General features: G+C 42.5%; 2 protein-coding genes, 1 long non-coding RNA gene and 1 other non-coding gene across 5 annotated transcripts in view; 1 reads left to right on the top strand and 3 right to left on the bottom strand.

Moving 5' to 3' along the window:
- Positions 1-6,868: 6,868 nt before the first annotated feature.
- On the bottom strand, positions 6,869-18,167 carry LOC119801410 (alcohol dehydrogenase 1-like). Of its 2 annotated transcripts, none has more exons than XM_038311994.1 (9): positions 18,055-18,167; positions 15,859-15,960; positions 15,165-15,303; positions 13,169-13,253; positions 12,820-13,039; positions 10,708-10,968; positions 8,809-8,944; positions 7,442-7,580; positions 6,869-7,024 (listed from the first exon to the last, which is right to left on the bottom strand). In XM_038311994.1, the coding sequence occupies exons 1-9, from the start codon at positions 18,070-18,072 to the stop codon at positions 7,000-7,002; spliced, it is 1,125 nt and encodes a 374-aa protein (XP_038167922.1). In that variant the 5' UTR covers positions 18,073-18,167; the 3' UTR covers positions 6,869-6,999. The 2 variants fall into 2 exon arrangements, with proteins under 2 accessions (XP_038167922.1, XP_038167923.1); XM_038311995.1 differs by having other exon boundaries at positions 12,820-12,997.
- On the top strand, positions 17,411-22,387 carry LOC119801411. The gene is made up of 3 exons (XR_005283185.1): positions 17,411-17,852; positions 20,326-20,412; positions 22,342-22,387. It is a non-coding gene; the product is annotated as an uncharacterized LOC119801411 (long non-coding RNA).
- Positions 22,388-29,360: 6,973 nt separating this feature from the next.
- On the bottom strand, positions 29,361-29,512 carry LOC119801519. Its single transcript, XR_005283209.1, has one exon. It is a non-coding gene; the product is annotated as a small nucleolar RNA SNORA42/SNORA80 family (small nucleolar RNA).
- Positions 29,513-59,743: 30,231 nt separating this feature from the next.
- Adh7 (alcohol dehydrogenase 7 (class IV), mu or sigma polypeptide) overlaps positions 59,744-60,753 on the bottom strand; it is a 17,393-nt gene continuing 16,383 nt past the window's right edge. Inside the window, exon 9 of the mRNA XM_038311687.1 lies at positions 59,744-60,743. Coding sequence (XP_038167615.1) covers positions 60,719-60,743 — 25 coding nt within the window. The 3' untranslated portion in view covers positions 59,744-60,718. The remainder of the gene's footprint in view (positions 60,744-60,753) is intronic.

The raw sequence follows: 60,753 nt of genomic DNA, 5'->3' as shown, positions 1-60,753 counted from the left end.
TTGAACAACTTATCTTAGGGATCATTCATATTCCCTCCCTCCCCTTTTCCCTCCCTCCCTTCCTTCCTCTATCTCCCTCACTCTCTCCCTCTCCCCTTCCCTCCCTCCATCTCTGAATGAGCATTGTTTTTAATTCTTCTGCCTTTTGGCTAGAGTCTGTCACTCATGTAGACCAGGTGTCCAGTTTGGGTTTGTTCCAGCACCTTCAAGTATAAAAAGAGGACGGATATGTCTCGAGGGTGGACAACAACACTGTCTTGCAAGGTGCCATAAGCTGTTAATTGGTACTGCTAAGACCTTAACACACAGCTCCCTGATTAAGAGACACATGCTCTCTGTACTGCCAAGAGGGCGTGGGGCAGTCCAAAGTTCATTCAGCTCTTTACCCACAAAGGTAGCCTCCATATTTTGTAAAGTCTAAAGGGAAAAAAATCATACGGATGGCCTGAAATTCATACGTCATCCTATTCAACTTCAGACTTTTGTAGGCCAAAGATTTTGGCAACATAACTCTGGTTAATATTTACTTAAAAGTTATTTGGAAAAGAGAAGGTTGTGTATTTACACTTTGTGTGTGTGTGTAAAGAATCAAGTAGCCTTCAACTGCTGCTGGCAGCAAAACATTCCTGGGTTAATGTTCTTAATCAAGACGAACCCAACACCAGACATTGAGAAGTTGCTTAGCATTTTACTTTGACACTGAAACCAAAGCTGGTGAGAGAGTGGCTGGGAACTTTCTTTCCCAAGCTTAGGATGCATCACCAACTTGGATCCTTATTTTGATATAAAGAGCATGAAGAGAACTTGGCAACAATTTGAGCTCCACTTCAGTCATTGGGGGAAAGGATGAGTCCTCCTGGGTCTGAATAAATAAGTCTGAGGCTCCTTTGTCAGAAAGAAAATTTGGAGAACCCTTAAAAAAGAATGCCAACGAAGCATCCACAAACAAACAGGGAATTTTGAGAACACTGTTCTTCAGAGGAGGAAAGTGTCATACTATGTTGGGGAATGCAGATAGGTCAAAGAGTCTTGTGGGTATTCTGGGGCTATCAAGAGTCAGTTTTGGAATTATGGAACCCTGAGCACTTCCTTATCTAATCTTGATGGGACTGTAGAACATCCGTGTCGTGTAGGGCAGGTAGCAGTGTGATCAATCTCCAACATGCTAGGGGGCAGTTCTCAGCTAGGTCTCCTGACCAATTCAGCTACCTTCTGAACATGAAGGACATGGCTTCTTTATTTCTAATGTCCAAATAAAAGGCAAATTTTTCTGGATTAGGGCACTGCTGGGTGCTCTAATGCTCTAGGACTTCAGGCACCAGGGTCCTTTTATTTTTGGACAAAGGCCTTGAAGTCAGATGGTTAGAATAAGAAACACTCAGAACCTCTTAGACAGAGGGAGTTGTTCTAGCACCCATTAGTCCACATGAAGTAAGCCTAGGGCCACATTAGTCAGAAGGAGAATATGCTATTCTCAGTTGGTAATAGATTGTATATCATGTTCTAGGTAGAAATTGTGACCTATTCTTAATCAGAAGGAAAATACCTGCTTTCATTATAGTCAAATGGCCCTATCCAAAGCCTCAGTGTGCATCTGTGATAGTCATAATGGAAATATTAAAAATCAAAGTCTTAGCCGGGCGGTGGTGGCGCACGCCTTTAATCCCAGCACTCGGGAGGCAGAGGCAGGTGGATCTCTGAGTTCGAGGCCAGCCTGGTCTACAAGAGCTAGTTCCAGGACAGGCTCTAGAAACCACAGGGAAACCCTGTCTCGAAAAACCAAAAAAAAAAAAAAAATCAAAGTCTTTTGTAGAAAAAAAACTATCTTTTTTTCATTATACATACCCATCAAATTTCCCACTCCCTCCCCTCTTCCCATTTCCTTCATATACCCCCCACCCTACCCCTATCCACTCTTCAGAGAGTGTAAGGCACATTGCTTTTAGGAAGGTCCAAGGGACTCCCTACTGTATCTAGGCTGAGCAAGATATCCATCCAAAGAGAGTAAGTTCCCAAAAAGCCAGTTCAAACCATAGGGTTAAATCTTGGTGTCACTACCAGTGGCCCCTCAGTCTGCCCCAGCCATGTAACTGTCAACCACATTCAGAGGGACTAGTGTGGTCCTATGCTGGTTTCTTCCCAGTCTGGCTGGTGTTGGTGAGCTCCCATTAACTCAGGCAGACTGTTTCAGGGGATTTACCCATCATGGTATTGGCCTCTTTGCTCATATTCTCATTCCTCCCACTCTTCAGCTGGACTATGAAAGCTCAGTCCAATGCTCCGATGTGTGTCTCTGCCTCTGTTTACATCAGTTGCTGGATGAAGGTTCTATGGTGATATTTGAGATATTCATCAGTCTGTCTACAGGGCAAAGTCAGTTCTCCTTGCCCCTCCCCTTCTCCCCTTCTTTTCTCCTTTTCCTCTCCCTTCTTCTCCCATTCCTATATTCCTAATTTTATCAGGTGATCTTGTCTATTTCAACTTTCCAGGTAGATCTATATATGTTTTTCTTAGGGTTCATGGTGTTACTTAGCTTCTTCTCTAGGATCATAAACTACAGACTTGATACCCTTTGTTTATAGTTAGTATCCACTTATGAGTGAGTACATACCATATTCATCTTTTGGGATCTGGGTTACCTCACTCAGGATGGTGTTTTCTATTTCCCTCCATTTGCATGCAAAATTCAAGATGCCATTGTTTTTTACTGCTGAGTAGTACTCTAATGTGTAAATGTGCCACATTTTCTTTACCCATTCTTTGGTTGAGAGGCATCTTGGTTGTTTCCAGATTCTGACTATGACAAATAATGCTGCTATAAGCATACTTGAACAAATTTTTTGTTTTTTGTAATATGATTGAACATATTTTGGGTATATGCCCAAGAGTGATATTGCTGGATCCAGAGATAGGTTGATTCCTAGTTTTCTGAGAAATTGCAATACTGATTTCCAGAGTGGTTGTACAAGTTTGCATTCCCACCAGCAATGGATGAGTGTTCCCCTTACTCCACATCCTCTTTAGCATAAGCTATCATTGGTGGTTTTGGTCTTAGCCATTCTGACAGGTGTTAAGATGGTATCTCAGAGTTGTTTTGATTTGCATTTTCCTAATGACTAAGGATGTTGAATATTTCTTTTGGCCATTTGAGATTCTTCTGTTGAGAATTCTCTGTTTAGTTCTGTTCCTCATTTTTAGGCGGGTTATTAGAATTTTGTTATCTAATTTCTTGAGTTCTTTATATAATTTGGAGATCATTCCTTTCTCTGTAGTGGTGCTGGTGAAGATCTTTTCCCATTCAGCAGGCTGCCTTTTTGTCTTATTGCATATGTTCTTTGCTTTACAGAAGCTTCTTAGTTTCAGGAGGTTCCATTATTTCTTGTTGCTCTTAGTGTCTGTGCTTCTAAGGTTATATTTAGGAAGTGGTCTTCAGTGCCCTTGCATTGAAGGCTACTTCCCACTTTCTCTTCTATCAGGTTCAGTGTGATCAGATTTATATTGAGGTCTTTGTGAGTTTTGTGCATGAGGATAGATATGGATCTATTTTCATTCTTCTATATGTTGACATCCAGTTATGCCAACACCATTTGTTAAAAATGCTTTCCTTTTTCCATTGTATAATTTTAGCTTCTTTGTCAAAAATCAGGTATTCATAGGTGTGCGTATTTGTATCTGGATCTTGTCAAGAACACACAGGGCACTCAAGCACATCTCTTCTGAACCAGGAAGCAGAATCCACTCCACTAGTTCTCAAGCAGGCTATAGCCTGACCACTACAGAACCACAGATCTTCCAACCTGATATATGAATGAAGGGAGCTTCTGACCTGTCCTTCAGAACCAGGGACTCTCAGATCTTCCCCAATGACCCAGGTGGCCTCAATCTTTTCTATCTAGAACCAAGGTAACTCTCAACTTTTGCCAGTAACTCAAGGGGGTTTCAAACTAATACCCCTCAACATCAAAAGCTTCAGGCACTTGCCAATGTTCAAGGGAACATTGACATACCTTTCCTTAGAGTACTAGGAGAACTTAGATATTCACCAATTGCCAAATGGACCCCATATTTACAACTTCAGAACAAGGGTGTCATATACATCCCCCATGACTGAAGAGAGCCTGAGACATATAACTTGAGAAGCAAAGAGGTCTCCGACTTCTCCAGTGCCCCCAAGAAAGCCACAGATGCAAGCCCTTTATAATCAACCAACCAAAGAATTACTGAAAAGTTACAATGGGGCTTCCGACTTTTCATTCCATAACCAGGGCAATTCAGACCTCCAGCTCACAACTCCATCAGCTCGTAGATATCCCCCTCAAAAGGAAATGAATTCACTAACTAAGGGAGCTAACACCTCGGTGTGAGTTCACCTCAGAGGACTGTCTTCTGAAGAGGGCTTTAAAATTATTTTCTTCAACTGCAGTAGACCCTGACTTTCATACTTTGCTAAAGGGGGACTTCTGTAACATGCTGTCTTTGAACAAGAAAACATTGTCTTCCTGTGTCTCTACTGGAGGGGTTTGAGACATGCGCCTTTGATGAAGTAAACTACAGAACTGGCCCTGTGCCTGAGGAATGTGTCTCAAATACTCAGTTTAGGCTAACAGGTACTTGAGACTGAGTCCCCACTACCAGGAAAACATAGGCACTTCTCTTTGTGTTCCTGGGCAACTCAGGTCTACCAAACAACTAAGAGAGACTAGAGCTTCTCTCTCAGAGCTGAATGGTGAGGAAGCTAGACACCAGATGACCTAAATTAACCATAGAGGTTTGGAGGACTGTAGACAGAGAGGAAAAAGGAAGTGTAGTAAGGCAGGGCAGAGAGAGTATGTAGGTCCTTTTGGATGGAGGAAAGGAAGAAGTAGAAGGCAACTGCTGACTTCCCCCATGCTTCTCTGATCTTTCATGTTCTTTCCCTGATATCTGACTCCCAAGCTTTTACTGAGAAAGATTAATTAGATTAACATTTCACCTCTTAGGCATCCAACTTCTAGGGCATGATTTTGTGAGATAGCTGCTTGCCTGTGGCTTATCAGCCACCAGCACCCACTGGAGCTTCAGGCAGGAACTGCATTGGCTGGAGTCACTGCACTGCAGACTGGCTTTTCCTTTTCTTCCCCAAACACTCTGAGCAAGTCTGGGATTTTCTTGTTGCAGCCTTTCTATAGGAGCCTCCACAATCCCCAAATCCAAAGGCACCTATGTTGCAAGGAGAGGCTGCTCCTTGTTTGTCCCGTTTGCCCAGCTAGCTTACACCCAAAATAACCACACAGAAACTAGATTCATTAAAACATGGCTTGGCCCATTAGCTCTAGTTTCTTATTGGTTAATTTTTACATCTTAATTTAACCTATATTTATTAATATTAATCTGTATATCGCCACGTGGCTGTGGTTTACTGGCAAGATTCCATCTCAGGCAGAAGATCCATGGCATCTCCCACTCTGCCCTTCTTCCCAGCATTCAGTTCTGTCTTCTCTGCCTACCTAAGTTCTGCCCTATCAGGCCCAAAGCAGTTTCTTTATTCATTAACCAATGAAAGCAACACATGAACAGAAGAACCTCCTATACTACACCTAGTCTCCAAATAACTTCACCACTGGCCAGCTCTGCACTGTTACTTCCCGCCCATCACAGTGCTGCATGGACATATTGTCCTGTATCCACTTTTCAGATGACTTGAATTTGGATGCTCTTCTCTGTGGATTGTGAAGTTCACCTGGACCCCCGCCTCTGGCAGCTGCCACATAGGGGAGCTGCCTGGACACCTGCTCAGGCAACTGTCACATACTCTCAGCTCACAACTGTGCATAATCCACAGCAGCTGTCCTCAACCAGGCTGTACATTGACTGTGTTCTCAGTCCAGACCCTGCCACTAAGTGACAGCCAGCCGTCCACTTCAATGTCACTGTCAACAGACTTCAAATTCTTAAAAGGGGGAATTAGCCAAAAAGAGAGAAAGAGAAAGAGAGACTTTCTCCAAGATTAAAAAATGGGAAACAATATTATGATGGAGGGAATTGGTCTTTGTGTGATCCTACTATGGACTGTTTGAAAATGGAACAATTAAACGAGAGGATAATTGACTTAGCTGGGATTAACGTGATGTCTATTATAATCATTACTGGTTTGGTAATTCTTGTTTTATTCCTAAAAACAAACTGGTTGATATTAGTGCCAAATGAGACACCTTGACTGGTAAGTCTAGGCCTTGAGAAACTTATTAAAACATATAATACAAATATTCAGATACGCACAGAGAAATTTAAGGAGAACCAACCCACCAATACATTATGAAATTAAAGATGCCAAGGTTATCAAATAACCAACCTTAATTTATCCAGTCAACAACATGAACAACCACCAAAAGCCAGGTAGCCCCAGGGCTGTGGAAGAGCTCACTGGGTTCCTGTAAAAATATTAGATTTGAGGAGATTGAGGAAGTGATAATCTTATATGATATACATTAACCTTTTGTGAGGCAGATGGTAAATTCATGGGCAAGTATTAATAGAATTATCCTACAAGTCTAGGAAGATTTGGTTAAGCAGTATTGGAACCTGATACTCAATTACAGTAGAGGCTCTGGAGGAAAGAAGAGGCTAGGACCATTGAATAATGAAGTATGGCTAGAGGTGTTGATTTCCCAAGACCAACTTCTGGGAGAGGCAGATTATGTTGATGTATGAAGACATTCTGTGGATTCCAGAGAGAAAAGAATACCAGATGTCACAAGAGACATTGTCCCCAGTAGGAAAGATGACAGAGGTAAAACAAATCAGAAGGAAGGCTGGGTACCCTCCAGCTCCCCATCTGAGGTGTGGTAGCTCTCACTTGGGGTTGAAAACAGAATCATAGAAAATCCAGTTTCTTGCAGAAAGCTTACATGATTACTTTATTGGCAGTGTCTCTAAGGAACAACATTAGCACTGTGATGTGGCTGGTGCCATGATTCAATAAGGTGCAGGAGTCAGGAGTAGGAAGGCATCAATATGGTCTCAGAATGTCAGGACAGTCCGGATACTGAAATATGAAATATTAAGATGTTGGTTCACATTTCCAGAACTCACAGTGCCCAGAGAGTAAATAAAGTATGCGTTATGAGTCTAGGTGAAAACCATCCATAATGGTCATTTCATACTGGCTATTTGCCATACACTTTGCAGAAGCTTTTCAGGCATTGTCTCATTTAAACTTCATCCTAAGCAGCGGCACTATAAGGTTGATTATCGTATTTTCTCCATTTTAGAGACTGTGAAAACTGAGGCTTAGCCTTATAAAATGCCTGCGTTGTACATGTGCGTGCAGAGCCTGAATCATCACAGAAGTCCCATTTTTGCTCTTTTCCCGTTTCTCCTTCATTTTTATTGGTTATTTCCCCTACTGGAAAAAAGAATCTCTTTTCCCCACCCAACCCATAAAAAGAATCTTAAAGCTCACCTCTTTCCAGAGCGAAGCAGCTCAAATGCTTCATTTATTTTCTCAAATGGTAAAACGTGGGTAATTAACGGCTCCAGTGGAAACTTGTTAGCCATAAAATCAGCCACAAGCTTGGGGACAGAATCTTTACTCTTATAGCCTGAAAGGAGAGAGCAGCACCGTGAGATCCAGCCAGGGGACAGGCAGGAGAATTAGACAAGAGATCTTCCAAAGAAACCAAGTTCCTAACAGTGCACAGGCTGCCACCTGAGCGGCAGATGTGGGACTCAAACATCCTCTGCATGGCGTTAATGTCTTAGGACATGCACCCTGATGACAGGGTCCCTGGCTGATGACAGCGGCTCAGTAGATCTTCCCTAGAAATCATAGTGCAGATGTTTATAGCCAAAGGAAGGGAGTGTAGGCAAACATTACTGCCTTGGGATTTCTGTGTCGTGTGAGGCATTTTTGGGCCATAGAGAAAAACGTAGAAGGAGCCAGGAAAGCCCTGGCTTGTTTGTGGGGACACAAAGCAGCCTGTCTTGGGATTTCCTACATTAGTTCTTGCTATAGAGAGAACAGTGATTTTCATGTTGCCTTCTAAGAACTTTTCTGTTACAAAAGAGAAGAAATTCCAAAAAAAAGTTAGGAATTGATCCTCAAAGCTGAGAAGATGGTTCAGGCAATAAAGTTCTTTTTGGTTTGTTTTTTTTTCTGACATTACATTTTTATTGATTATCTGGGAATTTCACACAATGGCCCTGATCACACTCACTTCCCAGTCCTCAGTCCCCAGGTCGACCCTGTAAGCCTGTGACTTCTCCCAAGGAAAAAAATGTACCAAGTCCAATTTGTGTTGCCTATGTTCTCACTGGTGCATGGCCAATCTCCCAAAGGCCAGCTTCTTAAAGAAAACTGAGTCCTTCCTCAGCACCACCCCACTAGAAGTCACTAACTCTGGAGAGCAACACTTGAGCATTCCTGTCACAGCATTTAGGTATTCTATTCAATGGCATCCTGTCTGGACTGTTTCTTTTAGGGTTAGGGGTGCATGTAGGGGAGAGGTTGTCATTGAAGCTGAGTTGATCTTCAGAATAAAAAACAAAACAAATAAACAAAACCAAGTAACATTAAACAGTGGATTCAGTGCTGGGGGAGCCTGTAACTCTAGGTCTGCAGAAAGGAAGTTGGGAGATTCCTGGGATTGGCTGGCCAGGAAGTCTAGCCTGACCATGAGCTGTAGGGAACTGTGACCCCAGTGTCAATGAACAAGGCTGATTGCTCCTGCATAGCTACATCAAATGTTCTCTTACTCCACACACATCCACACGTCCCCCTTGGCACACAAGAACACATACAGAACTTGATCCTCATCTGTGAATACATACCACCAAATATTGCTCCTTTCCAGGTACGTCCCAGCAACAGCAACAAGGGGTTCACAGAGAGGCTTTGGGAATGAGGAGGCACCCCAACAACAACACTTACACCACATGCTGCATGGCTGCTTAACAGGGAAGACATCTGGAATATAAATAATATTTAAAGTGGATATTTTTGTGGTCTACTCATGATATACAGTTTCATGTCATATGAAGGTATGTGCAGAGAAATTTTTTTGAGAGAAAGAGTGAATGAATGAATTTATGCTCAATTCCTCCTTATCCACTAATAAAGAAGCAAGTCTCTTTGTGAGCCTGTGCAGTCTGTGTCCTCCAAGGAGAATATTGTTTCCTCATCACGTGACTCTTAAGCTGCCTATGCATAGGTTCACTCACTGTCATGGTCCATTAATTATAGTTTTGAAGTTTGCACTCTAAGGGAGAATTTTGATGTTGAAGATGTAATGATGACAGCATCTAAAGTTGTCTCTTATCCATTTGTCAACCTCCCTTTTTAATTAGACCCTACTGCGGGGCTGAGATCAAGACCTGGCATGTTTTCAGTGGCTGTGCATCCAATGTGTGCTTTGGTTTTACATTATTTTGTTATCTGTAGACATCAGGAAGTTTTCACCTTTCAATTGGTTATTTTAGAAAATATTATATAGTAAAAAATGATTTACAATCCTCAAAGATCCATGGTACCCCGTCTTTTGATTTAAAAACTTGACTTTTAGAAAACCAGATATCCCCAGAACACGTGGGTATCAGACTTTTGGATCTTCAAATCCACTGACAATCCAGGCTCAGATGAGCAAACAGGGAGACCATCTAGTGAATCAGAGAAGAGCAATGGCTTTGGGGAAGCCAGAACCCTGAACATGAAGGACTCCCCACCCACAGAGGTGATGATAGCCTCTCTTGACATCTAGTCTCATTTCCAGGCTGAGAAGAATGTCACTCTCAGGGCTCCATTCCCATTCTCTATTATCAACTCTGCCAAGGCTTTCTGGAGGACCTCAGTAATGGTGATTCTTTAGGTTTCTGGGGATGCTTCTCTAGAACGCCAGAGGTCTTAGGTTGGCTGATATGTAATAGGAAAAATGTTCTTTAGCCATGCATGTTGTATTCAACTATATGAATCATGTGTATTTCAAAACTACAAGCACTGTAAGCTTGGCAATAGCCTTTCTTATCATTATCCCCAGCTGACCTTAATTGAGTGCTTACCACACAGCAGCTGGCTCCATGCTAAGTATTTTACATTCACTATGTAATGTATATCATAAACAACCCCACAAAACGCATATCTCTTAAATTTAGGAGGTATGGCAGAATCTGTGAATGCTATTTTAAAAAGTTTTTACTCCAACATGTAGATCTGGGTGTTTTTGTTGCCCAGCATGATGCTGTCTCTGAGATGAAAACATGGTGATCCATTAAAGCAGCCACTCCTGTACATGTTTGATGCGAATGAAATAATACTTGGCCCCATATTACTCATTATTCCTTTTGGCGTCTTGATGAGACTTGAAAATGCTTTTCAGAATAGTTAATTTCAAATATTATATAATATTAAGAATGTGGATGAAAATCTATTCATCCATTTAGGTCCAGAAATTGTTTTTAAATTCTCTTGATGAACTGATTTTTAGAAAAAAAAAACAAAAAAAATCTCAATGAAAAGCTTTCCTGTATTAATGGAGGGTTATTCCTTGAGCCAAATTTGTAGAACTTAAAATACAAAAGGTTTGTCAGAACACTGAATTAATCAATATGAGTAGGAAACAGAAGATGGAAAATTATGACTCAAAAATAGTTTTCTGCATGAGATTTCTATTTTGCTGTCTGGAGCACAGTATGGATGGCAGAAGGACAGATCTCAAGGCATGCCACAGTACCTACCATGGTGTCAATGCGACCGATTACTTCAAAGGAGAAGTCCACCCCTCCATCGGTCATCTCCTGGATTACTTCGTGGATGGGTTTGCTGTAGTCTAGAGGGTTGATGCACTCAGTTGCACCCAATTCTTTGGCCTTTGCAAACTTGTCTTTGTTGATGTCCACAGCGATGATCCTGGCTGCTCCAGCTGTTTTACAGCCAATGATGACAGACAGACCGACACCTCCAAGGCCAAACACAGCACAGGTGGAGCCTGGGGTCACCTATGTTTGCAGAAAATACAAAAGATGGACCAAAGAGTGATCACTAGGAAGTGCTCCATGATGCACAAGGCACCTTGCTTTGTCCTCTGTCATGGCCACTCAGACATCATTCCACCTGCTTCCAAAACTTCTTTTGGCTATAGCTGCCAAAATTTGGTTCCCAAAATTTGCTCTATATTAAATTTATCTGAGGAGTTATCTTTTTTTTTTTTGTTAATCTCAGGATCCAGTAACAGCCTCTACCAGTGAATTGGAATCTCTGCAGGTGGAACCCCATTCTAATCCAATTGGAATCCCCTGTGAGACCAGCTATACTGGCTGATCTTTGAACTCGACATAAAAATCACTTTAATATTCAATGGTCACACAATAACATCTTCCCCATACACACAACACATTTGTAGAAGTGAAACAAATGATCATGGTTACTCCAGGAGACTGCAGGGTAGTCCAACCACCCTTCCATCATTAACTCCTTGGTTCACCATCGTTCAGTAGGCACAACCAGGGTAACTGGAGCAGAAGTCATCTGGGAAGCACTGACAAGTCATCCCTGGCTTAACAGAAAAGTGGAAAGGAAACTTTAAGAAAATACAGCAAGAGACCAATGTTGTCTTTGTGAGACTTTAAGCCTGACTTTTTTTAAAAAGAAATCAATGAAAAATACTGAAACAATAGCTGATCTGTATTTTAATAATAATGATTGAAATCCTTGTTCACAAGTACACGTGGCTTGTGAAGCTCACTCAGTCCTCCTGTTGAAACAAAGGGTAACTACATTTAGTGCTAAAAACACAGAAAAATACAGAATGTATCTATTTCCATAAACATTTACTTTCTCATAACTCAGGGACAGCATCATTTTCAGCTATAATAAAGACATGAATTTTCTTCAGCATTCAAATTCCTTCTGGGCTCGTTTTTCTATCAATATTTTAATCAACAACATCAACCTATAAAAATGATGTGGAAGAATCCTAGAGTCATAGACTGATGTTTTAAAGGATCTACTAACAAACTTTCTCAGGATATACTAGGTTACACACTGTTGAGGTTAGCTAAAGGAGCACTGTCTAATGCGATGTGCACACACTAAAAGAAAGAAACTGTAGGAAAGGTAGACCTCTAACACGACCGAGGTTTAAATTTTTTGGGAAAAAGTTGCTGTTAAGGTTTGTTCTCAATCCCCATAACAAAAGGAGACAATCCCAGCCCGCACCTGGCCTTATAAAAGCTCACGTTCATCGTGATGCTCTTTCAAAGAACACCATGCAGCTCAGAGGGGCTGCACTGGTTCATTGCCATTAAGTCCTGGTTCATCACTAAGCCTGGGTTTTCTTTTCAGGAAATTTCCACCATGAAGGCAGGTTGTCTGTCGGTAGCAGAGTTGGTCTTTATTTTAAAAACACTGGTGACAGCATATTTGCTGTGCAGATGGCTTACTTTAGAGATAACAGTGATGACGTCTCCACTTTAAAATCTTCCATTGGTCCCAAATGGCCAAACGTTCCAGTTTCTGACTCTTGAAAACATGTTTTATTGCTCAAGTGTATCTTGGGACTGGGACATAACAGAGCTTTGCAGACAGCAGCAAATCCAAGGTGTTACAGCTGCGGATCTGCATAAGTTTCAAATAATTTCTGTGAGAGGCCAGTTTCTTTGGGAACTAGGCAGAACTGGATGCATACTATTATAGAGCTTTTCTTTGAGTGTGTGGAGGGAATTCTCAATGGAGTTGGACAATCCTATATCTTTTCTACAAAAACTCTCTCTGACGCCTGTGAGTAATTTCTTTCATTTGGTCCCAACACTATGCACGTAGCTTGGTCCATGGGCCACTGTCCATCCTACCTTGGCGACTTTGACAGCAGAGCCATAGCCAGTTGAGAACCCACAGCCAATGAGGCAGACTTTGTCCAGGGGTGAAGCCCCATCGATTTTAGCCACTGCCATCTCATCTACCACAGTGTACTGGGAGAAGGTGCTGGTGCACATGAAGTTGTAGATTGACTTCCCCTTGCAGGTGAATCTGCTGGTGCCATCAAGCAAAGTCCCCTGAGTCTGTGCTAAACTGGCCAGTGAAAAACAGCAAATATAGGACATGAAACAAGGGGAAACAAGTGTGCAATCTAATTGCTCAAGAAGACAATAAGAAACCAGTGTGTAACCTAATTGTGCAAGAAGACAATAAGAAATCTACCTCTTTACACATAAGTTGCCCTCCGGGTGCTTGCAGATTCTGCAATTTCCACATTGGGGACAGAAGAGCGGGATGACTTTATCACCTGGAAGGGGAACAAGAAAAATGGCTTAAATGTCTACCTAGAAATAATAAGTGAGGAATATGAAGACTACATGTAGAGATATGTGTCCTTGAAAGGCTCCTAGGAAATAGAGCCTAACTGCACTATGTAATGCTTGGGTCATTGCTGTTCATCCAGGTTGCTATGTGCCTGAAGTTTTCTGAAACAAAAGGGAAATGTAAAAACAACTACATCTACTGATGAGCAGCTAACTTTCAATGTGTGCCTCAGTTGCTCTTGGGTGCTTTCCACGTATTAGGCCTAGTCAACCCTTAGATATACTCACTGCTAAGTATAAATATATACTTTAGTTGCCATAAGTTGCTAACTTCCCATGAGATGTTGGACAACTCTGAAATTTTTTATAATAGTTAAAATGAAACTAAAATAAGACCAAAGACAATATAGGAAATATTTCATAATAAAAATAAGACAAACTAAACTTGATCATAAGATAAAGTTCAAATGGGAATTTTGATAGCTAGTTTTTTACTTCTTAAAAAGATTTGTCCTGTTTTTATGTGCATCCGAGTATCCATGTGTGTGTGTTCTAGTGTGTGTGTGTGTTTGTGTATGTGCTCTTGTGTGTGGTGCCCTTGAAGGCCAGCAGAGGGCGCAGGGTCCCGAGCACTGGAGTTACAGGCTGTCAACTGTCTAATGGATGACCTCACCACCAAGTCCTTTCTCCATCACCCAGGTTTTGGTTTTTCAAAGTGATTGTGCTTCTCTTCTTATGAAACGAATGCTTTAAGAATAATCTTAGTTGTTTTTGAGGACGCAGACTGAAATGTGACAGAGAAGGGACGACTTGCTCTGGACATCCCAGTCCTTAACAATGAGTTAGAGATTTCCCCTGAGAAAGAAAAGGCAACTTTTTTTTAAGATAATTGTTTATGAACTATCAAATTTTTCTGCTATAGACAAAGCATCCTGAGAAGTAAAGGTATTGTTTTACAGTTAGCATTTTTTTTTCAAATAAAGGAAACAGCATAGCTTAACTCCAGCCAGACGAGTTCTTTTCTTATTTTCTGGTTATTTGGAATTCAAGAGAGGTCTGACTCTACTGGCTAAAGTGATCTTTTTGGAGATAAACATAAGTTTGTTTTTAAATCACATGTGTTACCTATGTTATTGTACAAATCAATGACCTGATCACTATGCTTCACAGATAAAATGAATGTGTGATGACATCACAGAAAATTTATTTTAACCAACCTTTACATCCAAAAACAGAGTTAAAGTAAAAACATGAATAAAGCAAAAAGCAATGTGCAAACCACCACCTTCAGCCCAACTAGTGATAATACAATGGTGTTTGTGTTTGGAGGCCTTTGGCTATATATTTCCCTCTGTGGTCTCCTCTTATATTGTATTATGTTTCTATATAGAAGAAGGAGGGACACATAGGAGAAGAGGAAGCCATCATGTGCATGCAATGTGGTTAAACCTACGGCATCCTACAGGAGAGGCATCCTGAAGCCAGGCAAGCAGTCGGGTCTCTGAACTCATCACAGAGCAGCTTCCCTACACCTAGGCACTCAGAACCTGGACCTGCAGCTCTTGCCTTTGCCCTGTTTGTAGGTCTGTTTGGATCCTGAAAAATCCCCGATGCTCAGTGACACTGAAGTAGAAGTTAGCAGACTGTGAACTCTGAAGGTCACATTGGAGACTCTAACTTGGAGCCTGACATATTTTTGATAATAAACCGATATAAAAAGATAAAAGACTTGATTGGATGCCACAGGACTGAGGCATGCAGGGAGAAAGGGGTGGAATCACTGTGACTTTGTGCAGGATTTTAAGTCTCCTTCTGCCTGGGCTCCTCTTTTGGGATGGATGTGCTTGGATCAATCAGAGAGAAAGCACAAACCCTGAGGGTAAAGAATTCTGTACCTGGTTTGACAGAAGTCACCTCTTCTCCAACGCTCTCCACGATACCAGCTCCCTCGTGGCCTAGAACTGCAGGAAGTGGCGTATGATGGTTTCCGGCAACCACATGATCATCTGAGCGGCAGACCCCTGTGGCCACCATCTACAGGTTAGAGATAGAGTTTGCTGAGCCGTGATAGCGATTGAGAAGGTTTAGCACATCTATTCTGAAACTGTGCTTCTGAGGAGCCTGCTAATAATTCCTATTACTTGGAATTCGATTTAGGTCCAAATTTTCCCGTGCTTTTGTATCTTTTCTTAGTTAAACAGCTTAAGGATCAAGGATCATCCTTTGAATTAAGGGACCCTAAAAATGTAGTTTATACAACATACAAAAAATGTATACATTGTTATGGAGTTAGAGCTAGGAAATGAGCACCAAGAAATTACCTAATATTACCTAATTACCTAATATTAGTTGCTTTTGGGCACAAGATGTTTAGCACTTTACAAATATATAAATATAAAAAAGTTTTCAGGGATTATGTTAAACTTCGAACTTCAAGCAATTGATGTCAACAGCTAGGCTCAGCATCAGGCTCATTCATTGTAGGGGTGAGCATATGATATGGGATGTTAATGGACATTTGGACACATCTATGGAGTATTTTCTGAGTTTTTAAATTCTAATATTTTAGACAGTAGAAAGGGACTTTACCTTAATGCGAACTTCATGGGCCTTGGGGGGTGCGACTTCTATGTCCTCGATGGAGAAGGGCTTCTTGGTCTCCCATAGCACAGCTGCTTTGCACTTGATCACCTGGAAGATGAGGTGTCACTGCAGCTCCAAGGGGATCACCGCAACTGTGTCTCTCTATTTCCCATGCCCAGCGTCTGTCCCCAGGTCTGCATCCATTGTTACATAGAAATGGACACTTCTCATTTACAAGGAGTGAAAACACCCTTAAAAACGGGTGACACCATAGTAGAAGGTCAGGAAAGGAAAGGGCATACACCGGATGTTCTTTCAGGCCATGCTTGCACTACATTTTTTCTTAAGTCACTGGTACTGTTCTGAAAAAGGATGTTTGACTGAAATCATTGGATTGATGTGGGATTATCTTCCATTTGCTGTGAGTATGCTTTATTACCATTGGTTAATAAAGAAGTTGCCTTAGCCTATGTCAGGGCAGAATATAGCCAGGCTAGAAGAGATATATAGAGAGAGTAGGTAGAGTCAGGGAGATGCCGTGTAGCTGCCGAAGATAAAAGATGGCCAACAGAACCCTAATGCTAGGCCACAGACTACCACAGTCATTTCTATTAATACATAGGTTAATAGAAATGGATAATTTAAGATATAAGAGCTAACTTGGAATATACTTGTGCCATTCGCCAAACAATGTTGTAATCAATAAAGTTTCCATGTGGTTATTCAGGTCTGGGCGGCCAGGAAACGAACCAACACCCTCTGTTTACATTGGATATATGTTTAATTCTAAATTATAATTATCAATATATTTTCAAAGCACTACTTTGTCCATTCTAGGTAGATTCTCTGTCACAGAGAACTCCCAGACTTTGGATTTCTGAGACAATATTCTAATGAGCTTCCCAGTCTGCCTTTGAACTAGGAACCTTTCTGTCTTGGCCTTCCTAGCACTGAGATTTCAGGGAGGGTCTATCATACCTGGCTACATTGTTATTTTGCTGTTGTAGGCAGTATAAACTCAAGCCGATGATCACCATAGCGCTGTTACTGACCCTACACCTAAAAGCCTGGATTCCCTAGTCCCTCAATTATTGTTTGGTTGATAGGATTGGGTTTCCATTTATGCTGCATGAATTCTGTCTTTCTTTTAACTTTCTCAGTCATTCTTTATCCTAACTACTTTTCCTTGAAATGTGATATGCCATCCTAATCATGACCAGAGGTGAAAGAAAATAAAGTGAATTGGAACAAAACTACTGGCCACTGCCCCTTCTGTGCCGATTCTCCACCCATCTTTTCTATACAGAATCGTGCCACACCGTGGATGCAGAAGTCTCCAACCCCTGTTCTCACTGTGAGCTGTTGGACCTTTGACCCACCCCTAAAATAGCCCCTGTGCCAACAGAAACACAGGCGATATAATTAGGCAGTTGGATAACACAAATCAGTTAAATTATGCTGAATGACTGCTTGCATGATTCGGTACCACACACAGACTGAAGAAGGAAGATGACTTTGTGGTAAACGTAGTACCATATGTATGTATTCTTACTGTTTATAAGTGATTCAGTTTTTCTTAGAATTAATTTTATATAAAAGGTGGGTGGTTTTTTTTTAAGAGAGAAGAGACAGTTCTATAGAAATTCTAGAGATTTTATGAGTTGTGCAAGAATGGACTCCTCCAGATGACAGCATGCATGGGAATGTAATCTTCCTGTGGATGATCCTAAAGCACTGAAATCAATCTACCTCTTGTCAGAAATTTTGTTAAAGGTTAATGGGACAGTTTTATTATGTTCCAGAGTCAAATTCCTCTTATGAAACGTTTATCAGACTTTTCTGTTTTCATAAGAAAGCTATGATCACAAAAAAATAGCAGGCTATGCAACTGTGATTTGAGTAAAGACCTCTCCGATAAAGATCTCTTTAAACCTTTCTGTTTACAAGGTAGTCACCGTTGGCTCAGAATGAATTCCCTGTGCTGCAGAGTTAGTGAGGAGGTGAGGACGTCCCCAGATCCAGAGTCTGTGCTCTTGTTAAAGATATTTAGCAGCAGCCGGGCTGCACTGTGGTCCAGTGCACACCCTGTGCTATAGCACACACTACATACTGCCTTTCAGTGCATGTCATTCTAAGTTAGAAGTCAGCATCTTTAGACAAGTTAATGAGAATATATTCCCAACAGCAAGATCTTTTTCTTACTTTTCCGGCTGTGCTCATGTTGTCTGTCCTCGCTGCTGGCAGATTGATGGGTCCCTTAGACTTTTCCTTCTTGGAGTGCACTGGGCCAAGGTTGCACAATATTGTTATCTGGAGTGTCAGCTGACGCCACACGTGATCTGGCCTTTTTATGATCTGGCCTTTATGACATGCCCATCAGTTTATTCTCACTGCACGTTAAGTGGAGGCACTGTCCTGTCTAGGAAACTTTGTTCTGAGGACGTGATATAAGGGACATTCTGCTTTCATTAGGTTCCACACTTTCTTTTTCATCTATCTCCCCTCTCCCAGTTCTCTCTTCCTCTGTCTCAGCTGCATTTTCCCCTTTCTCAGACAGGTTAGAGGTCTGCTTTCCTTTGCCTAGGAAAAGCTGTAACTACATGGAGCATAGTAAGAAGTACAGGGGACAAAGCGGGGCAGATGGGGTGGACAGACAGAGCTTCAGGGGAGGAAAGGTTGGTGTCCATTCCTCTTCAAAGCAGAGACGCACTCTCAGCTACAGAAAAGGTGTGAGACCACTGGTATTCCTGTAGACTGAGATGTCTTGAGGGTGGACAGCCACACTGTCTTGCAAGGTGCCATAAGCTGGTAATCAGTACTGCCAGGACCTTAACACACAGCTCCCTGATTAAGAGACACATGCTCTCTGTACTGCCAAGAGGGCATGGGGCAGTCCAAAGTTCATTCAGCTCTTTACTCACAAAGGTAGGCTCCATATTTTGTAAAGCCTAAGGGGGGGGGGAAGCTATACAGATGGCCCGAAGCTCAGAAGGTATTCTTTTCAATTTCAGACTTTTGTAGGCCAAAGATTTTGGCAAAGTAACTGTGGTTAATATTTACTTGAAAGTAATTTAGGAAAGAAAAGGTAATGCATTTAGACTTTGTGAGTGTGTGTGTAAAGAATCAAGTAGCCTTCAACTGCTGCCAGCAGCAAAAAATCTACTTCCTGGGTTAATGTTCTTTATCAAGTTGAACCCAACACCAGACATTGAGAATTTGCATAACATTTTACTTTGACACTGAAGCCAAAGCTGCTGAGAGAGTGGCTGTGATCTTTCTTTCCCAAGCTTAGAATGCATCACCAATGTGGATACTGATTTTGATGTAAAGAACATGAAGAGAGTGTTGGCAATATTTGTCTCCAAATGTCGCTGTTCAGGGTCTTAGAGATAATGTTATAGATGTTAAAAAGCAGAGGCAGGCAGGGATCCTCTGCAGGGTGCTGAGTACCAGCTAAGAAGATTGACATGTGAAGCGGAATTCTGTAGATCATGCAGCAAAGGCTTATGAATACCATCCTCCTTAAGGTTGTGCAGAAACAAAAACTCAATAGAATACGGTTACTATGCTGTAGATGACAGAGACTCCACAGACTTAGCAATACAGAATCAGAACATTGTAAAATATAGACATATTTTGAAAATCATTATATAAGAATTAATGGTAAATTTTCATATCATAGTGCTATTTCTGTTAACTATCATATTATATTAAAATTGCAGCCAAAGTTTTTATTTTCAATTTTTGAGAAAGGGTTTCTCTGATGCTTTGTAGCTTGTCCTGGAGCTAGCTCTTGTAGACCAGGCTGGCCTCAAACTCACAGAGATCTATCTGCTTCTGCCTCCCGAGTTCTGGAATTAAAGGCGTGCGCCACCACTGCCCAGCTCACAACCAAAGTTTACGAGGAAGCTGTTTTACTCAGCTACTCAGTTCCTGGGTGAACAGTGTGTTGTGCAGAGAGGCCATGCCTGGGACTGTAGCTTACAGTGTTTTCCCAAGGGTTCTTCCAGGACTTTCAAAGTTTTCAGTCTCAGATTAAGACCTTGGGCCCACTTTGAATTGATTTTTGTGTAGAGAAAATGAGGACGGTAGTTTGATTCTGCATATGACTTTATGGTTCTCCTCAAAACATCTCTTGGAGACTGGTTTTTCATTTTGTTTTGTTTTCCAGTGTGTGGTTTCAGCGCCTTTGTTAAAATTAAGTTCAGTATATCCAAGTAACTGTATAAAAAAAAAAAGAAGAAACAACAACAACAACAAAACCCCCCACAGATCTCCCCTCATGAGGGTTTCCTGTTGCAATCTCTCTGCAGCAGTCCCCACAAGCTCCACAGGTATCTGTTACCAAGCACTACCACAGTTAGCTCCTCACCACTGGCCAGCTCTGCCTTCAGGCCTTCAGGCAACTCTGTGCTCTTACTTCTTTCCTAGTGCAAAGCTGCTCTTACACATTCTCCTGTGTCTGCCTTTCAGATGGATGGCTCTCTGGCTCCTGGGATCCTTTACACTGTGGTTTGTGTGCTTCCCATGAACCCCCTCCTCAGGCTGCTATCCCACTAGGTTAGCCACCTAGACACCGGCTCAGGCAACTGTCACATACTCTCAGCTCACAGCTAAGTATATTCAGCAGTGCCTGTCCTTTGTGCTGTGGACCGCCTGTGTTCTCAGCCCAGACCCTGCTACACGATGACAGCCAGCCTTACATTTCTATGTCATTGTCAGCAGATTTGGTGAGACAACTTGGAATTCTAAAAGGGCTAAATTAGCTAGAGAGAGAGAGAGAAAAAAAGAATTTTTTCCCAAGTTAAAAAATGTGAAACAATATTACCATGAAGGGACTCTGTATGATTCCACAAAGGATGATTTGGAAATAGAACAATTAGATGAGGGGATAATTAACTTACCTGGGATTCATGTGATGTCTATTATAATCATTATCAGTTTGGAAAATCTTGTTTCATCCCTGAAAAAAAATCGGTTGATATAAGAGCCAAATGTGAGGAATTGACTGATGAGATTCAGGCTGTAGAAAAAGTTACAACTGACAAGTTCCAAGCCTTAGAAAAACTCATTAAAACAGATAATAGAGATATTCAGTTAGAGACAGAGGACTTTAAAGAAGAACCAACCCACCATTACATTATGAAATTAGAGAAAAACATCCTAAGGTTATCAAATAACCAGCTTTAATTTATCCAGTCACCAACATGAACAACCACCATTATGGCAGGTATCCTCAAGGCTATGGAAGATCTTACTGAATTCCTGTGGAAAAGGTTAGATTTGAGGAGATGTAAAAAAAATGATAGTCTCATATGGTATGCATTCACCCTTTGTGAAGCAGATGTTAAATTCATGGGCAACTAATAACAGAATTATCCCACAAGGTTGGGAAGACTTGGTTGCTACTGTATTGGAGCCTGATCCACAATTACAATGGAGGACCTGGTGGAAAGATGAGGCTAGGCCCATTGAACAACAAAGCAGGCCTAGAGGTATTGAAATATCCCAAGACTAACTTCTGTGAGAGGGTGATTGTGTTGGTGTACAAAGACAGTCTATATATGAAGAGCACACCTTGGCTCTGCTTGAGCCATCCAGCAGCTTTGGATGCTTGAGACAGAGTTGAAGAAGTCAGAAAGAGAACTGAGTCATTTACTAAATTTATGCAGGGCCCCAAAGAAACCTTTACTGGTTTTATTACAAATGTTTACTTCAGCTATAAATAGATTGATAACAATTCAAGAAGCTAGACAAATACTGACTGAATCTTTGGCTTTTGGAAAGGCTAATTTACAATTTAAAAAAAGGGTAATCAGCACCCACAGAGTAATGGATCTGAGATATCGTCGGTGTCAACGCTCATAACCATGATGGTATTCGGATAGCAGTGGTGATTTCCAAAGGCTTGAAGAAAACTCAAAATATCATATGTTTTTATTGGTGTTTTGGATTTTAGCCAATCTGACAGGTATAAGATGATATCTCAAAGTTGTTTTGATTTGCATTTCCCTGATAGCTAGGGAGGTTGAGCATGACCTTAAGTATCTTTTGGCCATTTGAACTTCTTCTGTTGAGAATTCTCTGTTCAGTTCAGCGCCCCATTTTTTAATTGGGTTAATTAGCATTTTACAGTCTAGTCTCTTGAGTTCCTTATATATTTTAGAGATCAGACCTTTGTCAGTTGCAGGGTTGGTGAAGATCTTTTCCCAGTCAGTAGGCTGCCTTTGTGTCTTAGTGACAATGTCCTTTGCTTTACAGAAGCTGCTCAGCTTCAGGAGGTCCCATTTATTCAATGTTGCCCTTAATGTCTGTGCAGCTGGGGTTATGCGTAGGAAACGGTCCCCTGTGCCCATTTGTTGTAGAGTACTTCCCACTTTCTCCTCTATCAAGCTCAGTGTGTTCAGATTAATATTGAGGTCTTTAATCCATTTGGACTTGAGTTTTGTGCATGGTGATAGATATGGATCTACTTTCGTTCTTCTACAGGTTGACATCCAGTTATGCCAGCACCATTTGTTGAAGATGCCCTCTTTCTTCCATTGTGTACTTTTGGCTCCTTTATCAAAAATCAGGTGTTCATAGGTTTGTGGTTTAAGATCCGGGTCTTCTATACAATTCCATTGGTCAACTTCTCTGTTTTTATGCCAATACCAAGCTGTTTTCAATACTGTAGCTCTGTAATAGAATTTGAAGTCAGGGATGGTAATGCCTCCAGAAATACCTTTATTGTATAAGAATTTTTTGGCTATCCTGGGTTTCTTGTTTTTCCATATAAAGTTGATTATTGTCCTCTCAATTTGCTGGAGAGGCTGTGGGGTAAGGGGTACACTCATCCATTGCTGGTGGGAATGCACACTTGTGTAACCACGTTGGAAAGCAGTGTGGCGGTTTCTCAGGAAATTCGGGATCAACCTACCCCAGGACCCAGCAATTCCACTATTGGGAATCTACCCAAGAGATGCCCAATCATACTACAAAAGCATTTGCTCATCTATGTTCATAGCAGCATTATTTGTAATAGCCAGATCCTGGAAACAACCTAGATGCCCTTCAGTGGAAGAACGGATGAAGAAACTGTGGAATATATACATGCTAGAATACTACTCAGCGGTAAAAAACAATGACATCTTGAATTTTGCATGCAAATGGATGGAAATAGAAAACACTATTCTGAGTGAGGTAACCCAGACCCAAAAAGATGAACATGGGATGTACTCACTCATAATCGGTTTCTAGCCATAATTAAAGGACATCGAGCCTATAATTTGGGATCCTTGAGAAGATAATAAGAAGGTGAACCCCCCAAAAAAGATATAGTAATCCTCCTGGATATTGGAAGTAGACACGATCGCCAGGCAAAAATTGGGATCTTGAGGGTGGGGCGAGACAGGGCCAAGGGAAGATGGGGAGAGAAAAGCGTGAAGGGGAGAATGGGGAGAGCTCGGAGGAATGGGATGCTTGGCATACAGGAAGGGTGGATATGGGAGCAGGGAAGCATATATCTTAATTTAGGGAGCCACCTGAGGGTTGTCAAGAGACTTGACCCTAGAGGGGTTCCCAGGTTTCCAGGGAGACGCCCCCAGTTAGTTCCTTGGGCAGCTGAGGAGAGGGAGCCTGAAAAAGCCAGTTCCTATAGCCATAGTGATGAATTTCTTGCATATCAGCATAGAACCTCCACCTGGCGATAGATGAAGAAAATGACAGAGCCCCACATTGGAGCACCGGACTGAGCTCCCAAGGTCCTGATGAGGAGCAGAAGGAGAGAGAACATGAGAAAGAAAGTCAGGACCGTGAGGGGTGCGTTCACCCATAGAGACGGTGGGACAGATCTAACGGGAGACCACCAACTCCAGTTGGATTGGCACTGATGGAACATGAGACCAAACCAGACTCTCTGAATGTGGCCGACGGTGGAGGCTGACGGAGAAGCCAAGGACAAAGGCGCTGATCTTTGACTATTCTGCATGGACAGGCTCTGTGGGAGCCTTCTCAGCTTGGTTGATCACCTTCCTGGACCAGGGGGGAGTTGGGAGGACCTTGGTCTTAACATAGAGTAGGGAACCCCGATGGCTCCTCGGCCTGAAAAGGGAGGGAGGGAGGGTATGGGGGGAGGGGAGGGGAGGGAAGGAGGAGGAAGAGGGGAGGAGATGGAAATTTTTTAAATAAAAAAAAATTGCAAAAAAAATTGCAAAAAAAAATCATATAGCCGGGCGGTGGTGGCGCACGCCTTTAATCCCAGCACTCGGGAGGCAGAGGCAGGCGGATCTCTGTGAGTTCGAGGCCAGCCTGGTCTACAAGAGCTAGTTCCAGGACAGGCTCTAAGAAAGCTGCAGAGAAACCCTGTCTCGAAAAACCAAAAAAAGAAAAAAAGAAAAAAAAAAAAAATCATATGTTTTAATTGTGATAAATAAGGTTACCTAAAAAGGGGTTGTAGGCAGGGCATTTCTAGAAAGAGTGTTTTTTTTTTCTATCAGTAATTCAAACAGAATGATCCTGCCTTCTGGACTGTGGACAAGTGTGGCAAAGGCCGACATTGGACCAATGAATGGGAGTTCAACAAGGGACAGACTAGGTAACATTTTGCCATTGGGAAATAACTTGGCAGAGGGACTCTCACGGGCCCCCATGTAAAATTAGTTTAATCATTATCTGTCACCATGGGAGAAACTTCCCCACAGAAATTAAAGGAACTAATGACTATGGAAAAAAAAAAACATACTACCCTAGATGACAGAACAGCTTGAGAAGATAAAATACAATGGACTGAGGGTGATGCAGGGATACGTGGGTGTCTCCCTGTCAGGTTCCCTCCAGAGTTTGGCTCACTAAGGACAAGTCCAAAAGCACTGTTAATGTTAAGATTCAATTATTTTGCTACTGAATGCAGCTGGAATCACATGTACATTTATGATGGAAATTCACTATATGGGCCTTTAGTAGTGTGTTTATATTGCAAGCCTTAAAATATTTGCCTGGAGTGACCTCCACAGTAGCAGCTACAAGGGAGTGACCACTAATGGAACAGGACCCAGCGAGAGACCTTTGCAGGACCTGGTGTGAATCAGGAACCTCCATGGGAGAAGGCCAAAGCCAGGGACATATGCGGGAACAGGCCTGAGTCAGCAACCTCCACCAGAGAAGACCTGAGACAGCAACCTCCACAGGAGCAGGTACAAGAGAGCAGGCCTGAGCAAGAAACCTCTATGGGATGGGTCCGGTCTTAGTCAGGGACCTCTAAGAGAGCAAGCCCAAGCCAGCGACCTCTGTCAGAGCAGGCCTGAGCTAGTGACCACTGCTAGAGCATGCCCAAGGAAGCCACTTCAGCAGGAGCAGCACCAAGCAAGCAACCTCCATGGGAGCAGGCTCAAAGAACCTCCAGGATTGCAGAGTAACACACAGGAATACTTAGCGACCTCCAAGAACACCCAGTGACCTCTGGGTGACTGGAACCATGGGCCTGACAGCACCACGAGGAGCAACCATCTGATCCACTGGCACCTCGAAGACTGATCACCAGAGACACAGCCCCAACTACATCAAGGAAAAGATGGGTAGACAAGATAAGAACACACTCAACACCACAAATATATAGCAACACCACACCAACAAAAACTGTGGCTCTACATCGGTAACACCTAAATATAAGTGAAGCAGAAGGAAGCGACCTAAAAATAACTTTAGGAGAAAGTTGAAGGCCTTTAAAGAGAAAATTAAAAATTCCCTCAAAGAAATAGAGGAAAAGACAAACAAAAAATGGAAGAAATCAACAACCAAGAAAAAGAAATCAAACAGATGAAAGAAACAACTCAAGACTTGAAAACTGAAATAGAGACAATAAAGAAAATGCAAGCTGAGGGAATTCTGGAAAGAGAAAATATGAAAAATGATCAGGAACCACAAATGCAACCATAAACAGCAGAATACTGGAGATGGAAGAGAAAATTGCAAGTGCTGAATATACACAATAGAGGAAATGGGCTCATCAGTCAAAGAAAACATTAAATCTAACAAAAGCTTAGCACAAAATATCAAGGAAATATGGAACATCATGAAAATACCCAACGTAAGAATAATAGGGATAGAAGAAGTCCAACTAAAAACCACAGAAAATATATTTGACAAAGCCATAGAAGAAAACTTTCCCAGCCTAAAGAAAGATATGCATATGAAGATACAAGAAGCTTACAGAACACCAACAGACTGGATTAAAAAAAAAACCCTAGCCACATAATAATTAAAACATTAAACATACAGAAGAAAGAATATTAAGAGCTGCAAATGAAAAAGGCCAAGTAACATATAGAGGCAGATCTTTCAAAATTACACCTGGCTTCTCAATGGAAACAATGAAAGCCAGAAGGTCCTGGTCAAGCATTATGCAGACACTAAGAGACCACAGATGCCAGCCAAGACTACGATACCCAGAAAATTTTTCAATCACCATAGAAAGACAAAACAAGATATTCTATGACAGAACCATATTTAACCAATAACAAACCACAAAACCATCCCTATACAAAGTACTAAAAGGAAAACTCCAACCCAAGCATGTTAGCTACATCCACAAAAACAGAATAAATGATCTCAAATCAGCAAATCCCAAAGAAGGGAAAAAATACACACAAGAACATCACCAACAATGAAAACTAAAATAACAGGAGATAGCAATCACTGGTCATTAATATTCCTTAATATAAATGGATTCACCTCACCTATAAAAAGACACAGGCTAACTGATTGGTTATGAAAACAGAATCCATCCTTCTGCTGCATACAAGAAACATACCTCAACCTCAAAGACAGACTTCACCTCAGAGTAAAGGGTTGGGAAAAAATTTTCCAGTCAAATGAACCTAAGAAACAAACTGGTGTAGCTATCTTAATATCTAACATAATAGATTCAAACTAAAATCAATCAAAAGGGATAAAGAAGGACATTTCATATTAGTCACAGGAAAAATTCCATCAAGAAGAAATCTCAATGCTGAATGTCTATGCCCAAAATACAAGGACACCCTCATATGTAAAAGAAACACTACTAAAGCTTAAATCACATATTAAACCCCACACGCTAATAGGGGGAGACTTCAACACCCCACTCCCACCACTGGACAGGTCTGTCAGACAAAAGATTAACAGAGAAATTAGGGAACTAACATGTTATGACTCAAGTGGAGTTAAAAGACATCTATAGAACATTCCATCCAAACATAAAAGAATATAACTTCTTCTCAGCACTTCATGGATCCTTCTCAAAAATTGGCCACAAACCAAGTAAAAAAGTAAATCTCAACAGATACCAAAAAAATTGGATTAGCAATGTATCTTATCAATCATCATGGCTTAAAATTATAATTCAACAGCAACACTAATTTCAGAAAGTCCACGAACACATGGAAATGAAAGAATGTTCACCTGAATTATCAGTGGGTCAAGGAGTAAATAAAGGAAGAAAATAAAGACTTCCTAAAATCCAATGAAACTGACCACCACACAACATACCCAAATTTATAGGACACAATGAAAACAGAGTTAAGAGGAAAGTTCATAGCACTAAGGGCCTACAGAAAGAAGCTGGAAAAAAATCCCACACTAGAGAGTTAACAGAACATTTGAAAACTCTAGAACAAAAAGAAGCAAACTCACCCAGGAGGACTAGATGGCAGGAAATAATCAAATTGAGAGCTGAAATCAACAAAATAGAAACAAAGAAAACAATACAAAGAATCAATGAGACAAAGAGTTGGTTCTTCAAGAAAATCAACAAATTAGGCAAACCTTTATCAAAGCTAACCAAAAGGCAAAGAGAGAACATCCAAATTAACAAAACCAGAAAAGAAGAAGGACATAACAACAGACATGGAGGAAATTCAGAGAATCATTAGGTCATATTTCAAAAACCTGTACTGGATTGCTCTCCAGAGCTCTCTCAACCTTCTTTTTTATACTACTCAGGACCACTGGCACTCCCCACAGTGAGCTGGGCCCTCCCACACCAATCACTAATTAAGAAAATGATTCCTGGACTTGCCTATAAGCCAGTCCAGTGGGTCATTTTCTCAATAAAGGTTCCCACTTTCCAAATGACCCTAGCTTGTCTCAAGTTGTCATGAAAGTAGCCAGCACACTGAGAATTTCCTTTAGAAAGCTTTCTCCTCTCCCGGCCCCACTTACACTCACCTGGCTCCCCTTGCCAGGCTACAGCTGAACACTATTTCTAATTTTCTCTTAGTTTACTTTGTGTTTCTCCATGCTTTTTAGCTTCCCCATTTCCCCCTTCTTTTATGGTCCCTACTGTTCTTTCTCTTTGGAATATAGTTTTTTTTTTCCCACCTCCTAACCCCCAACACTTCTCATTCACAGTAGGCAGAGAAGACTTCTAACCCATTGTCTTAATGCAAAACTCAATTTCAGTTAATTTCTGGAGTTCTAGAGGGAAGAACAACTTTTGGGGAAATCAGCAGTTAGTAGTGGAGAAATGAAGAGGAACCCAAGAAGTCCAAGGGGTTAAATAACCAGAATCTCCAAGAGAACTGGAGAGTAAAGAAACTGGAGAGAAGCGTGCACTGGAGGTTATTAATAACCACGAAAGGAGGATGCCCCTGCAGCTAAGGCTGGGGACCAGACAGGGTGAAAAAGGAGAAATCCCTCTTTGGAGAATGAAGGGAAGGAAGCAGTGAGTAACTGGGAGACAGACCACCCTAAGCTGGGGTTTTCATGGCAGTTAGTGGCCAGTGCAAAAGTGAGAGCATCAGGATATCCTATTGAGAGTAGGTGCTGGAGAAGGGGCAGCCTGAAGACATGGGGCCCCAGGAATGGAGGGTAGGGGTATTTAGCCTTCTAGAGAGACCTGATGTGTGGGCATTGGGTGTGAGTGTAGGCTGAAGTTAAAGCAAATGAATACAAATGCTAATTGCCCTATTCTCCTGCTATCTCCTCCACTCTGCCCTTTTGGAGTGTGGTGGTGTGAAAGAATATAGCCCCCAAAGAGAATCGCACTTGGAAGACATGTGTCACTGTGGAGGCAGGCTCTGAGGTCTCACATGTGCTCAAGATACCACTCAGTATCTTAGACCACTTCCTGTTGCCTGTTCAAGATGTAGAACTCTCACTACCTCGCCAGCACCTGAACCTCTGAAACTGTAAGCCAGCCCCAATTAAATATTCTCCTTTATAAGAGTTGTCATGGCCATCCTGTCTCTTCACAGCAATAGAAACCTTAAAACATGGAGTGAGCTCTATGCTGGTTGGTAAATGCCGTTGAGATCTGGCTTCCCTAACAGTTCTACCAATAAGCAACATTAGCGAGATCTGAAGGTATCAGGAGAGGGAAGGGAATGTCTTTCCCATTTTTCAGTGTTATCTCTTCTTAACATAACATTAGCTTCATCTGGCAACTACTTTGAGCCCTGCAGACGCTAACCTTGCCTTTTACCCTCAGAGAGATGCACAGCAGCTGGGTTACAATTCTCTTGATAGAATAAATATGAGATGTGTCCCCCTCCCACTGTGTGACCCACTTCAATGTCAGCAGCCTACGGGCACAGAGGCTGGACAATGGTTGGGAGCCTCAGTTTGTTTCAGTACGGGACGCTATGAGGAAATTTGCTTGCTAAGTAACCACAGGCTAGCCTATTTTGCCAAAGGTCTTCACCCCAAATCCCTGTGGCCTTTCTCTGGAAATCTTCACCACATTGTTTTTCCCCCCAATTTTCAAGGGACTTAATGCTCTCAGTGTTCTGAGTGACTTCATCATGTGGCATTTTGGCCCTCTAAGATACCCATAATTTTGAATTTAATCTACTTTATTTTGATTGCAGTTTTCTTACTGAACATTGACATATTGATGGTTCTTGGCACTGGTAGCCCTCACAGAAACAGACTTTCAAGTAAACACATGTGTTTACACAGATGGAAATACTTATTTAATAATGGTTATTATTTGCCAAACTATCACTGCAGTGAGCCTGTTTATATGGCTTGAGAAGACAGGGAAGAATCTAGAAGGAGCAGCAGAGGAGAAGCCAATGGAGATGAGTGGCTGACCCCTGTCTCCCTGCTCCGTTACTGGTGTGAGAGAGCTTGGCTCTGAAAAGTTTTGCTCCCCATTTCCCTTCAATGTAGAGATTCATGTAGAGCACTTCCATGGTATTTGAAACATAGTAGCTTCTTTTGAACTGTTGTATTACACAGTCACCAAAAATGTTCTCTCTCTCTCTCTCTCTCTCTCTCTCTCTCTCTCTCTCTCTCTCTCTCTCTCTCTCTCTCTCTCTCTCTCTCTCTCTCTCTCTCTCTCTCTTTCTCTCTCTCTCTCTCTCTCACACACACACACACAAAGCTATGAAATTTGTTTTTAAATCCTCCCTCCCTCCCTCCCTCCCTTCCTCTCTCCCTCTCTCCCTCTCTCCCTCTCTCCCTCTCTCCCTCTCTCCCTCCCTCCCTCCCTCCCTTCCTTCCTTTTTTCTTTCTTTCTTTCTTTCCTTCTTTCCTTCAAGACAGGGTTTCTCTGTGTAGCTGTGGAGCCTGTCCTGGAACTAGCTCTTGTAGACCAGGCTGGCCTTGAACTCACAGAGATCCGCCTGCCTCTGCCTCCTCAGTGCTGGGATTAAAGGCGTGCGCCATCCCCCACTCCCCCGGCTTTATTACTTTATTTTCAAGCACTTTTATTGTCTTTATCTTTTCCCCCTATTTTCAACCCTTCCAGCTTTCTCTTCATTGGCACTATGCAAGCACACACATGCATGGTGTTCTCTGTTCTTCTTACTGAAGGACAGTGACATCTGCTTTCTCACTTCTTCCTGGCTTTCCCCAAAGCCAGTGCTGTCAGTGTTTAATCTCATCATCTTGATGCTGATCTCGCATCTCTAAGTACAATGTGTCCATCAGAAATGTGATTTCCCTTTGGCATTTCTAATGTCATCTTGGAGGAGCTGGATTTGTGACTTTAGGGGCAGACCTTGTCATCCTTCCATTTCCTAACTGAGCAATAGAGCGCATGGTTGCAACCATAAAAATGATGTTGCAAACCAACCTTGCCATTTACAATGCCTTTCCCCTATAATCAAGTGTTTACTTAAAGCTTTAGCTTAGGTTTACTTAATAGCTATGAATAACTTAATTCCCAAAGCACCACCAGCATCTGAGTGTCCTTTCAGGACAGACAGATGTGTCAAGTAGCCTGCCAATTTGTCTACTGAGAAATCCCTGCTGGTGTCTCGACTGGCTCAATAAGGCTGTGTGTCTGCATCTGTGCCACACCTGCTGTGTTGCTGTCTTACGGGTGTGTTAACACATTAGTAAAAATTGCAGGCAATTGTTTTCTTGCTGTTTGGGAAGCCAGACATCTGAACTTTCTATCACTGGGTTAGATAGTGTGGCTGAGTGGCACTCTTTCCAGAGTCTAGAATGAGGAAACTTTTTGAGCCCTTCTCATGTTCTACGGTTGCTTGCACTACTTAGGTTGTTACAGCATGCCAATTGTGCCCTCCTTCTCCTTGCCCCTTTCCTTGCTTCCTTTCCTACCTGTCCTTAGAAACTTTTAGAGCATTCTGTTTATATCTGTAACAATGTGCTTTGGGTGGATATATATATATGTATATATATATATGTATATATATATGTTATGTTAGCAATTTTACTGTGGTTGACATCTGAGAAAATAATGACACGAAATAGGAAAACTGGAAAAGGAGATAATCACATTTAACGTAAGTGTTATGTGGCACTAGGGCATTAATAAAGGAAACAAGGCCCAAAGGCAGAATTTAAACAGTAGTGTACTTAGTAAATTATGAAAATATGATGAAGCAGATGTGCTTGAGCCTGGGTAATTAAGTAATGATCTTTCTATCTATCTGTTTACCAAAACTAGCTAGCCAGATCACATTATTCTATTTACTCAGAGAATTCAAACTGACACAGAAGAAAATAGCAATAAAACTTAAATCCATATCCAGCTGGAGAACTCGTTAAATTCCCGAATCCTCTAATAGTATGAGAGAAGCGATACTAATATGTATGTATGTGTATATATATAATATATATAAAATATAGTATATATATATATATATATATATATATATATATATATAGAGAGAGAGAGAGAGAGGCTTACTAATATATAGCTTAATTTCTGGTATTCTGAGCAAGATGTCAGGCATCCAACAAAAATTAAGTAAAAAATACAAGAAAATATTATCCTTTATAATAGGTAAATCAATCCAAATAGCTATATGTGATTCATATATTGCAAGATTTGACAAAGACTTGAAAATAATCATTAATATTATGTTAAAAAGTAGGAAAAACAAATAACTCACAGGACCATGTTGGGGAATTTCATTATCACAACGGAGATATAAAGCAGTCAAATGGGAGTGTGGTACGAATTTTAATTCACTGTACTGCCGATGAATTATTCCTTTGGCGATTCTATGAAAACACTGAGCACAGCAAAGGAAAGTAAAAAAGAAACTGAAATATAGAAATTATATAAAATGAATGACAACAAGAAAATAAATAGGAAAATATCACAGTATCACGAGTTAAAGGACATCAAATGGTCTAATATCTAAGAAACAAAGAGTCCCAGAAGAGTCCCAGCCAATCTGAATGCAGAACTATAGAGCCCAGTTCTATCTGATGCATGTACAATACAACTGCTGCACCATAAACTCAGAGAACATTGTGGAAAAGAAGGCAGCAAGTTTGTAAAGGTCAAAGAGCTTTCTGTGAGGCTGTGCCACCTACTAATGTCAGGAGACATGCCCATAAAGCATCGCTAACATGACTGTCTGAACATGAGCTGAACAAGGGCACCAGTAGACAGGCTAAAGGGGATGGGAGCAAAGACCACGCAGGCTCAGATCTACACAAGGAGCTACAGGCACGTAAAGAATACTGAGAGAGGGAGAAAGAAGTCTTCCCAAGAAAAAGCACACTGACTGATTACTCAATACCCAACGGTCAGTACTGAAAATATACCTACAAGTAGCATTATATGGATTCAGCAGGTTATATTTAGGAAGACGGCTGTGTGTGTGCTTCAGAATATTTATTAAACTATGCAAAGATGTGCTGCATTTGCTGAATTATGTAAAGAAGTATTGGTGTTTTTCCTGACCTGACTAAGGCACCTGATTGTTCTAATCAAAAGCTGAATGGCCAATAGCAAAGGAGGAGGCATGGTAGAACTTGCATTCAGGGAGAGTAAGTAGGAGGGAGAATTTAGGCTCAGGAAAGAAAGAAAAAGAGATGGCAGAAAGATGTCAGGGGCCAGCCAGTCAGATACGGAGGAAGCAAGAAAGTAGGACACACAGAATGAGGAAAAGGTAAAAATACCCGACGCAAAATGTAGATGAATGGAGATGGGTTAAATCAAGTTAAAAGAGCTAGTGGGACAATTCTAAGCTAAGGCTGAGCATTCATAATAAACAATGAGTCTTCATGTCTTTATTGGGGAGCTGGTTGGTAGCCCAAAGAAAATGCCAACTACAATTTGTGTATGTGTGCATGTGTGTATGTGCATAGAGCTATGTATGTGCATGTATATTTACATGTAAATACAATTAATGAAAAAAGTAGCCATGAATTTGAAAAAGAGCAATGGGATATGGAGGGGTTTTGATAGAGGAAAGGGAAGAGGGAGAATGATGTAATTATAATCTCAAAAATAAGAAAAGATTTTGTATAAAAGAGTTCCAGAAGAAAAGCAATATTAGAAAGGATAGGAAATATTTAAGAGATAATAAATAAATAAAAATTTTTCCAATGTTACTAAAGGAAAATTGACTTAATAGACAAGAATTGTGATAACTTCCCATGCACACGTGATCTGAATACACACATGTGTGTGTACATGCTCCAGGCACATTGTACTTAGGCTCAATGAATATTAAAGATGAGGGTAAAGTATTGAAGGCATTGTTTTATCAGAAAATACACAAGTCACAGAACAAATATACTGAAAAGAAAAGCTGCCCATAATTTCTTACTTGTTGAAAACACTTTTAAAAAATGAAAGCAAAATAACTTTAGAGAAACAAAATCTGAATTTATTTTAGGCAATATTGTCACAGTGAACCCAAAATGTCATAGGGATTTCTATCTTTGATGTTCTTTATCAACATATATTAATTATTCTTGATAAGTTTGTCATAAGGTACATTTGTATTTTGATACAGTTACCCACCGCTTACTCTTCTCTGTCCCCTCTCACTCCTGAACCCCTTCCTCTCTCAGTCACACTCTAAGTCATTTCTTTAACACAAGGATTATGATGCCGGATGGAAATTCGAATGCACATAAGTGAAGAACACAGGAAGCCAAAATGAAGAAGGCCTGTGTAGAAGACACAGGTTTATTTTCAAACTCTGAAATGCTTGTTGTCTGCATGAAATCTAATAACAGTGACATTAGAAGTAAAGTGGATGGCAACAGTCACACTGAGAATGGAGGGGAAAACAGGAGATGCACAGTAGCTATGGTGTCTATGGAGAAACTACAGTACTACCTGAAGGTGGGTGACTATTATCAACAGCTGAGGAGATTATGATGTCTTAATGAAGATGAGAAGTGAGAGATGACCATATTAAATGAAAAGGCTAGGCCTAGGAAGAAAGATAAATGTCACAAGTTTTATCTTTTATTGAGAAAAGAACATGAAAGTAGAAGGAAAGGGGAATTGTCTTGGAAAGGAAGAAAATGGGGGTAGGAGACAAAGGAAGGTTAAAATGTCCTAATAAAGCTCATTATTTTATACAATGCAAAAACCTGAAGTATTCCCACACATTTTAAGGGGCTATGAAACAAATATTTGATGAAGCTAAATCAGGGCTGACATGAAAAACACTAAATGGTGAAGGAAGAAAAGAAAGAATAAAGTCTTAAGTTCCAATACAAACCTTTCCCTCGTTAAGCAAAATAAGTAAGTAAACAACAACAACAAAACTAGTAGGACTGAACCCAGAATATGAAGACAGAAATTTCTGCCCTGCCCAGCCCAGTCCCATAGCTGTTCAGTCCCAAAGAAACACACGGAGGCTTATATTAATTACTATTTGGCCTATTGCTCAGGTTTATTATTAACTAGCTCTTACAACTTAAATTAACCCGTAATTCTTGTCTATTTTTAACCACATGGCTTGGTACCTTTTATCAGAGCAGCATTCTCATCTTGCTTCCTCTGTGTCTGGGTGGCAACTGTATCTCTCCTTTCCTCTTCTCAGAGTTCTCTTGGTCTGGTTTCCCCACCTATACTTCCTGCCTGGCTACCAGCCAATCAGTGTTTTATTAAAACAATATGGGAGGGACAAATCTTTACAGTGTACAAAAAGCATTATCCAACAACAGAATTTAATATAAATGAAAATGGAAATCCATAGAAACAAACAGGAAATAAAGAAATCAATAAAAGCAAAGGCAGTTTTTGTAGAAGATTATTCTAATTAATCTCTTGGCAGTCAGTCTGGTTTATTAACATTCACAAATAATAAATTCAGTCTTGAAAGAGAAGGAAGTGAGCCAAACATGCACTAGAGATGCTAAAATATCAGTGACATTTACAAACAGTTTTAACTGATGAATTTGCCAATTTAAATGAAGTGAGCAAATTCATTGACAGCTAAAAGTTGTCATAGGGTCAAAGGTGAAACAAAACAAAACAAAATCTGTTAAACCCTGTGGTTAATTAAAACATTAGATGTTTATTTTAAAACTTCACACAAAGTCAACTACTTGCCCGGGTAATATGAGTCATTATTCTAGAAATCTCTCAAAGAAGAAATAAACCAATTTTCTCAATTTCAGAAAACAGGGTGATTATTTACATTTTCGAATTTATTTGATACGGTTGGTGTTGGTAGCTAAACCTAACTCATATACATCACAGGAAAACTTAAGATTTCATGGACATGGAAATAAAAATCTTTAACAATGTATTGACAACTCATACAATGTATCAACAACAATATATAAAAATAATTTATTTATGACTGAGTAGAATATACACGGGGAATGCAAAACTTATTTCGTGCTCAAGTGTTAATGCAGCTCAACACATTGACAAACAGAGGCAAGAGGCATATTATCATCCTTATAGATGAAAGTAGTTTTATGATAAAAATCTAATTTCCATGCAGACTTACCAAAACCTAATAGTATCAACAAATTTCATATTAAATGATTCAATGCTTATGTTTGGCACCAAAATGAGTAATTCCACTCTCAGAAATTTGGCATTTACTCAGGGAAGCCATTCAAACGAGTACAATAGAGCAAGAACAGCTGATGAAACCAAAACAATATTAGATAGGAAGACTAAGGATGCCTTTCTAACAGATGACATCATTGCGATTGCTGAGGGTATGAAGTTGACTTTCTAATAGATGACATCATTTTTTAAAAATAAAATCAGTGGGCTACCACCAAGTAAAAAAATAGTAAACACTTTATATCTCAAAAATATTCATGCATAATGAAGAGCTTATGATTATTTTTAGAATTTTTCATGTAATATTGTTAAAATATTATTGATCCTATGTAACTAAAGCTACGGAAGGCAAAACCCAGGGTTAGGCATCAAGGGTTAGGGTAAAAGGGCTTCATATAAAATTTTAGAATAGGGCTGGCAAGTTGGATGAGTGGGTAGAAGGGCTTGCTGCCAAGTTTGACAACCTGAGTTCCGCATGGAGAAAGGAGAGGCCAGACCTTCTCAAGTTGTTCTCTGATACACACACACACACACACACACACACACACAGTTCATTTCAATTAATCAATAAAATTATAGTTTACATAAAGCAACCTGAGAGGAGAAGGCAGATCTAGATTGTCTTGGGAGGCCTGTGGAGGTCAATTAATCACAAAGAGCTACCAGGGAACTTTGAGGGAAGTGGAATATTGTATCTTCTTTGTGGACGGCAGATAGTATAGTGATCAAGGCTCGTTGAGTTGTACAAGTGAAATGAGAATGAAATGAGTATATTTATGTGGACAGCTGATGTGAGAAGTAAATTAAAAATCACCGTTATCTGTCATCATAGAGATGCGAAGGCTCAGAGACTCCAGACTTGGAATTTACCCAGCATTCAGTGTTGCATTCCTTGAAATGTCCAAGCTATGGGAGAAAGAGTGACACGGTACGACGAAGAGCCCCTGGTGCCCTCGTTTTCTCTTATGTACACTTACTTGAACATTTAAGGTGAAATACTCTTGAATTTTTTATGCGCCACGTAACACCTCACTGCCATTCTATTCATGTTTACTTTCACGAAGCATGAAACGCAGAGCCCTGGGGCTGATGGTTCATCCATTCATCATTCATTCATTCTTCATCCCCTGCTTTCCTCTTCTTCTACTCAGACCCCAGACAAGGCGTCTCAGGGGGATATTTACTTTTAACACGAAAATAAACAACACATTTAACTCAAGACTGTAGTGATCTTGTTTAATGCTACTGGATGCAGCCAGGGCAGCTACGATCCCTAGCTGTGGGGCTGTACAATTCAGGTGTGGGGTAAATCAGAACCAAGGCTCAGATAAGCACGACCCTCCATTTTCTCTGTTTTGCTTTCACTGAAAGGGCAATTTCTCAATATTTGTTGGCAGAGTGAATACTTTAAGAACTGCTTGCTCGGACTCACTCTTACACAGTTGTGGATCAGGATTCTAATATTTTCATTAAGCACGTAATTCAGGGTATTAAACAAGTTCTGCTAATGTCTGATGTTTCCCAGTAAGTGCAGAAGTTAAAAACAACAAACCACAATAATAAAAGAAATTCGTATGTATACTCCTACTTTGCAATTTGACAGAAAGCTGTAAGTCAGTATTATGATATTTTCATGCTTTTTACACAAATGATTTTACCTGTTTTTCTGTGGCTGCCAACTCCCACATTAGTGCAACTTTATACAAAGAGGATTCCAATGCGATCGCCACTTTCAAATCTTACAGCAAGCGCTTAATGGAATTGTCAACAGCAAGCGCTTAATGGAATTGTCAACGGTAGTGCTAATGTGTGCTGCCACTGTGTAACATAGGCTTTGATCCCCTCTGGGTAAGCCACAGACAGTAATTTCCGCCCAGTTCTACCAAATCCTTCCGCTGACCTTGGCACTTCGCACTCCAGGGCTTACAGAGCCACAAAGTCGCAAGGATGTAGTAAGTGTTTTATTGAGCTATGCTTTTAGGTGATAGCACTAAAATAGGCCACAGCTGTAGAGCTGGTGGCAGTTAAGCAGTTCTTGTAAGCTCAGAGCTTTCTGTCAAGGAAGTCGTAGCAACTGGTTTGTTCTGCTTTTTATAGAGCGTGTTCATCTGTCTTAGATGTCCATATGCCTGACAGATGTCTAGCCAGGGTGATCCTGCAGCTAGGCATCCCAACCAGGACAGGCGAGAGTGCATGGCTGATGACTAGTGATGACTTCGTGACAACTGTCACGGTCAAACCGAGATATGTGCTAACCCGCTGTCACAGTGCTTGCACGGGTTTTATATGACAATGGGCTCAGCCGGCACCACATAGATGTTGTCTCAGATTTCTCAGATGACTGCCATGATCAACAAAAAGTCAGCATTTCTGCTATCACAAATAGAAGTGAACATTTGAAGGGTGATGATTTGGAAACTGGCAAAAGTTGAAGCTAGGCACTCTGTCTGACCTTGCTGGGTTACAGCCCATTCATTTCACCTTCGGCTGCGGCCATGGTTGGGCTCTTAAATGCTTCCCCAGTCCCTTGAAATATTATGCCATGCTCTGTCACCTCTGCCTTCCAACCCAGACCTTGCTCCCCACTTATTTTTTTATTTTTATGAAAGATTTATTTATTTATCATGTACACAGTGTTCTGCCTGCATACATGTCTGCATGCCAAAAGTGGGCACCAGATCTCATTCTAGATGCTTGCATGCGGTTGCTGGGAATTGAACTCAGGACCTTTGGAGGAGCAGTCAGTGCTCGTAAGCTCTGAGCCATCTCTCTGGCCCATGCCCCCCTTACTTCCTTTTTGGCAGCATTATCTGCGAGTTCTGTGACCGTGGTCCTTTAAGGTGGACTTTTAGCTCACCCCAGTCATGCTATAAGGCTGCCCAAGGTTAGCCTCCATTTCAGTTAGCTCCTCTGGTCTTTGACATAGTGGTTGTGATGATACATTTTAAAGCTAGCAAAGACACAGCTTTAAAAGTACTAACTCTTTCAATATTTAGCGCAATTAGCACCTATACAGCACTCTGAGTTACATGATTAGGATCAAGTTTCCCCTGAGAGAAAGGTATCCATAATAGTTGTCTTGCCTCTGATTGTGCTTTCAGAGGGAAGCGTGAGCTCAGTACTAAAGCTGTGGTCCGGTAGTGCCTTCCTGGCAAAGGAACCCTCTGCCCATGGAGATAGTGTTGCAAGTATTTTACCTGTTATTCCCCACCTCTTGTTATTTGCTTCATTTATGCATGTATATACCATTTTGTAAGTGTTTGTATTAGAAAGGTACGTACATACGTACACAGCCTCTAAAGTGTGCAGTCCAGTGTGTCTTCCGAATGAGGTCTCAGGAGTGTATCACTACAATGATTTCTATGATCATTCTAGGACTGGAGTGTCACACACACATAATCTCAGCTGGAGGAAATCTGGAACAGGAAGGTGGCAAGTAAGTGTGTGGGCTAGACCTTGCCACACACAAACAAGTCAATCAATGACAATGAACACAGTAAATATACGTTTTAAGTTGGGCTCTTTATCTTTTGGTAACATGAAGTGCTCAGATTCCTGGGGCTGCCTTGAATGTCTCCCAGGGCATCAGATGAAGGCACACTTGGGCACATCTGAGCGAAGCTGCTTCCCTCTCCTATGTCTCCATGTTCATGGTGCTGTCTTCTGTTACTGCCGAGAGCCCTCCCTGGTAGACTCAGGGCTACCAAAAAGCCTGGTGTTATTTCCCAAACTTAGCCAATAAAACAAATGCCATGACCTTTGTGCAGGCCCCCTCATCTGATAACCCATTCTGAGCCAAGACTCGGAGTCCGGTTTCAGCCCCTGCATCCCGGCCCCATGGGCAGACCTGCAATTGCAAATCACCTGATCTCTTCACCACACCTCACCTCCTCCCTGCTCCTGTCTCCTAATCCAGAGATGAAGGAACTTTCTGTGTGTCTCCTTGTCACGCAGGGACAGCCACTACCCTGAAAAGCAAAATTCCAGGGTAATTTCTGACTCATCACGCTTGGTTGCCAAATTAAGTTGTGCCTTGGCTCTGCTCCAGCTTGGGCAAAAGGCCGCTTCACAGAGAAGCAAACAGGACCCAAAAGCTTTTCTTCCCACACTGTCCTTCTTTTTCCTGGCACCCAGTCCTGGGAGGCTAAGAAATTCAGGTTGGACTCTTGCATGAATCTTCTCTCTCTCTGGATTCCATCCCAGAAATCCTAACTCCAGAGTCCCTGGTTTCCTTTCTTAGTCTGTATCTTGTCTGTCTTTCTATCATGTAACAAGCCTTGTTTGTCATGGCAGAAGTGAGAAAGACTCTCCCATTCTGGCCGAAATTACATTCTCCAAACAAACAAACAAAAACAAAAACAAAAAAAGTGGGGGAGGAAGATAAGAGAGAAAGAAAAAGGAAGAAAGAAAATTTCCCTTTCTTAAAAGCCCTATCTTTAAAATTTTTTTTTATCTCACTTCAGAGTGTCAGGCAGCAAGTAGATGCAATCTTGTGTTTATTTCATCACCAGTCATGGCTGATTCAGGACAATTGAGAGGATTTTCCTAATTTCCTGAGAAATCGCCACACTGATATCCAAAGCAGCTGTACCAGCTTGCACTCCCACCAGCAATTCAGGAGTGTTCCCTTTACCCCACATCTTCTCCAGCATAAGTTGTCATCAGTGTTTTTGATCTGGGTCATTCTTACAGGTTTATATGGAATCTCAGAGTTGTTCTGATTTGCATTTCTCTGATGACTAAGAATGCTGAACATTTCCTTAAATGTCTTTAAGCCATTTTAGATTCCTCTGTTGAGAGTTCTCTGTTTAGGTCTGTACTCCATTTTTATTGGATTATTTGTTCTTCTGACGACCAATTTCTTGAGTTCTTTGTATATTTTGGAGATCAGCCCTCTGTCCGATATGGGGTTGGTGAAGATCTTTCCCCATTCTATGGGCTGCCATTTTGCCTTGTTGACTGTGTCCTTTGCTTTACAGAAGATTTTCAATTTCAGGAGGTCCCATTTATTAATTGTTACTCTCAGGGTCTGTGCTACTGGGGTTATATTTAGGAAGTGCTCTCCTGTGCCAATGAGTTCAAGTATACTTCCCACTTTCTATCTATGAGGTTCAGTGTGGTTGGCTTTATGTTGAGGTCTTTGATCCAATTGGACTTAAGTTTTGTGCATGGATCTGTTTTCATTCTTCTACATGTTGATATCCAGTTATGCCTGCACCATTTGTTAAATGTGTTTTCTTTTTTTCATTTTATATTTTTTGCTTCTTTGTCAAAAATCAGGTGTTCGTAGGTGTGTGGATTAATATCTGGGTCTTCGATTCAATAGAGTGGATAGAAAATTTTAGTGTTTTTCAGATCTCTCTCTTTGCCTTGCCCAGAGCTGAAGGGCATTTTGCTGATGAATACAAACATCTGCTTCCTCTCCTTCTGCATGCTACGCTTGTGGACTCCAGGTGTACCGGCTGGGCCTTGCTGAGTAGCCCACACTGCCCACATAGCTACGTGTGAAGAGCAAATGAAGAGATCCTGATCGTTAGCAGTCCAGATATGCTGTATGCTGCTAAAACACACAATCATCTGTGTGCAGCTGTGTTTACACATTTGCCCTGTGTGCCCTTCCTCTCAAAAGAAAAGAAAAGTGGTATTTATCCTTCCATGTGGCTGTGGTCTGGGCAAAACCTCGCCACTTGCACAGGTTGAGTTCCAAAAGTTTCATCTTAAAAAGGAGAATAGGAAGAGAGAATGAAGGGAGAGAGAAAGAGCAAAAGGAAGAGAGGGGGTCAGGAAGGAAGGAGGTACACATAATCCTTCTTCCGTGGCATTAAAGTTTCCTTGGAACACTACGTGCTAACTGGACAGAGGCAAAAGACAAAAAATGAGGCAAAATATTTCATAAACTCTATCACAAATTTTAAGAACTGTGCCTTTTGAAAATGTGAGGGTCTTTGCTCTGCGAGGCTTTCTGAATCTCAAACTGTACTGGAAGAATAAACCGTTCCTATTGCACTTTGAAGGTCTTTTTGTCTGTTTTGTTTACAAAGCTTCTATGGCTGGGGGAGACCATGTACAGTAAATTATTTTAAGTTGAGAAAAGCAAAGGTCTCCTGAGAGTGTGCCGTCTCTGTGGGACAGCCAGCCACAGCCAACGAGGCAGCTAGAAAGGGAGCTGCACCTTGGAGTGCACGTGCTAATCTGGGCGTCTTGATCAGAAGTGTCATAACTGGCAGCATAGAGCCAATTATGGGAGTCACGTTATTAGGTTATCCTTGTAGGAGAGCCGCCGCCTCCCCACAATAAAGCCAGAATCACTGCACGTGGTGCCTGCAGAGTGAAGGCCACAGGCAAGGTGGGTTATCCATCTATATTGAGAAACACATTCTTTGAGACATTCCGTATCCACCCCAGCCTTTGACTCATATCACCTTTACGGTGCCAAAAGAAATAGGGAAGTATTTTATTTGCTTTTTTCTTCTACTCTCTGTATGTCTTTTTGAAGTGAAGGACACAACTGGCCAGTGAGAAATCTGGCCCTCTCTCAACTGACAACGAGCGGTCCTCTTTGCTCTTCCCAGCCAGACCCCAGCATCACTGCCTTCCCTTCTCCATCCACGGCTTTCCATGAATGTAATATTTTGCATAAAAGATGTTGGGAAAACGTGTATGCCATTTTCTTAGTTAGAGTTTCTATTATAAAAACCGTGACCAAAAGCAGCTTGGGGAGGGAAGTATTTATTTCGGTTTACTCTGAAATAGAGAATCAGGTCACATGTCACCCTTGAGGGAAGTTAGGGCAGAACTCAAGCTGGGGACCTGGGGGCAAGAACTGAAGCAGGGATTATAGAATGCTGCTTACTGGCTTGGTCCCATGGCTTCCTGGGTCTGCTCTTGTATAGAGCCCAGGACCAGCTGCCCAGGGGTGGCACTACCCATAGTGACCTGGGCCCTCTCACATCAATTATCAATCAAGAAAATGTCCCACAGACTTGCCTACATGTCAATCTGATGGAGGCACTTTCTCAGTGAGGTTCTTCTACCCAAACTCTGTCAAGCTGACGAAAGCAAACAAAACGACAACAAAACATGGCTAAAATATTCTGCGATAAGAAAACAAACTGTAGAAATAGAACTGACACCTATTCTATCATCCATCTGGGAACAAACTTAAGACATCAAAAAAAAAAAGCCTTGACCCAAAGTCGGGGGGTGGGGTTTGTTGAAAACAAAGTGACAAAGGTCAAAAGCAAAAAGAGAGGAAAACTCCATTCAACTGATATCTATTTAGCCCTATTATGATAGTGTCACATATTGAACAAAGTCAAATAAGACCAATCAGAACCATTTCACCCTGTAGAGTATTCAAGGAATCATGAAACCCGACAAAAAGAGTCAGACTAAAGAAAATCTGCAAATGAGATCTCCTAGCATTAAACAATGCTGTCTTGAGAAGTTAGAATCATAGAGAAATGAGAGAAACAGCAGGGTTTGGGAAGCGCCTGTATAATCTATGGGAGCAGAATGGTTACAAGAAGGCTGCCATTCGTGAGGAGAGGCTACAGCGAATAACGGCTCAGGTATGTTCTTGTTACTCTGCGGGAGGGTCTCAGAGCAAGAGCCGGCCATCGCCCTTGAACCTACGAGAGTTGGAGAAGAGTAGGGGACCCAGAAGATCTAGTGAAGTTCAACATACTTTCTAACAAGAGCCCCAAGTAACTCATGAACACTTCATAAGCATGTGCATGCTGGATATTCAAAGAAGATTTTGAATTAATAAGGCAAAAGTTAAATTACTGCCTATGCTCTTTACAAATATTCTTCTCTGTTTTGAATATTTATGAAAGGCTTACAAAATGCAAAACTGGGCCATGATCCAAAACTCCCATCATCAAAAGGCAAAAATTATGAGTCATATGCTCTGAAAACCAAATTAAAATTGGATCACATTGATTTAAAGTAACTAACTAAATGGCGGGAAGAAGAAGATGTAGTTAAACATTGTCTTGGGGAAGCAATGAAGGGCTCTGGAGTGACCTTGTGGTGAGAGCACTTGCTATGCAAGCCTGAAGACCAGAACTCTAGTGAACGTTGGGTGGGCATGGCAGCCTGTCTGTAATCCACAGTCGGGAGACAGAGGTATAAATTCCCCAGAGAAAACGGACTAGCCAGATGAACGGAACCAGCGGCTCTGGGGCTAACAGGATACCCGACCTCTGTATATAAGAGGTGAGTGATTTGGAAAGATGTCCGACATTGACCTTGGGACCCCTAAAATCTCGTGTACGCACATGCACCACACCCATGTGAACATACACACACATATAAAAAGGGAAGCAATGAAAAACTGAACTTTGTTGTTGTTGTTTTGAGACAGGGTTCCTCTGTAGCTTTGGAGCCTGTCCTGGAACTAGCTCTTGTAGACCAGGCTGGCCCTGAACTCACAGAGATCTGCCTGCCTCTGCCTCCTGAGTGCTGGGATTAAAGGCATGTACCACTGAAAAACTGAATTTTTAAAAAAGCTACTTAGCTGGGATCATAAGGTACTTTCTCCTGTATTCATACAAAAGGCTTTAATGAAAAGTATTATAAGCTCTATATTTAGGTCAAGAAAGTAGAAAAAAAACAAAAACACAATAGGACAGGGCACACCAAGATACACACACCCAGAGGCAAAGTGGGCTCAGTCACTTTCTATATACATAAATTATAAATCACATTGTTTAATCAACTCCGGTGCTGTCCCCACGCTTTACTCTGGTGCAGAGAGAATTATAGCTCAGCTAACACTCCACTGGGCCCAATCTTCCCTGAAAATGGGAATTCTTTATTAATGACCCCTATACTGAGACTCAGAGCGCCAATTGCTGCTAGCTCAGTATGGCGCAATAGAAAGGTTCTCATTTGTATTCCCTGTTGGGACACCCTGACTTCTCCTTAGGAAGAGAGGAAAGGGTGCTCTTGTCCTCTTGTGTGTGCAGGGCACATCAGATGGGTCTAGAGTGCCCGTCAGCAGGTGTAGGGCCCATGGGTCTACGCCTCCTCCCAGACAGTTTCTGGCCAGACATTTTGTTGCATTTTCCAGCTATCCTGTGCTCCCTCTTCCCCGCCTGGTGATTAGTTATAAGGTGTTGTTTACTCCACTTTGGGCGTGGTAATTTCCCACCTGCCTGGGGGGAATTCCATTGTACAGCAGCTAGGTATTTAAGGTTTTTCCTAAGTCTGAAAAAAAGGGCGTTTGGCTTATCTCCTCTTGAATGACCCAGGTCTCTTGTGTGTTCTTTCAATCTCCAGGCCCTTGCCCGGCTCTCAAATGGTACAGTGGCGCGCGAACTGTACCAAGAGAGTAAGGCAGGTGATACAAGCAGGATCATTTCACTTGACTCAGCATGTAGAGTATAAGCTCTTGCTATCCTTTATGAACAAATAAAATATGTGATATTCTCACCTATTGCAGGTTGCTTCTCTTAACTGTTTAACCTTTGTCAGAAGGTGCCCAGTCCTTGATATACTTTATTAAGCCATGCAAGATAAAATTATTCATCATGCCTGTTCCTTTCAGGAAACACGAGCTACATGGCTGTGCCGGGAGAATGAAGCAAAAACATCCACAAGCAGTCTGCAGATTCCATGAAATCCATATCACAATTCTCACAACATACACAGGACCTACTCTGCAATGTCGAATAGCCAAAGCAGTCTCAAGAAAGAAGAACAAAGCCGGAGACATCACATTTTCTGATTCCAAAATGCATAACAAAGCTACAGATATCAAAATAGTATGTGGGTGGGGCGATAACTCATCATTGTAGTTGGTCTCCGGAACCCACGTTAAAAAAGTGTGTTAGAGAGGTGGAGATGGGTGTATTACTGAGGCATGCTGATCAGACAGCCTAACTTACTTGGCAAGGTTCAGACTAGTATGAGACCTTCTAAACAGCAAAACACCCCCCACAACAGAAACAGCAAGAAGGTGGATAGTCATGAAGACAAGCACCTGAAGTTGCCTTCTGGCCCCACATACATGCACACACACAAGCGTCCATACACACATAAATGTACCCACACACCCAAATACACACATACAAATACCAGTGTGCAACTGCATGAAAGTAGATGCCAGGACAAATGGAACAGAACAGGCATCCCAGAAATCAGCACACACATTCGTGATCAACTAACCTCCACCAAGGCTGCCCAGGCACACCGTAGGGGGAGGCTGCCCCTCCCTCGTCATAGTGACTACACACAGAAGAATGAGACTCACAGATCAATGCACAGGGGGTTAGTATTCACGTGTAATGCAAAACTTACAGCTTTTTGAGCGTCCTAAGTTTAGCTGCCTCTTGAGTCTTTTTACAAATTACTTTATTAGTTATTATTGTTGGGTATGCACACACATGAGAGTGCCCAAGCATAGTATGTGAGTGGCACACATGCCATGGGGCACACGTGGAGGTGGAGCTGAGCCCTCTTCTTCCTTCTAGCCCAGGGCTCTGGGATCAAATTCAGTTATTTGGGTTTGAATGGCACGCACTTTTATGTGCTGAGCCAACTTCCTGACTCCAATGGAATGTTTTGATTCAGAGGAAATAGCTATGCCCTAAGCATGCTGTCAGTGATTGCCCTGCGATGTCTATTTAATGTTTGTAGCATTTAAGGTTGCTATTTTTTTTCTTTCTAACCTATCAGAACTTCTATCTCTAAAGATTGGCTGTAAGGCGTTAAAAGCAGACAGTCTCTGTGGGTGCTCTCACATTGGGAAGGTTAGGTTCAGCATCCACAAGGCCATTACTGTTCAGTATCCAAGACCACTTAGTGAGAAGTAAGCCAAACACTTCTTCATCGTTATTAGTGATACTGTATACCACATGACCAAGAACAAACCTGTAGGCACTATGCCTTCTCTACACGCTATGCGCTACAGTACGGTTCGCAAGCCGGGCAATGGGCTGGAGATTGAAACACACACACACACACACACACACACACACACACACACACACACACACACACACACACACACACACACACACACAGCCAGACAGAGACACAGGTCATCCTTGAAACAAGAACGCCCCCTTGAATCAAGAATGCCCACTCTATTGTGTTCCAGGGCAGCTTATATAGGCTCTGCTTGACTAATGGCCACACCCTAGCTCTCAGCTTGCAAGCCCACCAGAAACCACTCTCCTGCCATCAGGAACTCCTGAGGGTCTCGTGCTCAGAGCAGCTGCAAGCACAGGAAAACAAGTTGTTTGCTCAGTGCAGCTGCAGGAAAACAAGCTGTTTACAGGAAATTCAGGGTCTGGGGGTCCATAGTCCCCAACACAAACCTGGACCTCATCCTAGTTAAATAAAAAGACAATCCCACATTGACTAGGGCAAAAAAAAATCTTTAAATTATGAAACTCTAGGCAGAAAACATAGGTCAAAGCTTTTGTAATATTAGATTTGTTAATTTGTCAATTTTTTTTTTTTTTTGGTTTTTCGAGACAGGGTTTCTCTGTAGCTTTGGAGCCTGTCCTGGAACTAGCTCTTGTAGACCAGGCTGGTCTCGAACTCACAGAGATCCGCCTGCCTCTGCCTCCCGAGTGCTGGGATTAAAGGCGTGCGCCACCGCCGCCCGGCTTGTCAATTTTTTTATTTTTTCATTTTTTATAATTGTGTGTGCGTGTTCAGGTGTGTGTGTGTGTGTGTGTGTGTGTGTAGGCACATGCCACAGCATGCATGTGAAGGTCCCAGAACAACTTGCAGGAGTCAGTTCTCTCCTTCCATCATGTAAGGTCCAGGGATCAAACCCAGGTCAACAGACTTGTAGGTAATGCCTTTACTTTCAAGTCATCCTTGACTATGACATCAAGCCCATAGGAGATAAAAGCAACAAGAGACAAATGAGATTGCATGAAACAAAGTTTTGTTTATCCAATGACATAGATAGTACAATGAAAAGGAATCCCTGAATGAGGAAAAATGACTTCCAAATCATACATTTCATTGAGTTAATGTAATTACAAGGCAGAGCTGTGGCACCCATTCCAACTGATTCATCTACAACACAGCTCCTGAACCGAAGGCTCAGGGAACATTGTAGAAGAGGGGCTGTAACAGCCAGGGGATCAGGGAGGTTGCTGTGAAACTGTGTCTCCTAGTCATGTCAGATGCTCCACCCACAAAGTCCCACCATGACTGCCTAAACACTAGCTGAACAAGGACAACATTGGACATGGTGAAGTGGGCAGGAAAGCCCAGGAGGCCTCAACCCTACACAAAGAACTAGAGGCAACGGGAACTAGAGAGCCGGAGAAAGTCTTCCCCAGGAAAGAGCGTACTAATAGGTTATCCAATACCAAATGGTCAGCCCTGAAAACATATCTGGAGAAGTAACATTATATAGATTGAGCAGGATGTTTTAGGAAGATATATGTATGCACGTATATGTATATAACAGCAGTTAATAAAACTGAGAACATAAATTTGAAAGCAAGCAAGGAAGGTATGTGGGAGGGTTTGAAGGGAGGAAGGAAAAGGGGGAAATGAAAAAAAATAAAATTAGATTATAATCTCCAAAACCACGCTTTTTTAGTCTTCTATGATAAAGATTTCTGGAGGTGTGTTTTAATAATCTAAGTAAAGGCAGCATTGTTGAACTCCCCACCCAAAATGAATAGAATGGTGATTTTATAATGTTTTACTCTAATAAGGAAAGTATCCAAGTTGAACTTCCAGACATGTACATAGAAATATTCTCAGCCAACAGCAGACTAGAGGTTGCTTCAGAAGAAAAAAAATTACTTTGAAAGAAAAAGAACTGCAGAGAAACCCTGTCTCGAAAAACCAAAAAAAAAAAAAAAAAAAGAAAGAAAAAGAAAATTAGAAATGATCTCAAATGAAATACAAGAAAGAATGGCAAAGGCATTAGTGAGAGGCAGGGCAAAGCCAAGAGGAGCCATGTGTGTATTTGTAATCCCAGGGGAAAAAAGAGTGGAAATACAGTTGAAGAGATATAACTGACAAAGATATCACAGAAACTAGGTTGTTTATATCATCATCATCATCATCATCATCATCATCATCATTTGGTATTTTGAGACAGGGTTTCTCTTTGAAACAGTCCTGCCTGTCCTGGAACTCAATCTGTAGACCAGGCTGACCTCGAACTCACAGAGATCCACCTACCTCTGTCTCCTGAGTGCTGGGATTAATGGTGTGTGCTAGCATTGCCCAGGTAGGCTGTTTATTTGTATAGAAAGAAGCTCAGGGACAATACAGAAAGTCACCTTCAGCTTGCAAACAAAGGTTGATGTGGGTGCATCAGACCTATTTCTGAGCCTATGAGGCAGCTATGAGACCTAGGACATAGAAAAAGGCCATCGCGTCTAACATCAGGATCAGCTTCCAATCCTCGTGGAACCTTCTTTCTCTGTTGAAGCGATACTGACCATTCGTCAATGGGTGAATTCATTTCTACATCACCGTTTCATTCATGCCCACGTGTGTCCTTTCTTATTCTCTCAGCTGTTGTGTGTCATTATGGGAAGAACTATGATTTATCTGACTTGGAGATGCTCGAGAAGAAATTGCACAATGTCTTTGCAGACCACAGTGGGGTGAAGTCCAGCACCGGATGGGAGGGGTGGTCTCAATGGACGACTTCTAGGGGACTCCTAAGCAGAGATTTTAAATTGTTTGGGGAGCTTCAGAGGACACACTGTTCTCTGGCCTTTTGACACCAGCTGAGAAGAGCTCCATCTGTTCCAAAAGCTGACAAGGACAAGACACACTGACTTCTGGAAAGTGGAGTGACCGCTGGAAGGCTGAGAAGAAACCGCATTTTAAGAAGCAGCCATGGGTTTCTGTCTCTGCTTTGAGTCCACCAGTCTTTCATCTACCTGCACCTACCCCATCTCTAAACAAGGAGGCTGAATTTGAATAAATTTGAGGTCATTTCTATCTCTCCGTGCTTATAGCTTCAAAATGTTTTCTTTGACATCAGCTTTTCACCGCAGATTTCAGCTTCCTTTGGTCTGCTTTGCATTTAGACTGAATCTCTTCGAGCCTGGCACACGCCATGGCTGGCTGGATGTTTTGTGTGGCTATAAGGGACAGAGAAGGCTGGCCACTGGAACGTGCTGGGAGGGTTAGTGGATGCAGAGGTAAAACGACAAGTGGCAAGGGATTGCCCTTTCACGCAAATTGAGCACACCAGAGAGTTGTTTTGTGTAAATTAAGCGTGAAGATATCCTTGGTGAAAACACACTTTCGCAAATGAAAGCGGGTAACCGCCTTCGTTCCATCCTTCCGCTTGGCACTCAGGTAGCAAGCAAATCGCTGCTCCACTCCGCTCTGCTCCGCACATAGACAGTTAACACTGACAAGACAGTGAGCCCTCGTGTGGCTGTCCTTGGCTTCTTTTTCCCCACTTCACAGCAGACCTTCATTAGGCTCACCGATCTCCTCCTCCTGTCAATCTGAACTGGGACTGTGGCAAAATCAGAGGTCCCATTGTGCGAGCGACAAGGCTCCGAAAGCAAAGCTGAGCAAGGGATTGCCCTTCTCCACGGAGCAATTCCTCGTTCCTCACACGTTGCTCTAAGGTTAGCCTTTAGCCTCTCGGAGAAGTTGTGGCTTCACCACAAGACAGTGTGAGAGTCTACTGGTGCCACCAGGAGTCCAGTTAGCCTTCCCGTTCTACCGCTTTCCACAGTTTACCAAACAAGGGGATGGAGCGTGGAACTGTAAACATCTACCCAAAGGCAAGACATTTTTTGCCTTTTGTGACACCACATCCGGCGTTCATGAGATCTTTAAATGCAGTATCCTGCTCATTCTGTGTTTCCAGGAGCATGGAAAGTGCTAATCCTGGAATCTCAGTCCTGAGCTAATGCCGTCCTAGGCAAACAGACTACACTCTGGACCACCGCCCATGAAAGGATTCTTTGCAAAACAGCGGTCAAGTTCTTAAGTAGGAGACACTGTCCTTGGGCAACCAAGAGAATGGCTGCTGCGGTTATGGTAAGCCCTTGTAAGATCCCCTTGTTTTAGATTGATCTGAACCCCACCCCCACCCCCGCTTTCTGACTCTAGAAGTGTAATAGTAAAGAGAAACTCATGAACACACCTGAGAGCTTTCTCCTCAGTATGTATTTATTGTCCAGGTGACAGTGCCTGTGTGGAATACTACTGGGAACACTGTTGGTTCACAGACCCTAGGGTCTGGGGGAAGTAGTGTATCAGGAGATGGGCACACTCAGCAGCTGGCAACAGGTCTCTTCCTGGTTGTACATAGGCACTTTTATATGCTGGGAGAGGGAGAGGTGCGTGGGATCACTGACATCACTGACCCCCTTCCGGAGTGCCCATCTTCATGGACCAATCATCTCCCTAAGATAGCATCTCTCTCCTAACACCATTACTTCAGGGATTAAGGTTTCAAATATGAAATTTAAGGGGAAACAAGTATTGTGAGCATAGTAACTTTTTCACAAACAGAAATAAGGCATATTGAGATATTTATCCTTCCAAAAGGACCTCCTTGAGATCTGGGTACCCCATGGACTACCACAGTACCAGCCATAGAGATACATGTCTATAATCCCAATAGCAGGGAGGCTGAGGCAGGAGGATTGCCATGAGTTTGAAGCCAGTCTGAGCTACATAGCAAGTTCTAGGCTAGCCCGAGCCACAAAATAAGATGTTGTCAAAGCAAGCAAAAACCAACAACAACAGAAAAAAAAAAAAAAAAAAAAAAAAAAAAAAAAAAAAAAAAAAAAAAAACCCAGAAACAATGCAAAGCAAAACAATAATAACGGTGCTCCTGGACATTTATAACTTGGCTTGAGTTGGCATGTGTGCAGCCACTGGACATACTGTGGGTGGAGGCTGGAGAAGCCGGAGCAGCCGGCACCTCCCAAAAGTAGACTCTCATTTTCAGTGCTCCAGCCGCTGAGTACTGACTTCACCTTACCCTGCAGCAGCCCCCAGGACCCCTGAGAAACCCCCACTCCAGTCCTCCTAGTGGAAGGGAGGCTGAGTAGCACTGAGCCCCAGGACTCCCTGAGAAACCCCACCCCTAGTCCTCCTAGGGGAAGGGAGACTGGGTAGCACTGAGCCTGCAGGGCAGTCACCTTCTCTCTCCAGAATGCTATAGTGAGGCACACAGTAGACATTTAGGATTCATGGCAGAAGGAAGCCCCTTGCCTCAATGGAGAGCTGCGAGCGCATGCCTCTCACGTCACCGTTCTTTCAGAGAAGGCGTTGCCTTCGTAGGTCCCAATTTCTGGTCATAAGAAATGTCTCCATTCTTAGCCAAACCCACATTCCACCTGGGAGAAGAAGGCGAGTTCTTTTGCTGTACACAAAGCCCAACGGAAGAAAATCCCCTTAGACTTCTCCTACCGTCCCTTTTGCCATAATTAAGTAACTGAGGCCAAAGGGCAAAGGCAGCCATTGCCCTACCCAGGCAACAGTTTCATTCCGTTGGAACCAAGGCAAAGAGCTCCTTTGGCTTGCCCAAGGTGAGCCCCGAATTACCTGAGAACCTTGTGCCACTTTCTGAGTTAACTGAGAACTTTGTGCCACTTTCTGAGTTAATTGAGAACTTTGTGCCATCTTTAAATATTCCTTTCACGACTCCTTAAATGACGTGTGACTTTGTTCCAGAAAAGGATTAAAAGGTTGGCATGGGTATCTTAAATCCTACGTCTGCTTGCTTTACCTGAGAGACTCGCACTTTCCTACACGGGTTCCTAACTCAGGCACAAACCCTCAGTCTGGGAATCCTCGCCGGAGTGGAACAAAGCAAGCCATGGTGGTTTGTCTTGTGTTTTTAAGTCTCTGGTAGCTGAAAACTGAGCTAATCATTCACAGAGTTCACTGCACTTTAAAAACTGATGGCTAGTGATACAAAGTACTTTGTTCTCGGCTTTCTCTAAGACAGGTGGTAGATATAAGGTTCAAGAGGAAAAAAACAGCCAGTACTAGATCCAAAACAGACCTCAATGCCAATTAGCATGGAGCCTGTAATAGCTATAAACCTTTAAAAATGGAACATAGCCAGCCTTGTGCAGTCCCAGAACCTGAAAGGTGTCGTATAAAATACTTATCTCAAAACAAACACTCGAAGTGATTGCCATAAAAACATGTCAGGTTCCAGGGCTGAAGAGATGCTCTGTGGATAAGGGTGCTGGCTGTGAAAGCCAGGAGACCCAACTTTGGATTCCCATCCTTCCCACGAATGCCAGGCATGGCTGCATCTAACCCCAGCACTGGGAGTAGCAAAATGCAGAGCCTAGATGCATCTAGCCTAGACAACACAGAAAGCTTCAGCTTCAGTGAGAGACCCTGCTTCAAAAACACAGGTTTTGTATGATAGAAGAGAGGTCTAACATGCCCCTCTGGAGCCCACATGCCTACACAAGCGTGTGTCCCACCCCTCAGCATGTTAGACCCAATTTCCCCTCTGCAGCCCACATGCCTACACAGGTGTGTATCCCATCCCTTAGCCTGTTAGATCTAACTTCCTCTCTGGAGTCCACATGCCTACACAGGCATGTGCCCCACCCCTCAGCATGTTAGATCTAACATGCCCCTCTGGAGCCCACATGCCTACACAGGCGTGTGCCCCACCCCTCAGCATGTTAGGCTCCAGCAAGGCTGTTCATCTCCACCTTTCAGAGAAAGAAGCTGGGTGCTGGATGGAGAAACAGGATTGATGCTACACCATGGAGTGTGGGTGTGACCCGAGATGATGTAAAACCCAGTGCTTGCTGGGTAAGGGCCCCAAGAGTGCTTCATTCATAGTGTGCGTCCTCGCTTGAGGAAATGGAGCATCTCGTCCTGATCATCTGCCTCGTCAAGATTCCAGACTTGTTCATATACAGATGCCTAACGTGCTTGTAGGAGGGAAGGTAGAGCAAGTGCTTTGCTGATTTCACGTTTACTCTAATTTCCCCATAGAATGCAGCTTATCAAATCTGAACGCTTGCTCCATTAGTTCCCGGTCATCGTCACGGAGGGTGGGTCTGTGCGGCTGCTTTGAGCAAAGGGGCTGCCAGCTAGTTTTGAGATTAAGCAAGCCTATGCGTTCTTCATGCTAACACTTCCCAGGGTGGTAAAGAGATCAAGCTGCTTTGGGCTGGGCAGCCTGAACTCAGCCTAGTAACTATTGTATTTTGCCGACCAGAGTGGGGGGGAAATGCCCAGTTTGTGTTTATGACCATGAGGAAAATCGCCATTTCGTCGACCAGAAGACCTGAAGTTCTTGTGGGGTCACAACAAGAGGAGGGGTCGAGGTGAAGGTCTCACGATCGACAGACAATAAAAATGATGCCTGAAAACACAACCTTATTTCTCCTCATTGAAAGGAGACCCAGTCAGGTTTTATGGAGTAGGTTTGACTTTTATTGGTGAGTGATTTGAAGAGCAATTCTCTCCCGTTTTTTGGCTTCTGCTACTAGTTGGCAGACCTCGTTTATGACTCTGGCACTTACCACATGTTGCTAACTCTCTTCTCTCCCCTTGGCCTTCGACCTAGGGGTAGTAACAGTGTCCTCTTTATCACAGGACCCTGGGTCCTTCATTACCCAGGTGGGGTGACTGACCTTGACTACACATGGAAAAAAAATTTCACTAATCTACTTTCATTTGAACTCCAATTTACTCTGGCAGACCTGCTAGGTCCCTAACCCCCTAACCCAGAGTTCCTGCCTTGGAGCTGCTAATCCTTGGCGCTGACTGTAGGCAGTTAGCTAAAGAACACTCAGGTTACTGGCCTGTCCTCAGAGGAGTCCACTGGGAGGTGGTGCTGGGGAAGGCACGGGTGGGTAAGGAGAATATAAAATGACAAGCAACCATGAAGTGCATGCCCAGGCATCGCTGAACTAAAGGCCAGGTTCTCAGCCTGGATTTATTTAGAACCTGGACGTGAGTGGCGTCCTAGGCTGATTAGAACGCTGATGTGTGTGTGTGTGGGGGGGGGTGGAACTGAACAAGAGTAAATGCAACACGCGGAGAGAAGGGCACACTGAGAGACGAGGGTGTGGGATCACAGTAGAGGAGTAAACACTTCCCTGCAATAACCCCCTCAGTCTATAAACAATCGTCTATAAACTGGACAGTGGTTTATGGGCTGAACGGACCGTTTGGGAAGCAGTTTCCAGGCACTTACATGAATGAAATGGAAGGGCGTGTGTTTCATAGGGTGCTCCAAAATCCAGTATTTTGGGGTGTGGTGTTTCTGTTGAGCACAGTTTTTTTTTAATGGCTTCATTTTCCTAAATTCTACTGGAAAAGAGAAACAAAACTCAACTGAAAGTTTATCCTGGAGCATGTATGCGTGTGTGTATGCATGGTGTGTGTGTGTGTGTGTGTGTGTGAGAGAGAGAGAGAGAGAGAGAGAGAGAGAGAGAGAGAGAGAGAGAGAGAGAGAAACAAAGAGAGAAAGAGAGACAGAGAGAGACTGAGAGAGGGAGAGGGAGAGAGAATAGTTCTTCCTAGATTGGCCAGTTTTGTCCCCCCTTTTTCCACTTAGCTCCATACTGCCACCTTCTGGTCTTTTAGAAATCCTGCAGAAGAAACCAGTTCTTCATGAACACATGTACTTCAGAAACTGTTGGATGTCAGACTTATGCCAGCAGCAGGTGATAGATGAATAGACTCACGGGGGAACAGACACACAAACTTAAAAATAAAGCATGACATGGTTCACACAACGACAGAGTCATGCCCAGGTTCTGGAGAGAACATTGGTGCCAGTGACTGGGGCCAGAGCAGACATACTAAAGAGGACTAAGGTGGATCCTAAAGGATGAGCAGACATAAGTGAGAGGCGATCATGGGAGGAGGGCTTATAGAAAGGACCCAGGGAAGAAGATGTCCCAGAGGGGTTAGTGCGGCAGCCATGATCAGGGAAGATGTCCCAGAGGGGTTAGTGCTGCAGCCACAATTAGGGAAGAAGATGTCCCGGAGGGGTTGGTGCAGCAGACATGATCAGGGAAGAAGATGTCCTGGAAGGGTTAGTGCAATAGCCATAATCATCTAATTTAATGCACCCTGAATGTTCCATGGTGGTGCAGAGGCAGTTAGAGGTATCCGCTGGTACAAGGGACTCTGATTCTGCTAGGAACCCCAGGGTTAAACTGCAGTCCCCCAATGTCTTCTAAGCAAAGGAACCCTGTGCGTGGGGTTGCCTCTCAGATACCTAGCCTGAGAGATCCATCTTAGGAAGGAGGCAAGAGGCAGCCCATGGCGTTTTCTCAAGTTCTCACTGACCCTAAATTGGATGATGGTAACAGGATAGCAAAATGTATGCTGATACTGGCAATTTCTCAAAGGGGAGTGAACACTGTGCCACACAAACTGTAAGTAACATCGACTATGGTTCTGGGTGGGTTTTGTCTTTAGTTTTGATGAATACTAAGTTATTTTTTAAAACTCAAGCAATCTGATACCATGATAGGGGGTGGGGAAGTAGCTGGGTTAGTAGATTGCTTGCTTTGTGTGAACAAAATCCTGGATTTGATTCCCAGCATCACGTGAACCACCTATAACCCCAGCACTCCAGGCGGGAGAGTCGGACGTTAGAAGTCATCCTTGGGAACATAGTGAGTTCCAGGCTAACTCAGATTGTATGAGACCCTGTGCCATTAAAAAAAATGATGACCCTCAGAGTATTATTAATCTTGTCTGTAATGAATGATAAAGCTGAACAAAGTCCACAGCAATTAAAGCCTGACTCTTGGATAACATGGAATGGAGGAGTGGGTTTACTAAATCTACAGCAAACAGGGAAGAAAAACTAAAACAGTGAAGAGCAGAACCCAACAAGGGAAGCCCCAGGCACCAAGACAGTCACCCGCTGTGACTGACATATAGAAGGCCCCCAGCAACCGTCTTCTGCTGGGGGAGACTTCTAATTAGCTGTTCTCACCACACAAAGTTCTTCACATCTTCTGGAAGATTTTATTTTTTATTTTTTATGTGTGTATAGATGTGTGCTTCTGTAGTGTCTGTGGGTCCTCTTGGAGATGAGAAGAGAACAACAAAATCCCCAAAGCTGGAGTTACAGGCAGTTGTGAACCGCCTAGCATGGGTCCCGGGAACTGAACTCAGACCCTCTGCGAGAGCAGGGCACACTCACTCTTAGCCATTGTGCCTTCTCTCCAGCGTCCAACCACAGGCGTTCTGAGGCCATGAGAGAAAATGAATGGCTGAAACTTTGGCTCTGGGAGGGGCCTGGAAATATTCACCCCCAGCTGTGTTCAAGGCCAGCATCCTATCTCGCTTTCCTTCTGCTCTTAAGAACATGGTGTCTTCACCTTGGATCCTTTTGCCATTTTCTGCTCCCTTTCTCAGAGGGTCAGGGGCCAGCGCATCATTGACAAGGAATCTTGGAGAACATGCTAAGATAATCATGCCTGCGTCTGTAATGGGGGCTCCAGAGCCAGTTTCTGGGGAGCTTAAAGCGCGCATGCCAGTTTGCTAATCCACGTTGTTGTCTTCTGTTTTAGCCTTAACACAGGGAAAGAGTGAAGGGTTAGAGATGAGGAAGAAAGAGTTCCCGCTCTGAGAACAGGGAGGAGAGGAAGAGGGGCTCTGAGCACACCCGTGGCGGCACCACACACCCGTGGCGGCACCACACACCCGTGGCGGCACCACACACCATCTGCAGTGGCATTCTCCCTCTGTGGTGGCGTCACCCCTGTGGTGGAGGTACTGCCGCCCTTTCAGGGGGGCCTCCTGTTCTTCCACCCTTACGTGAACAGACATCAGCGGTGCTGAAGTAGGGCTGGAGCACCGTGACCAGGGCACCGCCTCGTGAGTATCATATCTTATCCATGGCAGAGCATGCGCTGAGTCTCCAGGGGAAAGATGCTAGCAAGGGTTTGGGTTTGCTCTTCCTTTACTCTTAAAAAAAAAAAAAAAAAAAAAAAAATCCCCTTTAGTATTTGTAAGAACAACAACAAAAGAGAGGAGAGCCTGGATTACCTCATCCAAATCTGCTCTACAGGAGGCACGTGTTCTGGATGGCAAGAATCTGGGTGAAAGGTGCAGGGAGAGGAGGGGGAAGAAGAGGGGACCGATTGCTGCTCGTTCTGTGGGGAACTGTGAGATGTGTAAATGGGCAACCAGGGAAGAGCTACATGGTTTCCAGTTTTTCGTCTGAGGGAGGAGACCACGGAGAGACTGGAGGATCCCTTTGAATTACCCTTGATCATTTATGTTGTTGTTTCTACCATACAGGGGAGGTGATGGTGTCACACACACATCCCCAAAGGGACGACAGGGCTACGGAGGTGGCTCAGTGGGTAAACCGTTTGGCATTCAAGCATGGGAACCTAAATTCAGACCAGAAGAATGCACATAAACCTGGGTGTGTAAACCTGGGTGTGGCATTCACGGCTGTAATCCCACACAGCCAGTAGTGAACCCTGTCTCAAAGGAGATGAAAAGTGAGAACTGACAGTAGCGGTTGCCCTCTGACCTTTACACACGCGTGCCATGGCGAGCATGAATATGCACGTGTATGCACAAGCTTTTTTTGAAAGGGACGATGGGGATTTCGTCAGGTTGAGCACCCTCTAGATAACAGGAATAAAAAGGGGCTTCCATATAGTGTCAGAACCAGCACCCCAGCTCCCAGACCTCTTGTTATTTTGTCCGGGGGATTTAGCCCTCTGTCACATTTCTTTTGGATTTGGACAAGTGCTTCCCAGAGCTCTCAGTGGCTTCCTTGGGAGAGCCTATCTCTGATTCTCATTCCCACACTAAGGTACTTGACTAGAAATAAAATATTAAAAGTTTAATTCTTTTTTTAAAATTTATTCTTCTCTCATACAGTTCGTAATGACTAGAAGCCTCCCTCTTCCACCCTTCCCAGCCACTACCCCCCAACCTCCCCTCTCCCCCAGCTCTTCTTCAGAGCCTTTGAGAGTTGAGACTACGTTCGAAGGGTGCTGGGGTGCATACAGGAAATAGGTGTTGAGGGCTTCCATTGGAGGTGGAGCGGGGATCAGACTGGGCTCCCTTGACCCCCCATTGCATGAGGTCATGGCCGGGTCATCATCTACAGTGCTGGCCTGACTCCGTGCTTGCTTGCTATATGGGAAAGCTTGTTATATAAAAGGTCTTAATGGATGACTAACTGCATTTGACGCATGCCAGGTAGTTGTATAAGGCTATGATTCTCTGCCAGCACTTGCGTTGTGGCTTATGCTAGCAACGTTAAAACTCTACCTTTATGGTTTTTCAAATGTGTGATTGCACAGTCGGGTAACTTAACCTCTGAGCACTCTGGCGCCTCACTGAGATTTTTTTTCTGTGTTGTGAGATATATACTGTTGTTAGTCAGTTTTAGTTTGTACGTGTCCTTGTGTGTTTTTGCTACCAGAGTAACATGGGAATCCTTAAATGGATTCAGAGGAATTCTCTCCCAGAAAGGAGCATGGTTGCCCCTTGGGTTCAAGTCACTCTTTATTGGAAAATATTCATTATGGATTTGGCTCATAACTACCTGGAGTTTCCAAACTATACTATGTTCTTATATGAAAATCCCAAATTTCTGCTGTTTCTACTCAACTTCTTTTTCTTACACATCATTTTGTTTCCAGATATTTCAATACTCTATAATGATTAAAATCTCAACAATTAAATAAAACTGCACCTCGCAAACAAACTTGTCACCACAAATCACTTTGTACAACTTTTGATTTTATTAAGAACTTTTGGTCAGGTGTACATGCTGGAATCCTAGCTTGAAGTTGTCTCAGACCACATACTAGGCCAGTCTGATACATACCTCAATGAAATCTCAACACACATTACATGTATGTACATTCCACAGACAGTTGCAGATAAATACATGCTGGTGTCATTACAGCGAAATAGAAACACCTTCATGTAGTTATTATCATGTAACTAGGGTCTTAAAGACTTGTAATTCTACTGTATTAAACTGAATATTGTGCTAAACACCACAAAGTGCTTATAGCCATAATTCATATTTAATTGCTATTCTAATTTTTTTGTCTTATAGGCTATTAATGTACACCAACAAATAGCCCCAGACACTGTTGTGCCTTTTGAATGTCACAAGGTTTCATAATGATAATTCTTAAGGTTAATTATTGAAAAATGTGCCCTTCCCTTAAGTTTCCCAATTTCTTTCTTTATCTAAACAAGTAGTGTGTGCAATTTCACAATCTAATTCAAGTTAATTTATAACACATTTTAGAAGCATTTCTGTCAAAAAAAAAAAAACAGAATGGGGAGTTGTAGTGTCTTTGATGGGTTTTTCTCTAAGAATGCATTTACTGCATCTCTCCATGCTGTGTCTACCTTAAGTGCCACCAACACCATGCAAAATTCTGCAAACAATCCCTTTTCTAACAAATAGAAATCCAAGTATATGTTTATAAAAATATAGAATTACAGCCTTAGAAAACACAAAACACTTAATGTTACTATTGAGTTCCCTGCTAATCCTCAGCACTTGTTAGACTACAATTATAAAGCTTTGCCAAACTCTACAGAGCTATATCTTCACCGAATCTACTTCTGCCTGTGTTTCTGAGACAGACTCATGATCTTGGGGTCTCATGATCACTGTCAGGAAGAAGGTTTCCCGTCACAGTCACCCAGCACAGACACCCACCTCTCTGGATCTTAGAAGATCAGGACTGTGCGAATGCTGAAAGGAT

Source organism: Arvicola amphibius, chromosome 14 (genome assembly GCF_903992535.2).
Source record: "Arvicola amphibius chromosome 14, mArvAmp1.2, whole genome shotgun sequence".
NCBI lineage: Eukaryota > Metazoa > Chordata > Mammalia > Rodentia > Cricetidae > Arvicola > Arvicola amphibius.
The sequence above is the reverse complement of the archived record's forward strand: the minus strand, read 5'-3'. Positions and strand labels throughout refer to the sequence as shown.

Coding starts and splice junctions, on each gene's coding strand:
- LOC119801410 (XM_038311994.1), bottom strand. Junction 8,945..10,707: donor TCGGTCGCATTGACACCATG/GTAGGTACTGTG, acceptor TTTATATTCCAG/ATGTCTTCCCTGTTAAGCAG. Junction 7,025..7,441: donor CTGCTTCGCTCTGGAAAGAG/GTGAGCTTTAAG, acceptor TTCATATTTCAG/TATCCGGACTGTCCTGACAT.